Source organism: Rhipicephalus microplus, unplaced genomic scaffold, assembly GCF_043290135.1.
Source record: "Rhipicephalus microplus isolate Deutch F79 unplaced genomic scaffold, USDA_Rmic scaffold_14, whole genome shotgun sequence".
Taxonomy (NCBI): Eukaryota; Metazoa; Arthropoda; class Arachnida; order Ixodida; family Ixodidae; genus Rhipicephalus; species Rhipicephalus microplus.
Window position 1 is genome coordinate 9,624,102 of NW_027464587.1, and position 72,089 is coordinate 9,696,190.

Below are 72,089 nucleotides of genomic sequence, written 5' to 3' on the forward strand. Positions count from 1 at the left end.
CCGCATGTGGGCCGCCCGAGAGTGCCACCGAGCTTTCGCGCACCATTGCGCGACTCCGCCTCGAGGTCGGCGCCCTGACAGCGTCGAGTTCTGCGATATTCCCTGCTGCCTTGCCGGGACTTCACATTATCGATGAGGCGTTGGCCGCGGCCGCCTCGCAAGACCATTCAACAACTTCCCCCGAGAGCCGCAGCAAGCTCCAGTATACTCTCGCGGCTCTTTCACACCAACTTGGCTGTGTGGCGTCGCTATTTTCTGGAGCTTCGCCTGCCGTGACACCACCACCGGCTGCCTCCGAGCTACCCGAGTTTCGCGGCTTCCAGGACGATGCCGTCGATTGGGTGGCTACCATCAATGCTCTCGGAGCTCGCAAGGGATGGAGCGACAATCAGAAGTGGTGCGTGGCCTTAGACCGCCTTCAAAATCCTGCTGCTGCGTGGCACAGGTACGAAGGCGTGCGGCAGCAGTCCTGGGCGGACTGGAGCGCCAAGCTCATTGCTGCGTTTGGAAGAATTGAGTCTGACCTCACTGCTACCTCTCATTCTACCCTCGCCACTACCGAGCAAGGGGCTATTGAGAAGCACAACGACGAGGCAGCTGCACCCTCTGCCAACCTGCCCTACCTCGGAGATCAACCTCACGAGGCGCCGCGCCCCCCTACAGCTGTGCCGCGTGCCCCCTCCCCGGACAGCTTCCCAGAGTACCCTGCGGCAATCATCGAGACAAGCTGGACGGTGTACTCCTCCGGGCAGATCTCTGACTCCGCGTCGACACCTGACACACAATTACCCTTGACCCAACTTAGGACCGCCTATAAAGCACAGAAGCCAGTGAGCCAGCCTCCAAGCTGGTCAGCCCCAAATGGCCTGGATCCATTGACCTGCTGCGTGACGACGGCGGCTCTTTCACAACCAGCCGGAGACCAAGCACACGTCACAACGGCCAGTTTGACCCATAGTAAGGAGCCGCACCATCCCCTGCCACCTTTGCCGTCATTGGCCGAGTGCGTGGACGCTCGTAACTTGCCAAATGCCGTCTTCCCTAACGAGCCACAAGTGCCTACTCCACCTGAGGAGGATGCCATCGAAGTCATTCCGGTGCAGTTCACGGTTGCTCCGGATGGCGAGGCAACTGGCCATGTCGACATGAACGCACGTGACGGATTGGCAAAAACCTCCACTTCGACCAGCAGTGCATCAGCGAAGACGCTAGAGCACGACTTGCGTCGCAAGTCTACGCGCAAAGTCTACACAGCGATGTCGCTGATATCTATCGATATAGCCCATCGTACCTTCCCTCGCTCTGAACAACGCAGGCGTCCCCGCTCAGTGTGGGCCGCAGTACTGCATACTGGTGTCCCTGCAATGTCATCCAAGCAGCGAAGGGGTAGTCATCGCGATGGTCCGCCACCAATGCGATCACTCCGCACCAGCCAGTATCACCTGCTGGGTTTACATTCTCCAGGTGACTACATTAACTTGCCGCGCGGACGCGACCTGCAACGACCACCTCGACACAGCCAGGGTCGTCCACCAGAGTACAGGACAGTTCCACAGGACAGCTCGAGGCGTGCACATGACAGACTACCACGGCACTCCCAGTGCCGCCCTCCAGAGAAAATTGCCCTTTGCGCGCTAGCAGTCATGGCCGAGTGTAATGACGAAAACCGAAACTGGAACTCTCTCTGGCACAGACTCGCATGCTAGGAGGAAGAGGAGGAAGACGAAGCAGAATAAGAACAGCCGGCCTGCAGCAAAGGCGTTGTGTCTTATTTCTCGTCGTTACACATGCTTCTTGTTACACAGGCTAGTGCGCTCATTGCCGCTCGAAATTCGCGCGCACAACCTCGAGAGCTTCTTAGGTGCAGAAAACACCATGTCAACTCCGTGCCGGTTAGCAACCTTCTTCAGGTTGTGCGTCACCCGGTGTAAATAGGGTACCACTAACGGCCTCTCACGCCCACTTGGCGCGTCTTTCAGGCACTGCTTCCGTGATCGCCCTTTTAGCTTCTTCAGGAGGGTTTCGGCCACCGCCGCCAGCACAGACTGCGGGAACGCGGCTGCCTTCAGTCGTTCAATCTGAGCACGGAAGCTGGCCTGCCTCTCATGCGAGCACGACCTCACCAGCGCAGACTCCAAACACATTGAAGCGATCGCCCTCTTAACTACCTTAGAATGTGATGATGTATATGGTAAAGGCTTCTTTCTAGCACGCGGACAGTACGCATAACAAGTATGTTGATGCTTGAATATGAGCTTAAGATCTAAAAACTGAAGCGTTCCTTCCTGCGGTAGCTCGTAAGTAAAACATAGACCCCTCCCATACTTGTTAAACTTCTTTACAACGTTGTGCACATTACTGTTAGTACTCGTTTGTTTGTCCAAAACTACCAGGAAATCGTCTACGTACCTAAAAATCTTTAACACTCCTGCGGCAGATCTTACGTGGGCCAAACAGGCCGCTGCGTTAACGATCGCATACGTGAACACCAGCTGTCGATCAAAAATAGTGAAATGGGAAATTTGCCTGCACACTGCGCAGCATGTGGATGTGAACCACTATTTCAGGAGACTAAGATACTGGGACATAGCAGAGATACGTGTGCTCGTGAGGTGTTGGAAGCATTCTTCATCAACATGAAAGGTGATAGCTGTGTAAGTGAGGCCTCGGTATCGCTCTACGGTGCAGAAGTGTCCTTTTTGATTGATAAGATGCGTTAAGTAGCACGTGTTGATCCTCGACGCGTCGGCGCAGCTATGTACGGGTTACCTATTTTACCGACGTTCTACAGTCAATAAAAAACAGTTGGTAGTTTGCGCTCGATCTGTTTAAGTGTTCCTTCTTTGTGGTGTCCTTTCTATTTCAGCGCAATTTTTTACCTGAATAGAATGAACCAACTAGCCCCTCAAGACGTCCTGATCTATGACATCCGCGTGCTGTACCGCAATGGAAGGCAACATGCTGACGCCGACGCCCTGTCGCGCTCTCCCTTGCCTGACGACAATGCCAACAACTCAGTGTATCACCTTGCCATTTCTTCGATTAGCATTCATGCCATTGCTACTGAACAGCGCAAAGATCAATGAATTGCCTCACTGATAGACTTGCTGACTGATCCATCCACTCCATCCACTCGCGCGCCGCGTCGTCAAGCCCACCATTTCGCCGTTCGCGACGACCTCTTCCATCGACGCAATTACAATGGTGACGGCCGCCAGTGGCTACTAGTCATACCTCGCAGTCTGCGCTCTGACATATGCGAATTCTTTCATTCTGATCCGCAGTGTGCGCACTCCGGAGTATTGAAGACTCACCACCGCATTCGCCAACGGTACTTTTGGCGCGGCATGTACCGCTACGTGCAGAAATTCGTTCGCTCCTGCATAGAATGTCAGCGCCGCAAAACTTCAACGCACCTGTCGCCGGTAGGTCTGCAACCTCTACCTTGCCCTGCCAGGCCGTTTGGGCACGTTGGCATCGATTTGTATGGGCCACTTCCACTAACGTTGGGTAGTAACCGCTGGGCCATTGTTGCTGTGGACCACCTCACGCGATACGCCGAAACGGCCGCTCTTCCCGCGGCTACAGCGAGCGATGTGGCCTCCTTTCTGCTCCAACGATTCATTCTGCGACACGGCCCACCCCAGGAACTGCTCAGTGACCGAGGCCGTGTCTTCCTGTCTGAAGTCGTTGATGCCATTCTCAAAGAGTGCAACGTTGTTCACCGCAAAACTGCTGTTTACCACCCGCAGACGCATGGCCTCACAGAACGCTTCAACCGTACGCTGGGCGACATGCTCTCCAAGTACGTCACCGCCGATCACACAAATTGGGATTCTATTCTACCCTTCGTCACCTACGCATATAATACCGCCCCTCAGACCACTACTGGCTTTTCACCTTTCTTTTTATTATATGGAAGGCACCCGTCACACAACATCGACACGATACTTCCGTACAGGCCAGATCCGTCTGAGTGGGCACCTATTTCTGCTACAGCCAAGCTTGCTGAAGAGTGTCGAGAGCTTGCAAAGACCTTTACTGCGCATGATCAAGAGCGGCAAAAAAGCATTCGCGCTGACGCCAGTACTACTGCGCCCACATTCCTTCCTGGAGCGCTCGTCTGGCTCTCGATCCCTACTACTGCAACTGGCCTATCTTCGAAACTATTGCCCAAATACGAAGGCCCCTACCGTGTCGTCAAATGCACTTCCCCAGTCAACTACTTGATTGAACCCATCGAACAATCTTCGGACATGCGTCGTCGAGGACGTGACATTGTTAACGTGGAGCGCCTCAAGGCCATGACCCGCTCATTGTAACCAGCTGTTAGGTCGCCAGGCGGCTCCCTTTTCGTACCCGGGGTAGTTGTGGTAAAGCCTATGAACAGTGGGTCGTCCTCTTCAGCGCCTTATAGTGGGTCGCCCTTTTCTTAAGAAGAAGAGCAGCTCGTGCAGAGAGTCGATCCCCGCATTGACTGTCGCTGTCGTGAATCATCGCTGAGTGTCCGCCAATAAACCGCTCAACAGTATGAATGTGGTCGATTGTTGAGTAGCCTGTTCGAAATCCTGCTTGTGCCTTTGGTTGATCGAATTCTAATGTTTTATTAACTCTGTTAGAAGGTACCTTTGTAAATAACTTGTATACTACGGAGAGCAACCTGGCCGGCCTGTAATTCTTTTAGTCCTTGTCATCTCTTTTCTTATGCAATAACATGATGTTAGCATTCTTCCAAGACTCCAATACTCTTCCCATCAGGAGACACCTCGTAAATAGGGTGGCTAGTTTTTGTTCTCCATCTTTTAGCAGATCTGATGTTACCTGATCCTCACCAGCAACTTTGCCTCTTTGCATGCTCTCCAAAGTTTTTCTGACTCCTTCTATCATTACCGGTGGGGTGTCATCTGGGTTACTGCAAGTTCTTATAGTATTAAAGTCGTGGTAGTCCTGGCTACTGTAGAGATCTCTGTAAAACTCCTCCGTGATTTTAACTATCCTATCCATATTGGTAGTTATTTTGCCTTCTTTGTCCCTTAGTGCATATATCCAATTTTTGCCTATTCCAAGTTTCCTCTTCACTGTTTCGACGCTTCCTCCAATTTTCAGAGCATATTCAATTCCCTCTATGTTATACCTTCTTACATAGAATACATTACTCCTATTAATCAACTTCGAAAGTTCTGCCAGTTCTATTTTGTCTGTTTTACTTGAAACTATCATGCTTTGACGCTCTTTAATGAGGTTATTCGTCTCCTGGGACAGCTTGGCAGTGTCCTGTCTAAGTACCGTACCTCCAAATTCCACTGCACACTCCATAATGATACCCTTCAGATAATTATTCATTGCGTCAATGCTAAGGCTGGTTTCCTCAATAAGAGCCGAGCACCTGTTCTGAAGGGAGACTCTCCATTCCTCTACTTTCCCTCACAGGGCTAGCTAATTGATTGGCTTCTTGCGTATCAGTTTCTGTCGGTCCTTCTTCAAGTCTAGGTGAATTCGAGACCGTACCATTCTATGGTCACTGCATCATACCCTGCCAACCACTTCCACATCCTGCGCGACGCCTGGGTGTGCACTCATTATAAAGTCTATTCCGTTCTTGCTTTCCCCATTAGGGCTCCTCCATGTTCACTTACGGTTTCCTCGTTTTCGGTAGAAGGTATTCAAAATCCGTAAATTATTGCGTTCTGCAAATTCAACTAGTAGCTCTCCTTTGGCATTTCTAGTACCGATGCTATAATCTCCTACTGCCTGGTCTCCAGCCTGCCTTTTCCCTATCTTTGCATTAAAGTCTGCCATCAGTATAGTATAGTGTGTTTTTACCTTACTCATGCCTGATTCCACGTCCGTCTTCATAGAAGCTTTCAACTGATGCGTCATCGTGGTTGGATGTATGCGCGTAAGGTTGTATCACCTTCATCCTGTATCTCTTATTGAGTTTGATTACGATACCAACCACCCTTTTATTAATGCTATAGTGTTCCTATATGTTGCCAGCTATGTTTCCGTGAATTAGGAACCCCACTCTCAGTTCTCTTCTGTCAGCCAAGCCTCGATAGCAAAGGACGTGCCCATTCTATAGCACCGTATAGGCCTCATCTGTCCTCCTAACCTCACTGAGTTCTATTTTATCCCATTTATCACCCTCTAGCTCCTCGAGTAGTACAGCTAGGCTTCCCTTACTAGATAAGGTTCTAGTGTTAAACGTTGCCAAGTTCAGGTTCTAATGGCGGCCTGTCTGGATCCAGAGATTCTTAGCACCCTCTGCTGCGTTGCAGATCTGACCGCCGCCGTTGTCAGTTGCTTCGCAGATGCTGGGGACTGAGGGCCGTGAGTTATTTGACGTATGCATGTGGGAGGTAGTGGCCAGATACTGCACCAGGGTGGCCAATTCATCTCTGGTGAGACCCCCCCCCCCCCCCCCCTGTTAGCTCGGGTCCGTGGTGTCGCTACACACCAAACGCCTGCTTACGCAGACGCCCCTGCGTGTCCACTATGGTATGTAATAAACCCTGGAGATTTTAGAATGTAATATATGTCACATTTATGTCCTGATGCATCTGAACATTGACTAGCTGAATGGCGTCTATTCTGCCTATCTTATTATAAAAGCGTTCTCATCTGTTTTCACTCTTGAAATAGTTACTCCTTTTGGAATCTTTAGTTCATTTCATGATTTCTCTATCTATGCAATAAATTTGTAGTCATCAGTAAAGATGGTATTTTTTCGTTATTTGAATTGAATTGAATTTGAATTGAATTTTATTCATCAAGCGTGAACATGGAAAAGTGCATGGGTACAGATTCACTGGGAGGTCCCAAGATAAGAACCGCAGGCGGGACCTCCCATGATGGGAAAAAAAAGTAATCATCAAGCAACACTGAAATACATTGTCTGCAAATAAACACAGCATAAAAAAGAGAAAGATGAATAAAAAACAAAACAAAACAAAATAAGCAGGAACACTAAAAAACAGGGAATACATCGTCAATCTAAAAAAAATGTGGATATGAATACCACAACAAAAAAAGACATGATAATACAGTTACAATTCAATCAAACAGAAGGGCCTAACAAGAAAGTCTTTAGTTTGGATTTAAAAATGCAAAGTGATTTAGAAGATTTAACGTCAGAGGTGAGTGAATTCCAGAGCGAAATGGCCGAGATTAGAATCGTTTGTTTGCCGTAGTTAGTGTGTATACACGGAAGTTAGAGATTCTGGCGTGAGGCAAAGCGCGTTGAATTGAGATTATTAGTGATGCAATGAGGGAGAATATCTAAGACAAGGTGATCGTGCAAAACGTTAAAAAATAAAATACCAATGCTGTACCTAAACAGATGATGAAGGGGCAAAACACGCAGCTGATAGAACCGCGGGGAAGATTTTGCTTGTCGATGGGAAAATGTAATGATGCGTAACGCTTGTTTCTGCAGTGTTATTCATGGGGCGATGTGGGTATGATACATACCACCCCAGGAAGAAATGCAGTAATTTAGGTGACTGTGGACAAAAGCGTAATACAAAGTTAGGAGAGTTTGCAAGTTGAAGTATGGTCTAGCTCCAATCAAAACTCTTATGCCTTTGCTCTTTGAAATGCTCTTTGAAATGAAGATTACGTGGTCATAAAGTTTAAGGTGAGAATCGACTATTACGCCAAGAAAAATAGTGCTACGACAAAGTTCAATTTTAATACCGGAAATATACAGGGATGGGAACTCGGAAATTTTTCTTTGCGGGGAACTAAAAAGCAGAAAGCAAGTTTTAAGAACGTTAATAGATAACTTGTTGAAGAGACACCATCGCTCGAGGGAAAATAGGTCAGCTTGGAGCATTTGCTTTAAGGTACACATGTTTCGGTGGGAGTTAAAGATGGTAGTGTCGTCAGCATATAGTACGCATTGTGAAGAGGTTAAACAGCGAGGAAGGTCATTAATGTAAATTAAAAAAAGAAGTGGGCCCAAGATCGAGCCTTGTGGAACGCCTCTGTTAACTGTGACCGGGGGTGATGTTGCTGTGGAAATAGAAACTACTTGTTGCCTGTTTAAAAGAAAGCTGCGTAACAAAGTTAGAGCAGGACCCGTAATGCCATAACGCTCCAGTTTAGTGAAAAGAATGTCATGGTCAATGGTGTCAAATGCTTTTGAAAAATTTATGAAAACAGCAGCATCAACGTCGCCACGATCAATGAAAGGCTTAATTTTATCTGTTAGACATGCAGTCGCAATATTAGTTGATAGGGCAGCACGAAAACCAAACTGAGAGGGGGTGAGTAAGTTGAATTTTTTAAGGTAGCGGGAAAGACGGGTCTCAATAAGTTTTTCTAGAACCTTATCTAAGAAGGAAAGAATAGAAATGGGTCAATAATTATCCATAAAGCGCGCGTCACCTTTTTTGAGTACGGGAACAATTTTTGCTATTTTCAAGGACTGTGGAAATAATCCGGTTTTCAAAATAAGTTGAATATATAGCAAAGTAGTGGCGCAACAAGTCGACGTACAAGTTTCAAATGGAACCCATGAATACCATCTAAGCCAGGCCCGGTAGTCTTTAATCCTGCAATGGTAGCTTCGATTTCGTCGGAACAAGTAGGAAATAGAAAAAACGATTGGGGGCAACGTAAAAGGTCAGAGTAATAAGGGCAGGAGGGAAGTTGTGAGCATACACCCGAAAAATGATTGCTAAATGCATTAGCAATGTCTGCAGGTTCAGTAAATGATGAGTCGCCCTGAACAATGGATTTGATGGGCTTGTGCTGAGTAGCGTTATTCAGAAATTCGTTAACTAACTTTCATTTTTTCTTTATGTTGTTACCGCACCTATTGAATTCATTGTCGTAGTAGCGGCGCTTGGCGGCTTTAAGGAGCGAGCACAGAACTTGAGAGTAGCGTTTATAACGTGCTCGAAGATTAGAATTTAAAGGTTTGCGCTTCATCTTTTTGTATAGATTATCTTTTTTACGCAAGGCAAGAAGAAGGGAGTTTGAAAGCCAAGGGCACCGAGGGGCAGTGTAACGCCTATTGGAAGTTATTATTGTTGTACAGTCACCGACAGCATTGATCATTGGATCAGAAAATTGCTGTAAAGCGATATCAGGATTCGAGACATTGAATATGCTGGACCAGTCTATTTCTGATACAAGGTTTAAAAATTTTTCACGATCGAATATAGAATGCTTGAAGGTTTCAGTTTTGTTTTTTTCCTGCTTGTGCAAGTAAAAAAACACGGGGAAGTGATGGGTAATATCGCAGTCGATAGTGCCAGCTTCTATTGGGAAATCATGATTAGAAAAAAATATGGTCAAGGAGGGAATGGGAAGAATGATCTACAACACGTGTAGGCGTATTTATCAGTGACTCATAACCGTAGCTACAAAAGGCACTAGTGTAGATCGAAGTGATAGGATTCGCAGAATCAAGAAGATTGATGCTAAAGTCACCCATGATGAACACATTTTTGTTTTTGAAAGACAACTTATCAAGCACAAGAAAAAGTGCATCGCAGAAATCAGCTGCATTAGATGAAGGAGAGCAGTAAACGGAGCCAAAGACTGTCCTAATAACATTTGAAGAATCAATTGGATTGAGTTCAACCCAGACAGATTCGCATTTGGGAACATTTATGCTTAGATCTTTGCGTCGACAATACGAGAGCTGGTTTGAAACGAAAATGGCAGAGCCCCCGTAAGGGCTACCACTACGATAACCGTATTCGCAACCATAGTCGGCAAAGCCATACATATCGCGATCTTCACAAGTAAGCCAGGTTTCAGAGAAGCAGATGATGGAGAAATGATGGTTCAAAGTATGAAGTAGTGTGGAAATCTTGTTACAGTTCTTTTTAAGGCTACGAGCATTGAAATTTATTGCGCTGAAAACATTCGCGTTACCTAAACTTTTAGCCACCTGTGCTGGTGAAGCACAATTCATTACAGAAGAAGAGAGAAAGCTACAAAGCCAAAGAAAGTAGCCTACTCTTCAAAAATTGCAAGGTCGTGGTCAGTCAGTACCCGAAATACACGACTGTTGATTGTTTTACGCGCCTTAATAACACAGTTCTCGGTCCACACGAACATCCAGTTTTTGTCTTTCTTTAGAGCGCGCGCCTTTCCGAGCAATCTCTTGTTTTTCGGGGTAAGGTGTTCATTGATAAAAATGGGTGAATCCTCGCGATCATTGAAATTGAGGGATGAGGTCGCAAGACGGGCTTTGCGGGCTTCAGAAAGGAAACTGGAACGTTTGTCTCATGACCGAAACCTGGCAATGATGTTTAGTTGATTTTTTACATGTGTGGGGACCCCATGCACAGTATCAAAATCATCAGGAGTCACTGGGCAACCGACTTTCTCTCCGATTAGTTCCAGGATCTCTGAGCAGTTTTCGTTTTGAGTTACAGGAACTCCCCTAATTTCAACGTTATTTAAACGTGAGTATTGCTCGACTTGAGCCACTTTTTTGTAAAGGCGATGGTTGCACTCAGCCTGTGAGTTGTTACTGGCAACAAGGGTGGCATTTTCCGCCTTGACAGCCTCAAACGTCTTATTCATGAAATCTATGGAAAGTTTCATCTCGTTTAGTTCATGCTGTAGATCCTTAATTTCAGCAGACTTGCTGTCTACCAATGCGAGTTTCAGCGCGTCCAGTGATGCAGAAAGTTTCTTCAATTTTGCATCAACAGCAACCTGATATTGTTCGAACTCTTCAGAAAGTGACGCGACAGTGGGTTTCATGGTTGGGGTGAGCGATCCACACTGCGGTACCAATTAGAAGTTCAAGAAAATAATTCGCACTGTATTACCTGGGTCAAAAGATGATTCCGATTTGTGGCCGGTCAGAGCGGTCCGCAGTGGAGGATCGCTCGCCCAAAAGTGGTGGCCGTTGGCGCGAAGAGCAATTTATGAAGGATCCGGCATTGACTGCAGAGACACCTCGCGTTGTAGGCGGGAACCACAGGCTTCCAGTAACAGCTGAGCTGCGCACGCACCAGCGGAACAGGTGACAGAGTGGTCAGTGGCACGCGACGGTGAATATGCAGACGATCCGTCACCGAAGTATCAGTCGGGCAGTGCCTGGGTCAAAAGATGATTCCGATTAGTGGCCGGTCAGAGCGGTCCGCAGTGGAGGATCGCTCGCCCAAAAGTGGTGGCCGTTGGCGCGAAGAGCAATTTATGAAGAATCCGGCGTTGACTGCAGAGACACCTCGCGTTGTAGGCGGGAACCACAGGCTTCCAGTAACAGCTGAGCTGCGCACGCACCAGCGGAACAGGTGACAGAGTGGTCAGCGGCACGCGACGGTGAATATGCAGACAATCCGTCACCGAAGTATCAGTTGGGAAGTGCCTGGGTCAAAAGATGATTCCGATTAGTGGCCGGTCAGAGCGGTCCGCAGTGGAGGATCGCTCGCCGAAAAGTCGAAAAACAGACAATAAAAATGCTGCAAGTATAGATCTCCTTGTTTTTAGCCACGATATATTAAAAATATATTTGGGAGTATTTTTGAAGCCTTCACTGCACTTTTTTATTAATCATTATCCTTTTGCTGCATTCCTCATGACTAGTGTGAAGCCAAGTTATGCAATGTTCTAATCAGGCATCTGCCCTGATTCTCTAAACTACAGACCCATTCCTTTCACTTGCACCTTTTCCAAGGTCCTCGAAGGCATCATTCAAACTCAAATAAATAATTATTTCAAAGATTACATTATGTTTAAATAGCACAGTTTCTGTAAGGAATTTCCTTGTGATCATCATCCTACATAATTTACTCATGGCTTATGATTAGACACTGGCTTTCAAGTTGAAACCTTGTTTCCCAGTTTTTTCGATGCACTGATTGGGTCTCCGACCATAGGCCTGTATTCACTAACCATCCTCGGTGTTACCTCAAGTTTTTGTTATGGGTTGTAAGCCTTTATTGCGCTTGATGTACAAAGTCGGCCAGTTTTTGTGAACCAGTCTTGTTGTAGCTTTTTACCTCGTTACCAATTTTGTGCCCTTATAACACAAGTCGAGGGTACAGAAGCTTGAGGAGAACTCGAGGAAAGGCGAAGGTTGGTTTGTGAATACGGGCCATAGACTCTGTAGTTAACACAACTGAACATTCACACACACATCTTAGTATACAAGGGTTCCTCTGATATCGCAGTCAATTCACCTCTGTTAATGTCTCTAACTCTTCGACGGCTCAAGTAACATCTGGCACTCTGCAGGGAAGTTTCCTTGGGCCCCTGTTCTTATCTAATATTTGTTAATGATTTGCCTAAATGTATTGTTTTTTCAAATTGGACTTCTTCACTGATGACCACATTTGTAGTGTACTGAGCCACGAAAAGTAACTCTGGCTATCAGTTATTATAAAGCAACCTCTGTTCAATTACAACTTGGTGCTCATCATGGCTACATTTCTAAATAAGTGTAAGGCTAAGCTTGTCACGTTTGCAAAAAGTTTCATGCTGCTTTCTGAACTTCACATAGTCCTAATGACATAAATGTTGATTCAGCTTCCACTGACAACTATTCAAATGTCCATTCAATGTTTGACCTGACATTGAACCATCATACCTATTTCGCTTTGTAGTTGCCACTACCTCTCTGCCTCTCAAATTGTAATCTACAACATGCTCCTGCACAGGTGCATAAACTCACCCACTTTACTTCACTTCATCCTAAAACATAGAGTATACTTCATAGATGTAGCACCTGGATTAGGCCTACATCATAAGTAACATCGATCTCTCCAGAAAAATGCAACAGATTTTATTTTTTTTCTGATTACTACCATTTCATTGGTGTGTCAGTCCTAAAGGCTTGTGCTGGTCTTGATAACCTTTACCATCACTGTACACTAGTTTGTTTACTTCTTTTTTATAAAATATACTGCCACTCATTACTTCATTTTTTTCCAATCATATTTCCACATCACCATCGTCCTTTCAAAATTAAACACATAGCTTGCTGTACTTCCAACTTTGCTAAATTATTCATCCCTGAAACCATTATAGAGTTGAACTGGCTGCCTCCTTATATTGCAACTGACATGAATACACTTAAATTTAATAAACTTATTAAAAATATTACCCATTTGTAGGCTGTCTCACTAGAGCTTTTCTATTTTCAGAATTGCATTTTTTGTATATTTTGTTTGTTATGTCACACTTTTTTAGGTGTTTGTTTGATGAGTATTGTTGTTCTGCTATTTATTGATGCTACAGCCTATCTGTTTTTCCCTCCTCTTTATGTAATATATCCCTACAAGTAAGGGCCTTGAGGCATTTCTTGCAAGAAAATCAGTAAATGACAATTCTAATGTACCAAAGTCTCCTTCCCTTTTAAATGAAACCGCTTTATGAATTTTTAGGCTAGTTAGTCATTATCAATAAAGTTTGTGAATGTCTTTTTTATGCCATTTCTAAGCCTGAAGAAAAAAATAGCAAGAAAATACTTTAGCCACAAAAAATCAATTTTTATTCAAGAGAAGCGCTTGCATGTATAGGCTGGTGCACACGTATGCAATTATATTTTCAGATGTGGTGCCGCTTCAGTGGCTCACACAGTACTCGCCTACTCGTCCAATAGATGCAGCTTTGATTAATCCAGGCACCACGGTTGCATTTCTGTAGAAGTGAAATCATAGAGAACCACGTCATGTGGAATACTAGGGCAAAATAAAGAACCCAATGGGGTTCAAATTGTCTGGAGCCTTTCAATACACTTTCTCGAAAAGGTCGTACTACTCTGTTAAAGTCTGTAAACATAAATTTAGAGGCGAAACTCTAAAGTAAATCATATCAGTACACTGATGCAGTCATGCAATACAATTTTGGACACAGCATGGTAGAGTTGACGTGTCAGAATTAATGGTGTGAAAGTATTTGGAAAGTGCAAGTAATATTGTGCAGTACCATTGAATTTGGTCTTTTGTTTGAATAACTCTAGGAGAATATTTTTTGATTGTTTAAAAAACAGCAAAATCTCAATACTATCAAACGAACACGAGAAAAAGGTATGATAAATATAATCCAAAATGCCAGAATTTGTTAGATATCGACAGCAATCACTTATACTTTTTAGGGAGAGTCACCAGATATTTTAGGCCCATGGCAAAGTAGCTCCAGTGCGTTTCATGCCACAAAAGTGCTACTGACATTCTTTTGGGCCCCAAATCTGAATGAAACATCGTAAATAGTGTAGTGCACGTGTGTGAGTGCGTGTGTTATGTATTTATCACTGCATATATCATAGTTATCACCCAATATCTGGAGTAACATGTCAGGCGAAAGCCAGACAAACATCTCCAACTCTCCACTAAAATGATTCTCACTCTCCAACAGCTTTTTGCAAGATCTGGCTTAAAAATCACCACATTTTTCTTTGTGTTTAAAACTTGCTCTGCTTGCTAATTTCTGCAGACGAAAATTTTCCTGTTTGTTCGTGCTAGTTTATAGCTTTTCGCCGACTCAGCTAGAGAGTATCAAACAACAATTTTCATTCAAAGGATGTCTATAGGATGCACTCGATAAAATGGTGTTTATGGCAAGCTAATGAGATAATGTAGCTATAAATAAATTACTTTTTATGTACATAAACTCATTAGGGATTTTGGCACTTGTCAAATTGAATAAATTTGTGAAATTTGATATAAACTAAGGAAGCATGTCAAAATACAACGGCACAAATAATATGTCATAGCAGCCTGTTCAACATGCTATGAAGTAAAAACGATTAAGGTGCTCAAGATATATCGTCTGAAAAATAAATTCCAATTTCACTTTTTTTTAGAAAAAAGCTCAGTGTTCATTGAAAACCAACTTTGCTGGTCACTTAGTGGACTAAAAGTATTCATAAAGTTATATATATAAGCTAAAGATATGTGAAGTTACAGGGAAGTATTGTTTCTTAAACTCGAGAAATACTTTTTTTCAATTTTGTAACACTAAACTTTTTGACGATGTAATGCAAGTTGCAACACGCGTTCGCAACAGCAGCCTTCAGCCCAAGCCCACTAACCTGTGATGTGGGCAGCAAACTTGGCACTGTCTATGAATGAAATGGGGTTATAATTGGCGTTTTATTGCCAACAGAGGCAATACAAGCAATGTGGTCAGAGAGTGACAGCATCCCAATGAGCCATCCAGTCATTACAGATTTACGATCATAACATGCTACCTTCTTCAGAGGGTTCTTCAAATGAAATAGGTGTGTTTTGTATATTTATATAACAACAAATAAAATTATATGCATTTAATAAGCCATACAGAGCACTGATGCCATTCACGCAATATTGACACGTGCGGTTATATTAATAAAAGCTGACCTTTTACAATTGTTTAACTTCAAATGCAATGCATTTATTAGTGAACCTCTGTGACTTTGAATCAATCAATCATACAATCAAACAATCTCTCTCTCTCTCTATATATATATATATATATATATCAGGAAAACAAGTGTATACTTAAGGGCTCATTTTTCGTGTTTACGCAATATTAATGAGATATAACAGGCAATAATGCCAAGGAAGGTATAGGGGAAGTTATTAGGCCAATTGCAATGTAAAAGAGAAGAAATAAAAGTGGTGAAAAGATAACCTGCCATGGCCAGAATCCCAACCTGCGACCTTCGAATAACGCGTTCGATGCTCTACCACTGAGCTACCACGACAGCCATCCCCCCAGCCACTTTATTGGGTATCTATGTCAATTTAAACGTGGGTGTGTCAGTCAGCGCCACTAGTAGCCCTGGCGGCGAATGTGGTAAACTCTTTTATGAGCCTGTTTGGTGTCACGTAGCACGTGTACTTATTACTAATTGGAAGCTGACCAATGGTCCAGCGTATACAACTTAGAGGCACCAAGTCTGCCAGTACGAGACCCTCGTTAATGAATAAGGAAAACAAGTGTATACTTAAGGGCTCGCTTTTCGTGTTTTACACAATATTAATGAGATCTAATAGACAATAATGCCAAGCAAGGTATAGGGGATGTTACTAGGCCAATTGTAATGTAAATGAGAAGAAAGAAAAGTGGGTGAAAGATAACTTGCCGTGACAGGATCCGAACCTGCGACCTTCGAATAACGCGTTCGATGCTCTACCACTGAGCTACCACGACAGCCATCCCTCCAGCCATTTTATTGGGTATCTATGTTAATTTAAACGTGGGAGCGTCAGTCAGCGCCACTAGTACCCATGGCGGCGAGTGTGGTACACTCTTTTATGAGCCTGTTTGGTGTCACGTAGCACGTGAACTTATTACTAATGGGCAGCTGACCAATGGTACACCGTATACAACCTAGAGGCACCAAGTGTGCCAGTACGAGACCCTCGTTAATGAATAAGGAAAACAAGTGTATACTTAAGGGCTCCTTTTTCGTGTTTTACACAATATTAATGAGATCTAACAGACAATAATGCAATGAAAGGTATAGGGGAAGTTATTAGGCCAATTAAAATGTAATTGAGAAGAAAGAAAAGAGGGTGAAAAGATAACTTGCCGTGGGCAGGATCCAAATCTGCGACCTTCGAATAACGCGTTCGATGCTCTACCACTGAGCTACCACGACAGCAATCGCCCCAGCCATTTTATTGGGTATCTATGTCAATTTAAACGTGGGAGTGTCAGTCAGCGCCACTATTAGCCATGGCGGCGAGTGTGGTACACTCTTTTATGAGCCTGTTTGGCGTCACGTAGCCAGTGAACTTATTACTAATTGGCAGCTGACCAACGGTCCACCGTATACAACCTAGAGGCACCAAGTTTACCAGTACGAGACCCTCGTTAATGAATAAGCAAAACAAGTGTATACTTAAGGGGGCGTTTTTCGTGTTTTGCACAATATAATGGGATCTAACAGGCAATAATGCCAAGGAAGGTATAGGAGAAGTTATTAGGCCGATTATAATGTACATGAGAAAAAAGAAAAGTGTGTGAAAAGATAACTTGCTGTGGGCAGGATCCAAATCGGCGACCTTCGAATAACGCGTTCGATGCTCTACCACTGAGCTACCACGACAGCCATCCCTCCAGCCACTTTATTGGGTATCTATGTCAATTTAAACGTGGGAGTGTCAGTCAGCGCCACTAGTAGCCATGGCGGCGAGTGTGGTACACTCTTTAATGAGCCTGTTTGGTGTCACGTAGCACGTGAACTTATTACTAACTGGAAGCTGACCAATGGTACGCCGTATACAACCTAGAGGCACCAAGTCTGTAGGTACGAGACCCTCGTTAATGAATAAGGAAAACAAGTGTATACTTAAGGGCTCGTTTTTCGTTTTTTACACAATAATAATGAGATCTAACAGACAATAATGCCAAGGAAGGTATAAGGGAAGGTATTAGGCCAATTGTAATGTAAATGAGAAGAAAGAAAAGTGTGTGAAAAGATAGCTTGCCGTGGGCAGGATCCGAACCAGCGACCTTCGAATAACGCGTTCAATGCTCTACCAGTGAGTTACCACGACAGCCATCCCCCCTAGCCATTTTATTGGGTATCTATGTCAAGTTAACCGTGGGAGTGTCGGTCAGCGCTACTAGTAGCCATGGCGGCGAGTGTGGTACATTATTTTATGAGCCTCTTTGGCGTCACGTAGCACGTGAACCTATTACTAATTGGCAGCTGACCAATGGTCCACCGTATACAACCTATAGGCACCAAGTCTGCCAGTACGAGACCCTCGTTAATGAATAAGGAAAACAAGTGTATACTTAAGGGCTCCTTTTTCGTGTTTTACACAATATTATTGAGATTTAACAGGCAATAATGCCAAGGAAGGTATAGGGCAAGTTATTAGGCCAATTGTATTGTAAATGAGAAGAAAGAAAAGTGGGTGAAAAGATAACTTGCCGTGGGCAGGATCCGAATCTGCGACCTTCGAATAACGCGTTCGATGCTCTACCACTGAGCTAGCACCACAGCCGTCTGCCCAGCCACTTTATTGGGTATCTATGTCAATTTAAACGTGGGAATGTCAGTCAGCGCCACTAGTAGCCTTGGCGGCGAGTGTTGTACACTATTTTATGAGCCTGTTTGGCGTCACGTAGCCCGTGAACTTATAACTAATTGGCAGCTTGCCAATGGTCCACCGTATACAACCTAGAGGCACCAAGTCTGCCAGTACGAGACCCTCGTTAATGAATAAGGAAAACAAGTGTATACTTAGGGGCTCGTTTTTCGTGTTTTACACAATATTAATGAGATCTAACAGACAATAATGCCAAGGAAGGTATAGGCGAAATTATTAGGGCAATTGTAATGTAAATGAGAAGAAAGAAAAGTGGGTGAAAAGATAACTTGCCGTGGGCAGGATCCGAACCTGCGACCTTCAAATAACGCGTTTGATGCTCTACCACTGAGCTACCACGACAGCCATCCGCCCAGCCACTTTATTGGGTATCTATGTCAATTTAAACGTGGGAGTGTCAGTCAGCGCCACTAGTAGCCATGGCGGCGAGTGTGGTACACTCTTTTATGAGCCTGTTTGGTGTCACGTAGCACGTGAACTTATTACTAATTGGCAGCTGACCACAGGTCCACCGTATACAATCTAGAGGCAACACGTTTGCCAGTACGAGACCCTCGTTAATGAATAAAGAAAACGAGTGTATACTTGAGGGCTCCCTTTGCGTGTTTTACACAATATTAATGAGATCTAACAGGCTATAATGCCAAGAAAGGTATAGGGGAACCTATTAGGGCAATTATAATGTAAATTAGAAGAAAGAAAAGTGGGTGAAAACATAACTTGCCGTGGGCATGATCCAAATCTGCGACCTTCGAATAACGCGTTCGACGCTCTACCACTGAGCTACCACGAAAGCCATCCGCCCAGCCACTTTATTGGGTATCTATGTCAATTTAAACGTGCGAGTGTCAGTCAGCGCCACTAGTTGCCATGGCGGCGAGTGTGGTACACTCTGTTATGAGCCTGTTTGGCGTCACGTAGCACGTGAACTTATTACTAATTGGAAGCTGACCAACGGTCCACCATATACAACCTAGAGGCACCAAGTTTACCAGTACGAGACCCTCGTTAATGATTAAGGAAAACAAGTGTATACTTAAGAGCTCGTTTCTCGTGTTTTGCACAGTAATAATGGGATCTAACAGACAAAAATGCCAAGAAAGGTATAGGGGAAGTCATTAGGCCAATTGTAATGTAAATGAGAAGAAAGAAAAGTGGGTGAAAAGATAACTTGCCGTGGGCAGGATCCGAATCTGCGACCTTCGAATATCGCGTTCGATGCTCTACCACTGAGCTACCACGACAGCCATCGCCCCAGCCATTTTTTTGGGTATCTATGTCAATTTAAACGTAGGAGTGTCAGTCAGCGCCTCTATTAGCCATGGCGGCGAGTGTGGTACACTCTTTTATGAGCCTGTTTGGCGTCACGTAGCAAGTGAACTTATTACTAATTGGCAGCTGACCAACGGTCCACCGTATACAACCTAGAGGCACCAAGTTTACCAGTACGAGACCCTTGTTAATGAATAAGGAAACAAGTGTATACTTAAGGGCTCGTTTTTCGTTTTTTACACAATATTAATGAGATCTAACAGACAATAATGCCAAGGAAGGTATAAGGGAAGTTCTTAGGCCAATTGTAATGTAAGTGAGAAGAAAGAAAAGTGGGTGAAAAGATAACTTGCCGTGGGCAGGATCCGAACCAGCGACCTTCGAATAACGCGTTCGATGCTCTACCAGTGAGCTACCACGACAGCCATCCCCCCTAGCCATTTTATTGGGTATCTATGTCAATTTAAACGTGGGAGTGTTGGTCAGTGCCACTAGTAGCCATGGCGGCGAGTGTGGTGCATTCTTTTATGAGCCTGTTTGGCGTCACGTAGCACGTGAACCTATTACTAATTGGCAGCTGACCAATGGTCCACCGTATACAACCTATAGGCACCAAGTCTGCCAGTACGAGACCCTCGTTAATCAATAAGGAAAACAAGTGTATACTTAAGGGCTCCTTTTTCGTGTTTTACACAATATTTTTGAGATCTAACAGGCAATATTTCCAAGGAAGGTATAGGGGAAGTTATTAGGCCGATTGTATTGGAAATGAGAAGAAAGAAAAGTGGGTGAAAAGATAACTTGCCGTGGGCAGGATTCGAATCTGCGACCTCCGAATAACGCGTTCGATGCTCTACCACTGAGCTAGCACGACAGCCATCCGCCCAGCCACTTTATTGGGTATCTATGTCAATTTAAACGTGGGAATGTCAGTCAGCGCCACTAGTAGCCTTGGCGGTGAGTGTTGTACACAATTTTATGAGCCTGTTTGGCGTCACGTAGCACGTGAACTTATAACTAATTGGCAGCTGACCAATGGTCCACCGTATACAACCTAGAGGCACCAAGTTTGCCAGTACGAGACCCTCGTTAATGAATAAGGAAAACGAGTGTATACTTAAGGGCTCCTTTTTCGTGTTTTACACAGTAATAATGGGATCTAACAGACAAAAATGCCAAGAAAGGTATAGGGGAAGTCATTAGGCCAATTGTAATGTAAATGAGAAGAAAGAAAAGTGGGTGAAAAGATAACTTGCCGTGGGCACGATCCGAACCTGCGACCTTCGAATAACGCGTTCGATGCTCCACCACTGAGCTACCACGACAGCCATCCCCCAAACCACTTTATTGGGTATCTATGTAAATTTAAACGTGGGAGTGTCAGTCAGCGCCACTAGTAGCCATGGCGGCGAGTGTGGTACACTCTTTTATGAGCCTGTTTGGTGTCACGTAGCACGTGAACTTATTACTAATTGGCAGCTGACCAACGGTCCACCGTATACAACCTAGAGGCACCACGTTTGCCAGTACGAGACCCTCGTTAATGAATAAGGAAAACGAGTGTATACTTGAGGGCTCCTTTTCCGTGTTTTACACAATAATAATGAGATCTAACAGACAATAATGCCAAGGAAACTGTATAGGAAGCTATTAGGCCAATTGTATTTTAATTGAGAAGAAAGAAACGTGGGTGAAAAGATAACTTGCCGTGGGGAGGATCCAAACCTGCGACCTTCGAATAACGCGTTCGATGTTCTACCACCAAGCTACCATGATAGCCATCCCCCCAGCCACTTTATTGGGTATCTATGCCAATTTAAACCTGGGAGTGTCAGTCAGCGCCACTAGTAGCCATGGCGGCGAGTGTGGTACACTCTGTTATGAACCTGTTTGGCATCACGTAGCACGTGAACTTATTACTAATTGGCAGCTGACCAATGATCCACCGTATACAACCTAGAGGCATCACGTCTGCCAGTACGATACCCTCGTTAATGAATAAGGAAAACAAGTGTATACTTAAGGGCTCGTTTTTTGTGTTTTACACAATATTAATGAGATCTAACAGACAATATAGCCAAGGAAGGTATAGGGGAAGTTATTAGGTCAATTGTAATGTAAATGAGAAGAAAGAAAAGTGGGTGAAAAGATAACTTGCCGTAGGCAGGATCCGAACCTGCGACCTTCGAATAACGCGTTCGATGCTCTACCACTGAGCTACAACGACAGCCATCCGCCCAGCCAGTTTATTATGTATCTATGTCAATTTAAACGTGGGAGTGTCAGTCAGCGCCATAGTAGCCATGGCGGCGAGTGTGGTACACTCTTTTATGAGCCTGTTGGTGTCACGTAGCACGTGAACTTATTACTAATATGCAGCTGACCAATGGTCCACCGTATACAACTTAGAGGCACCAAGTCTGCCAGTACGAGACCCTCGTTAATGAATAAAGAAAACAAGTATATACTTAAGGGGTCGTTTTTCGTGTTTTACACAATATTAATGGGATCTAACAGAGAATGATGCCAAGAAAGGTATAGGGGAAGTCATTAGGCCAATTGTAATGTAAATGAGAAGAAAGAAAAGTGGGTGAAAAGATAACTTGCCGTGGGCAGGATCCCAACCTGCGACGTTCGAACAACGCGTTCGGTGCTCTACCACTAAGCTACCACGACAGCCATCCCCCCAGCCACTTTATTGGGTATTTATGTCAATTTAAACGTGGGAGTGTCAGTCAGCGCCACTAGTACCCATGGCGGCGAGTGTGGTACACTCTTTTATGAGCCTGTTTGGTGTCACGTAGCACGGGTCCTTATTACTAACTGGAAGCTGACCAATGGTCCACCGTATACCACCTAGAGGCACCAAGTCTGCCAGTACGAGACTCTCGTTAATGAATGAGGAAAACAAGTGTATACGTAAGGGCTTGTTTTTCGTGTTTTACACAATATTAATGAGATCTAACAGACAATAATGCCAAGAAAACTGTATGGGAAGTTATTAGGCCAATTGTATTATAAATGAGAAGAAGAAAAGTGGGTGAAAAGATGACTAGCCGTGGGCAGGATTCGAATCGGCGACCTTCGAATAACGCGTTCGATTCTCTACCACTGAGCTACCACGACAGCCATCCCTCCAGCCACTTTATTGGGTATCTATGTCAATTTAAACGTGGGAGTGTCAGTCAGCGCCACTAGCCGACTAGTCGCCATGGTGGCGAGTGTGGTACACTATTTTATCAGCCTGTTTGGTGTCACGTAGCACGTGAACTTATTCCTAATTGGCAGCTGACCAATGGTACACCGTATACAACCTAGACGCACCAAGTCTGCCAGTACGAGACTCTCGTTAATGAATAAGGAAAACAAGTGTATATTAAGGGCTTGTTTTTTGTGTTTTACACATTAATAATGAGATCTAACAGACAATAATGCCAAAGAAAGTTTATAGAAAGTTATAAGGCCAATTGTATTTTAAATGAGAAGAAAGAAACGTGGGTGAAAATATAACTTGCCGTGGGCAGGATCCAAACCTGCGACCTTCGAATAACGCGTTCGATGTTCTACCACCGAGCTACCATGATAGCCATCCCCCCAGCCACTTTATTGGGTATCTATGCAAATTTCAACCTGGGAGTGTCAGTCAGTGCCACTAGTAGCCATGGCGGCGAGTGTGGTACACTCTTTAATGAGCCTGTTTGGTGTCACGTAGCACGTGAACTTATTACTAACTGGAAGCTGACCAATGGTACGCCGTATACAACCTAGAGGCACCAAGTCTGTAGGTACGAGACCCTCGTTAATGAATAAGGAAAACAAGTGTATACTTAAGGGCTCGTTTTTCGTTTTTTACACAATATTATTGATATCTAACAGAAAATAATGCCAAGGAAGGTATAAGGGAAGGTATTAGGCCAATTGTAATGTAAATGAGAAGAAAGAAAAGTGGGTGAAAAGATAGCTTGCCGTGGGCAGGATCCGAACCAGCGACCTTCGAATAACGCGTTCAATGCTCTACCAGTGAGCTACCACGACAGCCATCCCCCCTAGCCATTTTATTGGGTATCTATGTCAATTTAAACGTGGGAGTGTCGGTCAGCGCTACTAGTAGCCATGGCGGCGAGTGTGGTACATTCTTTTATGAGCCTCTTTGGCGTCACGTAGCACGTGAACCTTTTACTAATTGGCAGCTGACCAATGGTCCACCGTATACAACCTATAGGCACCAAGTCTGCCAGTACGAGACCCTCGTTAATGAATAAGGAAAACAAGTGTATACTTAAGGGCTCCTTTTTCGTGTTTTACACAATATTATTGAGAATTAGCAGGCAATAATGCCAAGGAAGGTATAGGGCAAGTTATTAGGCCAATTGTATTGTAAATGAGAAGAAAGAAAAGTGGGTGAAAAGATAACTTGCCGTGCGCAGGATCCGAATCTGCGACGTTCGAATAACGCGTTCGATGCTCTACCACTGAGCTAGCACCACAGCCGTCTGCCCAGCAACTTTATTGGGTATCTATGTCAATTTAAACGTGGGAATGTCAGTCAGCGCCACTAGTAGCCTTGGCGGCGAGTGTTGTACACTATTTTATGAGCCTGTTTGGCGTCACGTAGCACGTGAACTTATAACTAATTGGCAGCTGGCCAATGGTCCACCGTATACAACCTAGAGGCACCAAGTCTGCCAGTACGAGACCCTCGTTAGTGAATAAGGAAAACAAGTGTATACTTAGGGGCTCGTTTTTCGTGTTTTACACAATATTAATGAGATCTAACAGACAATAATGCCAAGGAAGGTATAGGCGAAATTATTAGGGCAATTGTAATGTAAATGAGAAGAAAGAAAAGTGGGTGAAAAGATAACTTGCCGTGGGCAGGATCCGAACCTGCGACCTTCGAATAACGCGTTCGATGCTCTACCACTGAGCTACCACGACAGCCATCCCTCCAGCCACTTTATTGGGTATCTATGTCAATTTAAACGTGGGAGCGTCAGTCAGCGCCACTAGTACCCATGGCAGCGAGTGTGGTACACTCTTTTATGAGCCTGTTTGGTGTCACGTAGCACGTGAACTTATTACTAATGGGCAGCTGACCAATGGTACACCGTATACAACCTAGAGGCACTAAGTGTGCCAGTACGAGACCCTCGTTAATGAATAAGGAAAACAAGTGTATACTTAAGGGCTCCTTTTTCGTGTTTTACACAATATTAATGGGATCTAACAGGCAATAATGCAATGAAAGGTATAGGGGAAGTTATTAGGCCAATTAAAATGTAATTGAGAAGAAAGAGGGTGAAAAGATAACTTGCCGTGGGCAGGATCCAAATCTGCGACCTTCGAATAACGCGTTCGATGCTCTACCACTGAGCTACCACGACAGCAATCGCCCCAGCCATTTTATTGGGTATCTATGTCAATTTAAACGTGGGAGTGTCAGTCAGCGCCACTATTAGCCATGGCGGCGAGTGTGGTACACTCTTTTATGAGCCTGTTTGGCGTCACGTAGCAAGTGAACTTATTACTAATTGGCAGCTGACCAACGGTCCACCGTATACAACCTAGAGGCACCAAGTTTACCAGTACGAGACCCTCGTTAATGAATAAGCAAAACAAGTGTATACTTAAGGGGGCGTTTTTCGTGTTTTGCACAATATTAATGGGATCTAACAGGCAATAATGCCAAGGAAGGTATAGGAGAAGTTATTAGGCCGATTATAATGTAAATGAGAAAAAAGAAAAGTGTGTGAAAAGATAACTTGCTGTGGGCAGGATCCAAATCGGCGACCTCCGAATAACGCGTTCGATGCTCTACCACTGAGCTACCACGACAGCCATCCCTCCAGCCACTTTATTGGGTATCTATGTCAATTTAAACGTGGGAGTGTCAGTCAGCGCCACTAGTAGCCATGGCGGCGAGTGTGGTACACTCTTTAATGAGCCTGTTTGGTGTCACGTAGCACGTGAACTTATTACTAACTGGAAGCTGACCAATGGTACGCCGTATACAACCTAGAGGCACCAAGTCTGTAGGTACGAGACCCTCGTTAATGAATAAGGAAAACAAGTGTATACTTAAGGGCTCGTTTTTCGTTTTTTACACAATATTAATGAGATCTAACCGACAATAATGCCAAGGAAGGTATAAGGGAAGGTATTAGGCCAATTGTAATGTAAATGAGAAGAAAGAAAAGTGTGTGAAAAGATAGCTTGCCGTGGGCAGGATCCGAACCAGCGACCTTCGAATAACGTGAACCTATTACTAATTGGCAGCTGACCAATGGTCCACCGTATACAACCTAGAGGCAACACGTTTGCCAGTACGAGACCCTCGTTAATGAATAAAGAAAACGAGTGTGTACTTGAGGGCTCCCTTTGCGTGTTTTACACAATATTAATGAGATCTAACAGGCTATAATGCCAAGAAGGGTATAGGGGAACCTATTAGGGCAATTATAATGTAAATTAGAAGAAAGAAAAGTGGGTGAAAACATAACTTGCCGTGGGCAGGATCCGAATCTGCGACCTTCGAATAACGCGTTCGACGCTCTACCACTGAGCTACCACGAAAGCCATCCGCCCAGCCACTTTATTGGGTATCTATGTCAATTTAAACGTGCGAGTGTCAGTCAGCGCCACTAGTTGCCATGGCGGCGAGTGTGGTACACTCTGTTATGAGCCTGTTTGGCGTCACGTAGCACGTGAACTTATTACTAATTGGCAGCTGACCAATTATTCACCGTATACAACCTAGAGGAACCAAGTTTACCAGTACGAGACCCTCGTTAATGAGTAAGGAAAACAAGTGTATACCTAAGGGCTCGTTTTTCGTGTTTTGCACAATATTAATGGGATCTAACAGGCAATAATGCCAAGGAAGGTATAGGGGAAGTTATTAGGCCAATTATAATGTAAATGAGAAGAAAGAAAAGTGGGTGAAAAGATAACTTGCCGTGGGCAGGATTCGAATCTGCGACCTTCGAATAACGCGTTCGATGCTCTACCACTGAGCTACCACGACAGCCATCCCTCCAGCCACTTTATTGGGTATCTATGTCAATTTAAACGTGGGAATGTCAGTCAGCGCCACTAGTAGCCTTGGCGGCGAGTGTTGTACACTATTTTATGAGCCTGTTTGGCGTCACGTAGCACGTGAACTTATAACTAATTGGCAGCTGGCCAATGGTCCACCGTATACAACCTAGAGGCACCAAGTCTGCCAGTACGAGACCCTCGTTAATCAATAAGGAAAACAAGTGTATACTTAGGGGCTCGTTTTTCGTGTTTTACACAATATTAATGACATCTAACAGACAATAATGCCAAGGAAGGTATAGGCGAAATTATTAGGGCAATTGTAATGTAAATGAGAAGAAAGAAAAGTGGGTGAAAAGATAACTTGCCGTGGGAGGATCCGAACCTGCGACCTTCAAATAACGCGTTTGATGCTCTACCACTGAGCTACCACGACAGCCATCCGCCCAGCCACTTTATTGGGTATCTATGTCAATTTAAACGTGGGAGTGTCAGTCAGCGCCACTAGTAGCCATGGCGGCGAGTGTGGTACACTCTTTTATGAGCCTGTTTGGTGTCACGTAGCACGTGAACTTATTACTAATTGGCAGCTGACCACAGGTCCACCGTATACAACCTAGAGGCAACACGTTTGCCAGTACGAGACCCTCGTTAATGATTAAAAAAAAACGAGTGTGTACTTGAGGGCTCCCTTTGCGTGTTTTACACAATATTAATGAGATCTAACAGGCTATAATGCCATTAAGGGTATAGGGGAACCTATTAGGGCAATTATAATGTAAATTAGAAGAAAGAAAAGTGGGTGAAAACATAACTTGCCGTGGGCAGGATCCGAATCTGCGACCTTCGAATAACGCGTTCGACGCTCTACCACTGAGCTACCACGAAAGCCATCCGCCCAGCCACTTTATTGGGTATCTATGTCAATTTAAACGTGCGAGTGTCAGTCAGCGCCACTAGTTGCCATGGCGGCGAGTGTGGTACACTCTGTTATGAGCCTGTTTGGCGTCACGTAGCACGTGAACTTATTACTAATTGGCAGCTGACCAATGATTCACCGTATACAACCTAGAGGAACCAAGTTTACCAGTACGAGACCCTCGTTAATGAGTAAGGAAAACAAGTGTATACCTAAGGGCTCGTTTTTCGTGTTTTGCACAATATTAATCGGATCTAACAGGCAATAATGCCAAGGAAGGTATAGGGGAAGTTATTAGGCCAATTATAATGTAAATGAGAAGAAAGAAAAGTGGGTGAAAAGATAACTTGCCGTGGGCAGGATTCGAATCTGCGACCTTCGAATAACGCGTTCGATGCTCTACCACTGAGCTACCACGACAGCCATCCCTCCAGCCACTTTATTGGGTATCTATGTCAATTTAAACGTGGGAATGTCAGTCAGCGCCACTAGTAGCCTTGGCGGCGAGTGTTGTATACTATTTTATGAGCCTGTTTGGCGTCACGTAGCACGTGAACTTATAACTAATTGGCATCTGACCAATGGTCCACCGTATACAACCTAGAGGCACCAAGTTTGCCAGTACGAGACCCTCGTTAATGAATAAGGAAAACGAGTGTATACTTAAGGGCTCCTTTTTCGTGTTTTACACAGTAATAATGGGATCTAACAGACAAAAATGCCAAGAAAGGTATAGGGGAAGTCATTAGGCCAATTGTAATGTAAATGAGAAGAAAGAAAAGTGGGTGAAAAGATAACTTGCCGTGGGCACGATCCGAACCTGCGACCTTCGAATAACGCGTTCGATGCTCTACCACTGAGCTACCACGACAGCCATCCCCCAAACCACTTTATTGGGTATCTGTGTCAATTTAAACGTGGGAGTGTCAGTCAGCGCCACTAGTAGCCATGGCGGCGAGTGTGGTACACTTTTTTATGAGCCTGTTTGGTGTCACGTAGCACGTGAACTTATTACTAATTGGAAGCTGACCAACGGTCCACCATATACAACCTAGAGGCACCAAGTTTACCAGTACGAGACCCTCGTTAATGATTAAGGAAAACAAGTGTATACGTAAGAGCTCGTTTCTCGTGTTTTGCACAATATTAATGGGATCTAACAGGCAATGATGCCAAGGAAGGTATAGGGGAAGTTATTAGGCCAACTATATTGTAAATGACAAGAAAGAAAAGTGGGTGAAAAGATAACTTGCCGTGGGCAGGATTCGAATATGCGACCTTCGAATAACGCGTTCGATGCTCTACCACTGAGCTACCACGACAGCCATCCCTCCAGCCCCTTTATTGGGTATCTATGTCAATTTAAACGTGGGAGTGTTAGTCAGCGCCACTAGTAGCCATGGCGGCGAGTGTGGTACACTCTTTTATGAGCCTGTTTGGGGTCACGTAGCACGTGAACTTATTACTAATTGGCAGCTGACCAATGGTACACCGTATACAACCTAGAGGCACCAAGTCTGCCAGTACGAGACCCTCGTTAATGAATAAGGAAAACAAGTGTATACTTAAGGGCTCCTTTTTCGTGTTTTACACAATATTAATGGGATCTAACAGGCAATAATGCCATGGAAGGTATAGGGGAAGTTATTAGGCCAATTATAATGTAATTGAGAAGAAAGAAAAGAGGGTGAAAAGATAACTTGCCGTGGGCAGGATCCGAATCTGCGACCTTCGAATATCGCGTTCGATGCTCTACCACTGAGCTACCACGACAGCCATCGCCCCAGCCGTTTTATTGGGTATCTATGTCAATTTAAACGTAGGAGTGTCAGTCAGCGCCTCTATTAGCCATGGCGGCGAGTGTGGTACACTCTTTTATGAGCCTGTTTGGCGTCACGTAGCAAGTGAACTTATTACTAATTGGCAGCTGACCAACGGTCCACCGTATACAACCTAGAGGCACCAAGTTTACCAGTACGAGACCCTTGTTAATGAATAAGGAAACAAGTGTATACTTAAGGGCTCGTTTTTCGTTTTTTACACAATATTAATGAGATCTAACAGACAATAATGCCTAGGAAGGTATAAGGGAAGTTCTTAGGCCAATTGTAATGTAAGTGAGAAGAAAGAAAAGTGGGTGAAAAGATAACTTGCCGTGGGCAGGATCCGAACCAGCGACCTTCGAATAACGCGTTCGATGCTCTACCAGTGAGCTACCACGACAGCCATCCCCCCTAGCCATTTTATTGGGTATCTATGTCAATTTAAACGTGGGAGTGTTGGTCAGCGCCACTAGTAGCCATGGCGGTAAGTGTGGTGCATTCTTTTATGAGCCTGTTTGGCGTCACGTAGCACGTGAACCTATTACTAATTGGCAGCTGACCAATGGTCCACCGTATACAACCTATAGGCACCAAGTCTGCCAGTACGAGACCCTCGTTAATCAATAAGGAAAACAAGTGTATACTTAAGGGCTCCTTTTTCGTGTTTTACACAATATTTTTGAGATCTAACAGGCAATATTGCCAAGGAAGGTATAGGGGAAGTTATTAGGCCGATTGTATTGGAAATGAGAAGAAAGAAAAGTGGGTGAAAAGATAACTTGCCGTGGGCAGGATTCAAATCTGCGACCTCCGAATAACGCGTTCGATGCTCTACCACTGAGCTAGCACGACAGCCATCCACCCAGCCACTTTATTGGGTATCTATGTCAATTTAAACGTGGGAATGTCAGTCAGCGCCACTAGTAGCCTTGGCGGTGAGTGTTGTACACAATTTTATGAGCCTGTTTGGCGTCACGTAGCACGTGAACTTATAACTAATTGGCAGCTGACCAATGGTCCACCGTATACAACCTAGAGGCACCAAGTTTGCCAGTACGAGACCCTCGTTAATGAATAAGGAAAACGAGTGTATACTTAAGGGCTCCTTTTTCGTGTTTTACACAGTAATAATGGGATCTAACGGACAAAAATGCCAAGAAAGGTATAGGGGAAGTCATTAGGCCAATTGTAATGTAAATGAGAAGAAAGAAAAGTGGGTGAAAAGATAACTTGCCGTGGGCACGATCCGAACCTGCGACCTTCGAATAACGCGTTCGATGCTCTACCACTGAGCTACCACGACAGCCATCCCCCAAGCCACTTTATTGGGTATCTATGTAAATTTAAACGTGGGAGTGTCAGTCAGCGCCACTAGTAGCCATGGCGGCGAGTGTGGTACACTCTTTTATGAGCCTGTTTGGTGTCACGTAGCACGTGAACTTATTACTAATTGGCAGCTGACCAACGGTCCACCGTATACAACCTAGAGGCACCACGTTTGCCAGTACGAGACCCTCGTTAATGAATAAGGAAAACGAGTGTATACTTGAGGGCTCCTTTTCCGTGTTTTACACAATAATAATGAGATCTAACAGACAATAATGCCAAGGAAACTGTATAGGAAGCTATTAGGCCAATTGTATTTTAATTGAGAAGAAAGAAACGTGGGTGAAAAGATAACTTGCCGTGGGGAGGATCCAAACCTGCGACCTTCGAATAACGCGTTCGAAGTTCTACCACCAAGCTACCATGATAGCCATCCCCCCAGCCACTTTATTGGGTATCTATGCCAATTTAAACCTGGGGGTGTCAGTCAGCGCCACTAGTAGCCATGGCGGCGACTGTGGTACACTCTGTTATGAACCTGTTTGGCATCACGTAGCACGTGAACTTATTACTAATTGGCAGCTGACCAATGATCCACCGTATACAACCTAGAGGCATCAAGTCTGCCAGTACGATACCCTCGTTAATGAATAAGGAAAACAAGTGTATACGTAAGGGCTCGTTTTTTGTGTTTTACACAATATTAATGAGATCTAACAGACAATATAGCCAAGGAAGGTATAGGGGAAGTTATTAGGTCAATTGTAATGTAAATGAGAAGAAAGAAAAGTGGGTGAAAAGATAACTTGCCGTGGGCAGGATCCGAACCTGCGACCTTCGAATAACGCGTTCGATGCTCTACCACTGAGCTACCACAAAAGCCATCCCTCCAGCCACTTTATTGGATATCTATGTCAATTTAAACGGTGGAGTGCCAGTCAGCGACACTAGTAGCCATGGCGGCGAGTGTGGTACACTCTTTTATGAGCCTGTTTGGCGTCACGTAGCACGTGAACTTATTACTAACTGGAAGCTGACCAATGGTCCACCGTATACAACCTAGAGGCACCAAGTCTGCCAGTACGAGACCCTCGTTAATGAATAAGGAAAACAAGTGTATACTTAAGGGCTCGTTTTTCGTGTTTTACACAATATTAATGGGATCTAACAGAGAATGATGCCAAGAAAGGTATAGGGGAAGTCATTAGGCCAATTGTAATGTAAATGAGAAGAAAGAAAAGTGGGTGAAAAGATAACTTGCCGTGGGAAGGATCCGAACCTGCGACCTTCGAATAACGCTTTCGATGCTCTACCACTGAGCTACCACGACAGCCATCCGCCCAGCCAGTTTATTATGTATCTATGTCAATTTAAACGTGGGAGTGTCAGTCAGCGCCATAGTAGCCATGGCGGCGAGTGTGGTACACTCTTTTATGAGCCTGTTGGTGTCACGTAGCACGTGAACTTATAACTAATATGCAGCTGACCAATGGTCCACCGTATACAACTTAGAGGCACCAAGTCTGCCAGTACGAGACCCTCGTTAATGAATAAAGAAAACAAGTATATACTTAAGGGGTCGTTTTTCGTGTTTTACACAATATTAATGGGATCTAACAGAGAATGATGCCAAGAAAGGTATAGGGGAAGTCATTAGGCCAATTGTAACGTAAATGAGAAGAAAGAAAAGTGGGTGAAAAGATAACTTGCCGTGGGCAGGATCCCAACCTGCGACGTTCGAACAACGCGTTCGGTGCTCTACCACTAAGCTACCACGACAGCCATCCCCCCAGCCACTTTATTGGGTATTTATGTCAATTTAAACGTGGGAGTGTCAGTCAGCGCCACTAGTACCCATGGCGGCGAGTGTGGTACACTTTTTTATGAGCCTGTTTGGTGTCACGTAGCACGGGTCCTTATTACTAACTGGAAGCTGACCAATGGTCCACCGTATACAACCTAGAGGCACCAAGTCTGCCAGTACGAGACTCTCGTTAATGAATGAGGAAAACAAGTGTATACGTAAGGGCTTGTTTTTCGTGTTTTACACAATATTAATGAGATCTAACAGACAATAATGCCAAGAAAACTGTGTGGGAAGTTATTAGGCCAATTGTATTATAAATGAGAAGAAGAAAAGTGGGTGAAAAGATGACTAGCCGTGGGCAGGATTCGAATCGGCGACCTTCGAATAACGCGTTCGATTCTCTACCACTGAGCTACCACGACAGCCATCCCTCCAGCCACTTTATTGGGTATCTATGTCAATTTAAACGTGGGAGTGTCAGTCAGCGCCACTAGTCGCCATGGCGGCGAGTGTGGTACACTATTTTATCAGCCTGTTTGGGGTCACGTAGCACGTGAACTTATTCCTAATTGGCAGCTGACCAATGGTACACCGTATACAACCTAGACGCACCAAGTCTGCCAGTACGAGACTCTCGTTAATGAATAAGGAAAACAAGTGTATATTAAGGGCTTGTTTTTTGTGTTTTACACATTAATAATGAGATCTAACAGACAATAATGCCAAAGAAAGTTTATAGAAAGTTATTAGGCCAATTGTATTTTAAATGAGAAGAAAGAAACGTGGGTGAAAATATAACTTGCCGTGGGCAGGATCCAAACCTGCGACCTTCGAATAACGCGTTCGATGTTCTACCACCGAGCTACCATGATAGCCATCCCCCCAGCCACTTTATTGGGTATCTATGGAAATTTCAACCTGGGAGTGTCAGTCAGTGCCACTAGTAGCCATGGCGGCGAGTGTGGTACACTCATTTATGAGGCTGTTTGGCGTCACGTAGCACGGGAACTTATTACTAACTGGAAGCTGACCAATGGTCCACCGTATACAACCTAGAGGCACCAAGTCTGCCAGTACGAGACTCTCGTTAATGAATGAGGAAAACAAGTGTATACTTAAGGGCTTGTTTTTTGTGTTTTACACATTATTAATGAGATCTAACAGACAATAATGCCAAGGAAAGTGTATAGGAAGTTATTAGGCCAATTGTATTTTTAATGAGAAGAAAGAAACGTGGGTGAAAATATAACTTGCCGTGGGCAGGATCCGAACCTGTGACCTTCGAATAACTCGTTCGATGCTCTACCACTGAGCTACCACGACAGCCATCTGCCCAGCCATTTTCTTATGTATCTATGTCAATTTAAACGTTGGAGTGTCAGTCAGCGCCACTAGTAGCCATGGCGGCGAATGTGGTACACTATGTTATGAGCCTGTTTGGCGTCACGTAGCACGTGAACCTATTACTAATTGGCAGCTGCCAATTAGTAATAGGTTCACGTATACAAACTAGAGGCACCAAGTCTGCCAGTCCGAGACCCTCGTTAATGAATAAGGAAAACAAGTGTATGCTTAAGGGCTTGTTTTTCGTGTTTTACACAATAATAATGAGATCTAACAGACAATAATGCCAAGGAAGGTATAGGGGAAGTCATTAGGCCAATTGTAAAGTAAATGAGAAGAAAGAAAAGTGGGTGAAAAGATAACTTGCCGTGGGCAGGATCCGAATCTGCGACCTTCGAATAACGCGTTCGATGCTCTACCACTGAGCTACAACGACAGCCTTCCGCCCAGCCAGTTTATTATGTATCTATGTCATTTTAAACGTGAAAGTGTCAGTCAGCGCCACTAGTAGCCATGGCGGCGAGTGTGGCACACTCTTTTATGAGCCCTTTTGGCGTCACGTAGCACGTGAACTTATTACTAATTCGCAGCTGAACAATAGTCCACCGTATACAACCTAGAGGCACCAAGTCTGCCAGTACGAGACCCTCGTTAATAAGGAAAACAAGTGTATACTTAAGGGCTCGTTTTCCCGTGTTTTACAGAAAATAATGAGATCTAACGGACAATAATGCCAAGGAAGGTATAGGGGATGTCATTAGGCCAATTGTAAAGTAAATGAGAAGAAGGAAAAGTGGGTGAAAAGATAACTTGCCGTTGGCAGGATCCAAACCTGCAACCTTCGAATAACGCGTTCGATGTTCTACCACCGAGCTACCATGATAGCCATCCCGCCAGCCACTTCATTGGGTTTCTATGCCAATTTAAACCTGGGAGTGTCAGTCAGCACCACTAGTAGCCATGGCGGCGAGTGTGGTACACTCTGTTATGAGCCTGTTTGGCATCACGTAGCACGTGAACTTATTACTAATTGGCAGCTGACCAATGATCCACCGTATACAACCTAGAGGCACCAAGTCTGCCAGTACGAGACTCTCGTTAACGAATGAGGAAAACAAGTGTATACTTAAGGGCTTGTTTTTCGTGTTTTACACATTATTAATGAGATCTAACAGACAATAATGCCAAGGAAGGTATAGGGGAAGTTATTAGGCCAATTGTATTGTTAATGAGAAGAAAGAAAAGTGGGTGAAAAGATAACTTGCCGTGGGCAGGATCCGAACCTGCGGCCTTCGAATAACGCGTTCGATGTTCTACCACCGAGCCACCATGATAGCCATCCCCCGAGCCACTTTATTGGGTATCTATCCCAATTTCAACCTGGGAGTGTCAGTCAGTGCCACTAGTAGCCATGGCGGCGAGTGTGGCACACCCTTTTATGAGCCCTTTTGGCGTCACGTAGCACGTGAACTTATTACTAATTCGCAGCTGAACAATAGTCCACCGTATACAACCTAGAGGCACCAAGTCTGCCAGTAGGAGACCCTCGTTAATGAATAAGGAAAACAAGTGTATATTTAAGGCCTCGTTTTTCCGTGTGTTACACAAAATAATCAGATCTAACAGACAATAACGCCAAGGAAGGTATAGGGGAAGTCATTAGGCCAATTGTAAAGTAAATGAGAAGAAGGAAAAGTGGGTGAAAAGATAACTTGCCGTTGGCAGGATCCAAACCTGCGACCTTCGAATAACGCGTTCGATGCTCTACCACTGAGCTACCACAACAGCCATCCCCCCAGCCACTTTATTGAATATCTATGTCAATTTAAACGTGGGAATGTCAGTCAGCGCCACTAGTAGCCTTGGCGGCGAGTGTTGTACACTATTTTATGAGCCTGTTTGGCGTCACGTAGCACGTGAACTTATAACTAATTGGCAGCTGACCAATGGTCCACCGTATACAACCTAGAGGCACCAAGTTTGCCAGTACGAGACCCTCGTTAATGAATAAGGAAAACAAGTGTATACTTAAGGGCTCGTTTTTCGTGTTTTACACAATATTAATGAGATCTAACAGGCAATAATGCCAAGGAAGGTATAGGGGAAGAAGTAGGCCAATTGTATTGTAAATTAGAAGAAAGAAAAGTGGGTGAAAACATAACTTGCCGTGGGCAGGATCCGAATCTGCGAACTTCGAATAACGCGTTCGATGCTCTACCACTGAGCTACCACGACAGCCATCCCTCCAGCCCCTTTATTGGGTATCTATGTCAATTTAAACGTGGGAGTGTCAGTCAGCGCCACTAGTAGCCATGGCGGCGAGTGTGGTACACTCTTTTATGAGCCTGTTTGGGGTCACGTAGCACGTGAACTTATTACTAATTGGCAGCTGACCAATGGTACACCGTATACAACCTAGAGGCACCAAGTCTGCCAGTACGAGACCCTCGTTAATGAATAAGGAAAACAAGTGTATACTTAAGGGCTCCTTTTTCGTGTTTTACACAATATTAATGGGATCTAACAGGCAATAATGCCATGGAAGGTATAGAGGAAGTTATTAGGCCAATTATAATGTAATTGAGAAGAAAGAAAAGAGGGTGAAAAGATAACTTGCCGTGGGCAGGATCCGAATCTGCGACCTTCAAATATCGCGTTCGATGCTCTACCACTGAGCTACCACGACAGCCATCGCCCCAGCCGTTTTATTGGGTATCTATGTCAATTTAAACGTAGGAGTGTCAGTCAGCGCCTCTATTAGCCATGGCGGCGAGTGTGGTACACTCTTTTATGAGCCTGTTTGGCGTCACGTAGCAAGTGAACTTATTACTAATTGGCAGCTGACCAACGGTCCACCGTATACAACCTAGAGGCACCAAGTTTACCAGTACGAGACCCTTGTTAATGAATAAGGAAACAAGTGTATACTTAAGGGCTCGTTTTTCGTGTTTTACACAATATTAATGGGATCTAACAGGCAATAATGCCAAGGAAGGTATAAGGGAAGTTCTTAGGCCAATTGTAATGTAAGTGAGAAGAAAGAAAAGTGGGTGAAAAGATAACTTGCCGTGGGCAGGATCCGAACCAGCGACCTTCGAATAACGCGTTCGATGCTCTACCAGTGAGCTACCACGACAGCCATCCCCCCTAGCCATTTTATTGGGTATCTATGTCAATTTAAACGTGGGAGTGTTGGTCAGCGCCACTAGTAGCCATGGCGGTAAGTGTGGTGCATTCTTTTATGAGCCTGTTTGGCGTCACGTAGCATGTGAACCTATTACTAATTGGCAGCTGACCAATGGTCCACCGTATACAACCTATAGGCACCAAGTCTGCCAGTACGAGACCCTCGTTAATCAATAAGGAAAACAAGTGTATACTTAAGGGCTCCTTTTTCGTGTTTTACACAATATTTTTGAGATCTAACAGGCAATATTGCCAAGGAAGGTATAGGGGAAGTTATTAGGCCGATTGTATTGGAAATGAGAAGAAAGAAAAGTGGGTGAAAAGATAACTTGCCGTGGGCAGGATTCGAATCTGCGACCTCCGAATAACGCGTTCGATGCTCTACCACTGAGCTAGCACGACAGCCATCCACCCAGCCACTTTATTGGGTATCTATGTCAATTTAAACGTGGGAATGTCAGTCAGCGCCACTAGTAGCCTTGGCGGTGAGTGTTGTACACAATTTTATGAGCCTGTTTGGCGTCACGTAGCACGTGAACTTATAACTAATTGGCAGCTGACCAATGGTCCACCGTATACAACCTAGAGGCACCAAGTTTGCCAGTACGAGACCCTCGTTAATGAATAAGGAAAACGAGTGTATACTTAAGGGCTCCTTTTTCGTGTTTTACACAGTAATAATGGGATCTAACGGACAAAAATGCCAAGAAAGGTATAGGGGAAGTCATTAGGCCAATTGTAATGTAAATGAGAAGAAAGAAAAGTGGGTGAAAAGATAACTTGCCGTGGGCACGATCCGAACCTGCGACCTTCGAATAACGCGTTCGATGCTCTACCACTGAGCTACCACGACAGCCATCCCCCAAACCACTTTATTGGGTATCTATGTAAATTTAAACGTGGGAGTGTCAGTCAGCGCCACTAGTAGCCATGGCGGCGAGTGTGGTACACTCTTTTATGAGCCTGTTTGGTGTCACGTAGCACGTGAACTTATTACTAATTGGCAGCTGACCAACGGTCCACCGTATACAACCTAGAGGCACCACGTTTGCCAGTACGAGACCCTCGTTAATGAATAAGGAAAACGAGTGTATACTTGAGGGCTCCTTTTCCGTGTTTTACACAATAATAATGAGATCTAACAGACAATAATGCCAAGGAAACTGTATAGGAAGCTATTAGGCCAATTGTATTTTAATTGAGAAGAAAGAAACGTGGGTGAAAAGATAACTTGCCGTGGGGAGGATCCAAACCTGCGACCTTCGAATAACGCGTTCGATGTTCTACCACCAAGCTACCATGATAGCCATCCCCCCAGCCACTTTATTGGGTATCTATGCCAATTTAAACCTGGGGGTGTCAGTCAGCGCCACTAGTAGCCATGGCGGCGACTGTGGTACACTCTGTTATGAACCTGTTTGGCATCACGTAGCACGTGAACTTATTACTAATTGGCAGCTGACCAATGATCCACCGTATACAACCTAGAGGCATCAAGTCTGCCAGTACGATACCCTCGTTAATGAATAAGGAAAACAAGTGTATACTTAAGGGCTCGTTTTTTGTGTTTTACACAATATTAATGAGATCTAACAGACAATATAGCCAAGGAAGGTATAGGGGAAGTTATTAGGTCAATTGTAATGTAAATGAGAAGAAAGAAAAGTGGGTGAAAAGATAACTTGCCGTGGGCAGGATCCGAACCTGCGACCTTCGAATAACGCGTTCGATGCTCTACCACTGAGCTACCACAAAAGCCATCCCTCCAGCCACTTTATTGGATATCTATGTCAATTTAAACGGTGGAGTGCCAGTCAGCGACACTAGTAGCCATGGCGGCGAGTGTGGTACACTCTTTTATGAGCCTGTTTGGCGTCACGTAGCACGTGAACTTATTACTAACTGGAAGCTGACCAATGGTCCACCGTATACAACCTAGAGGCACCAAGTCTGCCAGTACGAGACCCTCGTTAATGAATAAGGAAAACAAGTGTATACTTAAGGGCTCGTTTTTCGTGTTTTACACAATATTAATGGGATCTAACAGAGAATGATGCCAAGAAAGGTATAGGGGAAGTCATTAGGCCAATTGTAATGTAAATGAGAAGAAAGAAAAGTGGGTGAAAAGATAACTTGCCGTGGGAAGGATCCGAACCTGCGACCTTCGAATAACGCTTTCGATGCTCTACCACTGAGCTACCACGACAGCCATCCGCCCAGCCAGTTTATTATGTATCTATGTCAATTTAAACGTGGGAGTGTCAGTCAGCGCCATAGTAGCCATGGCGGCGAGTGTGGTACACTCTTTTATGAGCCTGTTGGTGTCACGTAGCACGTGAACTTATTACTAATATGCAGCTGACCAATGGTCCACCGTATACAACTTAGAGGCACCAAGTCTGCCAGTACGAGACCCTCGTTAATGAATAAAGAAAACAAGTATATACTTAAGGGGTCGTTTTTCGTGTTTTACACAATATTAATGGGATCTAACAGAGAATGATGCCAAGAAAGGTATAGGGGAAGTCATTAGGCCAATTGTAACGTAAATGAGAAGAAAGAAAAGTGGGTGAAAAGATAACTTGCCGTGGGCAGGATCCCAACCTGCGACGTTCGAACAACGCGTTCGGTGCTCTACCACTAAGCTACCACGACAGCCATCCCCCCAGCCACTTTATTGGGTATTTATGTCAATTTAAACGTGGGAGTGTCAGTCAGCGCCACTAGTACCCATGGCGGCGAGTGTGGTACACTTTTTTATGAGCCTGTTTGGTGTCACGTAGCACGGGTCCTTATTACTAACTGGAAGCTGACCAATGGTCCACCGTATACAACCTAGAGGCACCAAGTCTGCCAGTACGAGACTCTCGTTAATGAATGAGGAAAACAAGTGTATACGTAAGGGCTTGTTTTTCGTGTTTTACACAATATTAATGAGATCTAACAGACAATAATGCCAAGAAAACTGTGTGGGAAGTTATTAGGCCAATTGTATTATAAATGAGAAGAAGAAAAGTGGGTGAAAAGATGACTAGCCGTGGGCAGGATTCGAATCGGCGACCTTCGAATAACGCGTTCGATTCTCTACCACTGAGCTACCACGACAGCCATCCCTCCAGCCACTTTATTGGGTATCTATGTCAATTTAAACGTGGGAGTGTCAGTCAGCGCCACTAGTCGCCATGGCGGCGAGTGTGGTACACTATTTTATCAGCCTGTTTGGTGTCACGTAGCACGTGAACTTATTCCTAATTGGCAGCTGACCAATGGTACACCGTATACAACCTAGACGCACCAAGTCTGCCAGTACGAGACTCTCGTTAATGAATAAGGAAAACAAGTGTATATTAAGGGCTTGTTTTTTGTGTTTTACACATTAATAATGAGATCTAACAGACAATAATGCCAAAGAAAGTTTATAGAAAGTTATTAGGCCAATTGTATTTTAAATGAGAAGAAAGAAACGTGGGTGAAAATATAACTTGCCGTGGGCAGGATCCAAACCTGCGACCTTCGAATAACGCGTTCGATGTTCTACCACCGAGCTACCATGATAGCCATCCCCCCAGCCACTTTATTGGGTATCTATGCAAATTTCAACCTGGGAGTGTCAGTCAGTGCCACTAGTAGCCATGGCGGCGAGTGTGGTACACTCATTTATGAGGCTGTTTGGCGTCACGTAGCACGGGAACTTATTACTAACTGGAAGCTGACCAATGGTCCACCGTATACAACCTAGAGGCACCAAGTCTGCCAGTACGAGACTCTCGTTAATGAATGAGGAAAACAAGTGTATACTTAAGGGCTTGTTTTTTGTGTTTTACACATTATTAATGAGATCTAACAGACAATAATGCCAAGGAAAGTGTATAGGAAGTTATTAGGCCAATTGTATTTTTAATGAGAAGAAAGAAACGTGGGTGAAAATATAACTTGCCGTGGGCAGGATCCGAACCTGTGACCTTCGAATAACTCGTTCGATGCTCTACCACTGAGCTACCACGACAGCCATCTGCCCAGCCATTTTCTTATGTATCTATGTCAATTTAAACGTTGGAGTGTCAGTCAGCGCCACTAGTAGCCATGGCGGCGAATGTGGTACACTATGTTATGAGCCTGTTTGGCGTCACGTAGCACGTGAACCTATTACTAATTGGCAGCTGCCAATTAGTAATAGGTTCACGTATACAAACTAGAGGCACCAAGTCTGCCAGTCCGAGACCCTCGTTAATGAATAAGGAAAACAAGTGTATGCTTAAGGGCTTGTTTTTCGTGTTTTACACAATAATAATGAGATCTAACAGACAATAATGCCAAGGAAGGTATAGGGGAAGTCATTAGGCCAATTGTAAAGTAAATGAGAAGAAAGAAAAGTGGGTGAAAAGATAACTTGCCGTGGGCAGGATCCGAATCTGCGACCTTCGAATAACGCGTTCGATGCTCTACCACTGAGCTACAACGACAGCCTTCCGCCCAGCCAGTTTATTATGTATCTATGTCATTTTAAACGTGAAAGTGTCATTCAGCGCCACTAGTAGCCATGGCGGCGAGTGTGGCACACTCTTTTATGAGCCCTTTTGGCGTCACGTAGCACGTGAACTTATTACTAATTCGCAGCTGAACAATAGTCCACCGTATACAACCTAGAGGCACCAAGTCTGCCAGTACGAGACCCTCGTTAATAAGGAAAACAAGTGTATACTTAAGGGCTCGTTTTCCCGTGTTTTACAGAAAATAATGAGATCTAACGGACAATAATGCCAAGGAAGGTATAGGGGATGTCATTAGGCCAATTGTAAAGTAAATGAGAAGAAGGAAAAGTGGGTGAAAAGATAACTTGCCGTTGGCAGGATCCAAACCTGCAACCTTCGAATAACGCGTTCGATGTTCTACCACCGAGCTACCATGATAGCCATCCCGCCAGCCACTTCATTGGGTTTCTATGCCAATTTAAACCTGGGAGTGTCAGTCAGCACCACTAGTAGCCATGGCGGCGAGTGTGGTACACTCTGTTATAAGCCTGTTTGGCATCACGTAGCACGTGAACTTATTACTAATTGGCAGCTGACCAATGATCCACCGTATACAACCTAGAGGCACCAAGTCTGCCAGTAGGAGACCCTCGTTAATGAATAAGGAAAACAAGTGTATATTTAAGGCCTCGTTTTTCCGTGTTTTACACAAAATTAATGAGATCTAACAGACAATAACGCCAAGGAAGGTATAGGGGAAGTCATTAGGCCAATTGTAAAGTAAATGAGAAGAAGGAAAAGTGGGTGAAAAGATAACTTGCCGTTGGCAGGATCCAAACCTGCAACCTTCGAATAACGCGTTCGATGTTCTACCACCGAGCTACCATGATAGCCATCCCCCCAGCCACTTCATTGGGTTTCTATGCCAATTAAAACCTGGGAGTGTCAGTCAGCACCACTAGTAGCCATGGCGGCGAGTGTGGTACACTCTGTTATGAGCCTGTTTGGCATCACGTAGCACGTGAACTTATTACTAATTGGCAGCTGACCAATGATCCACCGTATACAACCTAGAGGCACCAAGTCTGCCAGTACGAGACTCTCGTTAACGAATGAGGAAAACAAGTGTATACTTAAGGGCTTGTTTTTCGTGTTTTACACATTATTAATGAGATCTAACAGACAATAATGCCAAGGAAGGTATAGGGGAAGTTATTAGGCCAATTGTATTGTTAATGAGAAGAAAGAAAAGTGGGTGAAAAGATAACTTGCCGTGGGCAGGATCCGAACCTGCGGCCTTCGAATAACGCGTTCGATGTTCTACCACCGAGCCACCATGATAGCCATCCCCCGAGCCACTTTATTGGGTATCTATCCCAATTTCAACCTGGGAGTGTCAGTCAGTGCCACTAGTAGCCATGGCGGCGAGTGTGGCACACTCTTTTATGAGCCCTTTTGGCGTCACGTAGCACGTGAACTTATTACTAATTCGCAGCTGAACAATAGTCCACCGTATACAACCTAGAGGCACCAAGTCTGCCAGTAGGAGACCCTCGTTAATGAATAAGGAAAACAAGTGTATATTTAAGGCCTCGTTTTTCCGTGTTTTACACAAAATTAATGAGATCTAACAGACAATAACGCCAAGGAAGGTATAGGGGAAGTCATTAGGCCAATTGTAAAGTAAATGAGAAGAAGGAAAAGTGGGTGAAAAGATAACTTGCCGTTGGCAGGATCCAAACCTGCGACCTTCGAATAACGCGTTCGATGCTCTACCACTGAGCTACCACAACAGCCATCCCCCCAGCCACTTTATTGGATATCTATGTCAATTTAAACGTGGGAATGTCAGTCAGCGCCACTAGTAGCCTTGGCGGCGAGTGTTGTACACTATTTTATGAGCCTGTTTGGCGTCACGTAGCACGTGAACTTATCACTAATTGGCAGCTGACCAATGGTCCACCGTATACAACCTAGAGGCACCAAGTTTGCCAGTACGAGACCCTCGTTAATGAATAAGGAAAACAAGTGTATACTTAAGGGCTCGTTTTTCGTGTTTTACACAATATTAATGAGATCTAACAGGCAATAATGCCAAGGAAGGTATAGGGGAAGAAGTAGGCCAATTGTATTGTAAATTAGAAGAAAGAAAAGTGGGTGAAAACATAACTTGCCGTGGGCAGGATCCGAATCTGCGAACTTCGAATAACGCGTTCGACGCTCTACCACTGAGCTACCACGAAAGCCATCCGCCTAGCCACTTTATTGGGTATCTATGTCAATTTAAACGTGCGAGTGTCAGTCAGCGCCACTAGTTGCCATGGCGGCGAGTGTGGTACACTCTGTTATGAGCCTGTTTGGCGTCACGTAGCACGTGAACTTATTACTAATTGGCAGCTGACCAATGATTCACCGTATACAACCTAGAGGCACCAAGTTTGCCAGTACGAGACCCTCGTTAATGAATAAGGAAAACGAGTGTATACTTAAGGGCTCCTTTTTCGTGTTTTACACAGTAATAATGGGATCTAACAGACAAAAATGCCAAGAAAGGTATAGGGGAAGTCATTAGGCCAATTGTAATGTAAATGAGAAGAAAGACAAGTGGGTGAAAAGATAACTTGCCGTGGGCACGATCCGAACCTGCGACCTTCGAATAACGCGTTCGATGCTCTACCACTGAGCTACCACGACAGCCATCCCCCAAACCACTTTATTGGGTATCTGTGTCAATTTAAACGTGGGAGTGTCAGTCAGCGCCACTAGTAGCCATGGCGGCGAGTGTGGTACACTTTTTTATGAGCCTGTTTGGTGTCACGTAGCACGTGAACTTATTACTAATTGGAAGCTGACCAACGGTCCACCATATACAACCTAGAGGCACCAAGTTTACCAGTACGAGACCCTCGTTAATGATTAAGGAAAACAAGTGTATACGTAAGAGCTCGTTTCTCGTGTTTTGCACAATATTAATGGGATCTAACAGGCAATGATGCCAAGGAAGGTATAGGGGAAGTTATTAGGCCAACTATATTGTAAATGACAAGAAAGAAAAGTGGGTGAAAAGATAACTTGCCGTGGGCAGGATTCGAATCTGCGACCTTCGAATAACGCGTTCGATGCTCTACCACTGAGCTACCACGACAGCCATCCCTCCAGCCCCTTTATTGGGTATCTATGTCAATTTAAACGTGGGAGTGTCAGTCAGCGCCACTAGTAGCCATGGCGGCGAGTGTGGTACACTCTTTTATCAGCCTGTTTGGGGTCACGTAGCACGTGAACTTATTACTAATTGGCAGCTGACCAATGGTACACCGTATACAACCTAGAGGCACCAAGTCTGCCAGTACGAGACCCTCGTTAATGAATAAGGAAAACAAGTGTATACTTAAGGGCTCCTTTTTCGTGTTTTACACAATATTAATGGGATCTAACAGGCAATAATGCCATGGAAGGTATAGGGGAAGTTATTAGGCCAATTATAATGTAATTGAGAAGAAAGAAAAGAGGGTGAAAAGATAACTTGCCGTGGGCAGGATCCGAATCTGCGACCTTCGAATATCGCGTTCGATGCTCTACCACTGAGCTACCACGACAGCCATCGCCCCAGCCATTTTATTGGGTATCTATGTCAATTTAAACGTAGGAGTGTCAGTCAGCGCCTCTATTAGCCATGGCGGCGAGTGTGGTACACTCTTTTATGAGCCTGTTTGGCGTCACGTAGCAAGTGAACTTATTACTAATTGGCAGCTGACCAACGGTCCACCGTATACAACCTAGAGGCACCAAGTTTACCAGTACGAGACCCTTGTTAATGAATAAGGAAACAAGTGTATACTTAAGGGCTCGTTTTTCGTTTTTTACACAATATTAATGAGATCTAACAGACAATAATGCCAAGGAAGGTATAAGGGAAGTTCTTAGGCCAATTGTAATGTAAGTGAGAAGAAAGAAAAGTGGGTGAAAAGATAACTTGCCGTGGGCAGGATCCGAACCAGCGACCTTCGAATAACGCGTTCGATGCTCTACCAGTGAGCTACCACGACAGCCATCCCCCCTAGCCATTTTATTGGGTATCTATGTCAATTTAAACGTGGGAGTGTTGGTCAGCGCCACTAGTAGCCATGGCGGTAAGTGTGGTGCATTCTTTTATGAGCCTGTTTGGCGTCACGTAGCACGTGAACCTATTACTAATTGGCAGCTGACCAATGGTCCACCGTATACAACCTATAGGCACCAAGTCTGCCAGTACGAGACCCTCGTTAATCAATAAGGAAAACAAGTGTATACTTTAGGGCTCCTTTTTCGTGTTTTACACAATATTTTTGAGATCTAACAGGCAATATTGCCAAGGAAGGTATAGGGGAAGTTATTAGGCCGATTGTATTGGAAATGAGAAGAAAGAAAAGTGGGTGAAAAGATAACTTGCCGTGGGCAGGATTCGAATCTGCGACCTCCGAATAACGCGTTCGATGCTCTACCACTGAGCTAGCACGACAGCCATCCGCCCAGCCACTTTATTGGGTATCTATGTCAATTTAAACGTGGGAATGTCAGTCAGCGCCACTAGTAGCCTTGGCGGTGAGTGTTGTACACAATTTTATGAGCCTGTTTGGCGTCACGTAGCACGTGAACCTATAACTAATTGGCAGCTGACCAATGGTCCACCGTATACAACCTAGAGGCACCAAGTTTGCCAGTACGAGACCCTCGTTAATGAATAAGGAAAACGAGTGTATACTTAAGGGCTCCTTTTTCGTGTTTTACACAGTAATAATGGGATCTAACGGACAAAAATGCCAAGAAAGGTATAGGGGAAGTCATTAGGCCAATTGTAATGTAAATGAGAAGAAAGAAAAGTGGGTGAAAAGATAACTTGCCGTGGGCACGATCCGAACCTGCGACCTTCGAATAACGCGTTCGATGCTCTACCACTGAGCTACCACGACAGCCATCCCCCAAACCACTTTATTGCGTATCTATGTAAATTTAAACGTGGGAGTGTCAGTCAGCGCCACTAGTAGCCATGGCGGCGAGTGTGGTACACTCTTTTATGAGCCTGTTTGGTGTCACGTAGCACGTGAACTTATTACTAATTGGCAGCTGACCAACGGTCCACCGTATACAACCTAGAGGCACCACGTTTGCCAGTACGAGACCCTCGTTAATGAATAAGGAAAACGAGTGTATACTTGAGGGCTCCTTTTCCGTGTTTTACACAATAATAATGAGATCTAACAGACAATAATGCCAAGGAAACTGTATACGAAGCTATTAGGCCAATTGTATTTTAATTGAGAAGAAAGAAACGTGGGTGAAAAGATAACTTGCCGTGGGGAGGATCCAAAGCTGCGACCTTCGAATAACGCGTTTGATGTTCTACCACCAAGCTACCATGATAGCCATCCCCCCAGCCACTTTATTGGGTATCTATGCCAATTTAAACCTGGGAGTGTCAGTCAGCGCCACTAGTAGCCATGGCGGCGAGTGTGGTACACTCTGTTATGAACCTGTTTGGCATCACGTAGCACGTGAACTTATTACTAATTGGCAGCTGACCAATGATCCACCGTATACAACCTAGAGGCATCAAGTCTGCCAGTACGATACCCTCGTTAATGAATAAGGAAAACAAGTGTATACTTAAGGGCTCGTTTTTTGTGTTTTACACAATATTAATGAGATCTAACAGACAATATAGCCAAGGAAGGTATAAGGGAAGTTATTAGGTCAATTGTAATGTAAATGAGAAGAAAGAAAAGTGGGTGAAAAGATAACTTGCCGTGGGCAGGATCCGAACCTGCGACCTTCGAATAACGCGTTCGATGCTCTACCACTGAGCTACCACAACAGCCATCCCTCCAGCCACTTTATTGGATATCTATGTCAATTTAAACGGTGGAGTGCCAGTCAGCGACACTAGTAGCCATGGCGGCGAGTGTGGTACACTCTTTTATGAGCCTGTTTGGCGTCACGTAGCACGTGAACTTATTACTAACTGGAAGCTGACCAATGGTCCACCGTATACAACCTAGAGGCACCAAGTCTGCCAGTACGAGACCCTCGTTAATGAATAAGGAAAACAAGTGTATACTTAAGGGCTCGTTTTTCGTGTTTTACACAATATAATGGGATCTAACAGAGAATGATGCCAAGAAAGGTATAGGGGAAGTCATTAGGCCAATTGTAATGTAAATGAGAAGAAAGAAAAGTGGGTGAAAAGATAACTTGCCGTGGGAAGGATCCGAACCTGCGACCTTCGAATAACGCTTTCGATGCTCTACCACTGAGCTACCATGACAGCCATCCGCCCAGCCAGTTTATTATGTATCTATGTCAATTTAAACGTGGGAGTGTCAGTCAGCGCCATAGTAGCCATGGCGGCGAGTGTGGTACACTCTTTTATGAGCCTGTTGGTGTCACGTAGCACGTGAACTTATTACTAATATGCAGCTGACCAATAGTCCACCGTATACAACTTAGAGGCACCAAGTCTGCCAGTACGAGACCCTCGTTAATGAATAAAGAAAACAAGTATATACTTAAGGGGTCGTTTTTCGTGTTTTACACAATAATAATGGGATCTAACAGAGAATGATGCCAAGAAAGGTATAGGGGAAGTCATTAGGCCAATTGTAATGTAAATGAGAAGAAAGAAAAGTGGGTGAAAAGATAACTTGCCGTGGGCAGGATCCCAACCTGCGACGTTCGAACAACGCGTTCGGTGCTCTACCACTAAGCTACCACGACAGCCATCCCCCCAGCCACTTTATTGGGTATTTATGTCAATTTAAACGTGGGAGTGTCAGTCAGCGCCACTAGTACCCATGGCGGCGAGTGTGGTACACTTTTTTATGAGCCTGTTTGGTGTCACGTAGCACGGGTCCTTATTACTAACTGGAAGCTGACCAATGGTCCACTGTATACAACCTAGAGGCACCAAGTCTGCCAGTACGAGACTCTCGTTAATGAATGAGGAAAACAAGTGTATACGTAAGGGCTTGTTTTTCGTGTTTTACACAATATTAATGAGATCTAACAGACAATAATGCCAAGAAAACTGTATGGGAAGTTATTAGGCCAATTGTATTATAAATGAGAAGAAGAAAAGTGGGTGAAAAGATGACTAGCCGTGGGCAGGATTCGAATCGGCGACCTTCGAATAACGCGTTCGATTCTCTACCACTGAGCTACCACGACAGCCATCCCTCCAGCCACTTTATTGGGTATCTATGTCAATTTAAACGTGGGAGTGTCAGTCAGCGCCACTAGTCGCCATGGCGGCGAGTGTGGTACACTATTTTATCAGCCTGTTTGGTGTCACGTAGCACGTGAACTTATTCCTAATTGGCAGCTGACCAATGGTACACCGTATACAACCTAGACGCACCAAGTCTGCCAGTACGAGACTCTCGTTAATGAATAAGGAAAACAAGTGTATATTAAGGGCTTGTTTTTTGTGTTTTACACATTAATAATGAGATCTAACAGACAATAATGCCAAAGAAAGTTTATAGAAAGTTATTAGGCCAATTGTATTTTAAATGAGAAGAAAGAAACGTGGGTGAAAATATAACTTGCCGTGGGCAGGATCCGAACCTGCGGCCTTCGAATAACGCGTTCGATGTTCTACCACCGAGCCACCATGATAGCCATCCCCCGAGCCACTTTATTGGGTATCTATCCCAATTTCAACCTGGGAGTGTCAGTCAGTGCCACTAGTAGCCATGGCGGCGAGTGTGGCACACTCTTTTATGAGCCCTTTTGGCGTCACGTAGCACGTGAACTTATTACTAATTCGCAGCTGAACAATAGTCCACCGTATACAACCTAGAGGCACCAAGTCTGCCAGTAGGAGACCCTCGTTAATGAATAAGGAAAACAAGTGTATATTTAAGGCCTCGTTTTTCCGTGTTTTACACAAAATTAATGAGATCTAACAGACAATAACGCCAAGGAAGGTATAGGGGAAGTCATTAGGCCAATTGTAAAGTAAATGAGAAGAAGGAAAAGTGGGTGAAAAGATAACTTGCCGTTGGCAGGATCCAAACCTGCGACCTTCGAATAACGCGTTCGATGCTCTACCACTGAGCTACCACAACAGCCATCCCCCCAGCCACTTTATTGGATATCTATGTCAATTTAAACGTGGGAATGTCAGTCAGCGCCACTAGTAGCCTTGGCGGCGAGTGTTGTACACTATTTTATGAGCCTGTTTGGCGTCACGTAGCACGTGAACTTATCACTAATTGGCAGCTGACCAATGGTCCACCGTATACAACCTAGAGGCACCAAGTTTGCCAGTACGAGACCCTCGTTAATGAATAAGGAAAACAAGTGTATACTTAAGGGCTCGTTTTTCGTGTTTTACACAATATTAATGAGATCTAACAGGCAATAATGCCAAGGAAGGTATAGGGGAAGAAGTAGGCCAATTGTATTGTAAATTAGAAGAAAGAAAAGTGGGTGAAAACATAACTTGCCGTGGGCAGGATCCGAATCTGCGAACTTCGAATAACGCGTTCGACGCTCTACCACTGAGCTACCACGAAAGCCATCCGCCTAGCCACTTTATTGGGTATCTATGTCAATTTAAACGTGCGAGTGTCAGTCAGCGCCACTAGTTGCCATGGCGGCGAGTGTGGTACACTCTGTTATGAGCCTGTTTGGCGTCACGTAGCACGTGAACTTATTACTAATTGGCAGCTGACCAATGATTCACCGTATACAACCTAGAGGCACCAAGTTTGCCAGTACGAGACCCTCGTTAATGAATAAGGAAAACGAGTGTATACTTAAGGGCTCCTTTTTCGTGTTTTACACAGTAATAATGGGATCTAACAGACAAAAATGCCAAGAAAGGTATAGGGGAAGTCATTAGGCCAATTGTAATGTAAATGAGAAGAAAGACAAGTGGGTGAAAAGATAACTTGCCGTGGGCACGATCCGAACCTGCGACCTTCGAATAACGCGTTCGATGCTCTACCACTGAGCTACCACGACAGCCATCCCCCAAACCACTTTATTGGGTATCTGTGTCAATTTAAACGTGGGAGTGTCAGTCAGCGCCACTAGTAGCCATGGCGGCGAGTGTGGTACACTTTTTTATGAGCCTGTTTGGTGTCACGTAGCACGTGAACTTATTACTAATTGGAAGCTGACCAACGGTCCACCATATACAACCTAGAGGCACCAAGTTTACCAGTACGAGACCCTCGTTAATGATTAAGGAAAACAAGTGTATACGTAAGAGCTCGTTTCTCGTGTTTTGCACAATATTAATGGGATCTAACAGGCAATGATGCCAAGGAAGGTATAGGGGAAGTTATTAGGCCAACTATATTGTAAATGACAAGAAAGAAAAGTGGGTGAAAAGATAACTTGCCGTGGGCAGGATTCGAATCTGCGACCTTCGAATAACGCGTTCGATGCTCTACCACTGAGCTACCACGACAGCCATCCCTCCAGCCCCTTTATTGGGTATCTATGTCAATTTAAACGTGGGAGTGTCAGTCAGCGCCACTAGTAGCCATGGCGGCGAGTGTGGTACACTCTTTTATCAGCCTGTTTGGGGTCACGTAGCACGTGAACTTATTACTAATTGGCAGCTGACCAATGGTACACCGTATACAACCTAGAGGCACCAAGTCTGCCAGTACGAGACCCTCGTTAATGAATAAGGAAAACAAGTGTATACTTAAGGGCTCCTTTTTCGTGTTTTACACAATATTAATGGGATCTAACAGGCAATAATGCCATGGAAGGTATAGGGGAAGTTATTAGGCCAATTATAATGTAATTGAGAAGAAAGAAAAGAGGGTGAAAAGATAACTTGCCGTGGGCAGGATCCGAATCTGCGACCTTCGAATATCGCGTTCGATGCTCTACCACTGAGCTACCACGACAGCCATCGCCCCAGCCATTTTATTGGGTATCTATGTCAATTTAAACGTAGGAGTGTCAGTCAGCGCCTCTATTAGCCATGGCGGCGAGTGTGGTACACTCTTTTATGAGCCTGTTTGGCGTCACGTAGCAAGTGAACTTATTACTAATTGGCAGCTGACCAACGGTCCACCGTATACAACCTAGAGGCACCAAGTTTACCAGTACGAGACCCTTGTTAATGAATAAGGAAACAAGTGTATACTTAAGGGCTCGTTTTTCGTTTTTTACACAATATTAATGAGATCTAACAGACAATAATGCCAAGGAAGGTATAAGGGAAGTTCTTAGGCCAATTGTAATGTAAGTGAGAAGAAAGAAAAGTGGGTGAAAAGATAACTTGCCGTGGGCAGGATCCGAACCAGCGACCTTCGAATAACGCGTTCGATGCTCTACCAGTGAGCTACCACGACAGCCATCCCCCCTAGCCATTTTATTGGGTATCTATGTCAATTTAAACGTGGGAGTGTTGGTCAGCGCCACTAGTAGCCATGGCGGTAAGTGTGGTGCATTCTTTTATGAGCCTGTTTGGCGTCACGTAGCACGTGAACCTATTACTAATTGGCAGCTGACCAATGGTCCACCGTATACAACCTATAGGCACCAAGTCTGCCAGTACGAGACCCTCGTTAATCAATAAGGAAAACAAGTGTATACTTTAGGGCTCCTTTTTCGTGTTTTACACAATATTTTTGAGATCTAACAGGCAATATTGCCAAGGAAGGTATAGGGGAAGTTATTAGGCCGATTGTATTGGAAATGAGAAGAAAGAAAAGTGGGTGAAAAGATAACTTGCCGTGGGCAGGATTCGAATCTGCGACCTCCGAATAACGCGTTCGATGCTCTACCACTGAGCTAGCACGACAGCCATCCGCCCAGCCACTTTATTGGGTATCTATGTCAATTTAAACGTGGGAATGTCAGTCAGCGCCACTAGTAGCCTTGGCGGTGAGTGTTGTACACAATTTTATGAGCCTGTTTGGCGTCACGTAGCACGTGAACCTATAACTAATTGGCAGCTGACCAATGGTCCACCGTATACAACCTAGAGGCACCAAGTTTGCCAGTACGAGACCCTCGTTAATGAATAAGGAAAACGAGTGTATACTTAAGGGCTCCTTTTTCGTGTTTTACACAGTAATAATGGGATCTAACGGACAAAAATGCCAAGAAAGGTATAGGGGAAGTCATTAGGCCAATTGTAATGTAAATGAGAAGAAAGAAAAGTGGGTGAAAAGATAACTTGCCGTGGGCACGATCCGAACCTGCGACCTTCGAATAACGCGTTCGATGCTCTACCACTGAGCTACCACGACAGCCATCCCCCAAACCACTTTATTGCGTATCTATGTAAATTTAAACGTGGGAGTGTCAGTCAGCGCCACTAGTAGCCATGGCGGCGAGTGTGGTACACTCTTTTATGAGCCTGTTTGGTGTCACGTAGCACGTGAACTTATTACTAATTGGCAGCTGACCAACGGTCCACCGTATACAACCTAGAGGCACCACGTTTGCCAGTACGAGACCCTCGTTAATGAATAAGGAAAACGAGTGTATACTTGAGGGCTCCTTTTCCGTGTTTTACACAATAATAATGAGATCTAACAGACAATAATGCCAAGGAAACTGTATACGAAGCTATTAGGCCAATTGTATTTTAATTGAGAAGAAAGAAACGTGGGTGAAAAGATAACTTGCCGTGGGGAGGATCCAAAGCTGCGACCTTCGAATAACGCGTTTGATGTTCTACCACCAAGCTACCATGATAGCCATCCCCCCAGCCACTTTATTGGGTATCTATGCCAATTTAAACCTGGGAGTGTCAGTCAGCGCCACTAGTAGCCATGGCGGCGAGTGTGGTACACTCTGTTATGAACCTGTTTGGCATCACGTAGCACGTGAACTTATTACTAATTGGCAGCTGACCAATGATCCACCGTATACAACCTAGAGGCATCAAGTCTGCCAGTACGATACCCTCGTTAATGAATAAGGAAAACAAGTGTATACTTAAGGGCTCGTTTTTTGTGTTTTACACAATATTAATGAGATCTAACAGACAATATAGCCAAGGAAGGTATAAGGGAAGTTATTAGGTCAATTGTAATGTAAATGAGAAGAAAGAAAAGTGGGTGAAAAGATAACTTGCCGTGGGCAGGATCCGAACCTGCGACCTTCGAATAACGCGTTCGATGCTCTACCACTGAGCTACCACAACAGCCATCCCTCCAGCCACTTTATTGGATATCTATGTCAATTTAAACGGTGGAGTGCCAGTCAGCGACACTAGTAGCCATGGCGGCGAGTGTGGTACACTCTTTTATGAGCCTGTTTGGCGTCACGTAGCACGTGAACTTATTACTAACTGGAAGCTGACCAATGGTCCACCGTATACAACCTAGAGGCACCAAGTCTGCCAGTACGAGACCCTCGTTAATGAATAAGGAAAACAAGTGTATACTTAAGGGCTCGTTTTTCGTGTTTTACACAATATAATGGGATCTAACAGAGAATGATGCCAAGAAAGGTATAGGGGAAGTCATTAGGCCAATTGTAATGTAAATGAGAAGAAAGAAAAGTGGGTGAAAAGATAACTTGCCGTGGGAAGGATCCGAACCTGCGACCTTCGAATAACGCTTTCGATGCTCTACCACTGAGCTACCATGACAGCCATCCGCCCAGCCAGTTTATTATGTATCTATGTCAATTTAAACGTGGGAGTGTCAGTCAGCGCCATAGTAGCCATGGCGGCGAGTGTGGTACACTCTTTTATGAGCCTGTTGGTGTCACGTAGCACGTGAACTTATTACTAATATGCAGCTGACCAATAGTCCACCGTATACAACTTAGAGGCACCAAGTCTGCCAGTACGAGACCCTCGTTAATGAATAAAGAAAACAAGTATATACTTAAGGGGTCGTTTTTCGTGTTTTACACAATAATAATGGGATCTAACAGAGAATGATGCCAAGAAAGGTATAGGGGAAGTCATTAGGCCAATTGTAATGTAAATGAGAAGAAAGAAAAGTGGGTGAAAAGATAACTTGCCGTGGGCAGGATCCCAACCTGCGACGTTCGAACAACGCGTTCGGTGCTCTACCACTAAGCTACCACGACAGCCATCCCCCCAGCCACTTTATTGGGTATTTATGTCAATTTAAACGTGGGAGTGTCAGTCAGCGCCACTAGTACCCATGGCGGCGAGTGTGGTACACTTTTTTATGAGCCTGTTTGGTGTCACGTAGCACGGGTCCTTATTACTAACTGGAAGCTGACCAATGGTCCACTGTATACAACCTAGAGGCACCAAGTCTGCCAGTACGAGACTCTCGTTAATGAATGAGGAAAACAAGTGTATACGTAAGGGCTTGTTTTTCGTGTTTTACACAATATTAATGAGATCTAACAGACAATAATGCCAAGAAAACTGTATGGGAAGTTATTAGGCCAATTGTATTATAAATGAGAAGAAGAAAAGTGGGTGAAAAGATGACTAGCCGTGGGCAGGATTCGAATCGGCGACCTTCGAATAACGCGTTCGATTCTCTACCACTGAGCTACCACGACAGCCATCCCTCCAGCCACTTTATTGGGTATCTATGTCAATTTAAACGTGGGAGTGTCAGTCAGCGCCACTAGTCGCCATGGCGGCGAGTGTGGTACACTATTTTATCAGCCTGTTTGGTGTCACGTAGCACGTGAACTTATTCCTAATTGGCAGCTGACCAATGGTACACCGTATACAACCTAGACGCACCAAGTCTGCCAGTACGAGACTCTCGTTAATGAATAAGGAAAACAAGTGTATATTAAGGGCTTGTTTTTTGTGTTTTACACATTAATAATGAGATCTAACAGACAATAATGCCAAAGAAAGTTTATAGAAAGTTATTAGGCCAATTGTATTTTAAATGAGAAGAAAGAAACGTGGGTGAAAATATAACTTGCCGTGGGCAGGATCCAAACCTGCGACCTTCGAATAACGCGTTCGATGTTCTACCACCGAAATACCATGATAGCCATCCCCCCAGCCACTTTATTGGGTATCTATGCAAATTTCAACCTGGGAGTGTCAGTCAGTGCCACTAGTAGCCATGGCGGCGAGTGTGGTACACTCATTTATGAGGCTGTTTGGCGTCACGTAGCACGGGAACTTATTACTAACTGGAAGCTGACCAATGGTCCACCGTATACAACCTAGAGGCACCAAGTCTGCCAGTACGAGACTCTCGTTAATGAATGAGGAAAACAAGTGTATACTTAAGGGCTTGTTTTTTGTGTTTTACACATTAGTAATGAGATCTAACAGACAATAATGCCAAGGAAAGTGTATAGGAAGTTATTAGGCCAATTGTATTTTTAATGAGAAGAAAGAAACGTGGGTGAAAATATAACTTGCCGTGGGCAGGATCCGAACCTGTGACCTTCGAATAACTCGTTCGATGCTCTACCACTGAGCTACCACGACAGCCATCTGCCCAGCCATTTTATTATGTATCTATGTCAATTTAAACGTTGGAGTGTCAGTCAGCGCCACTAGTAGCCATGGCGGCGAATGTGGTACACTATGTTATGAGCCTGTTTGGCGTCACGTAGCACGTGAACCTATTACTAATTGGCAGCTGCCAATTAGTAATAGGTTCACGTATACAAACTAGAGGCACCAAGTCTGCCAGTCCGAGACCCTCGTTAATGAATAAGGAAAACAAGTGTATGCTTAAGGGCTTGTTTTTCGTGTTTTACACAATAATAATGAGATCTAACAGACAATAATGCCAAGGAAGGTATAGGGGAAGTCATTAGGCCAATTGTAAAGTAAATGAGAAGAAAGAAAAGTGGGTGAAAAGATAACTTGCCGTGGGCAGGATCCGAATCTGCGACCTTCGAATAACGCGTTCGATGCTCTACCACTGAGCTACAACGACAGCCTTCCGCCCAGCCAGTTTATTATGTATCTATATCATTTTAAACGTGAAAGTGTCAGTCAGCGCCACTAGTAGCCATGGCGGCGAGTGTGGCACACTCTTTTATGAGCCCTTTTGGCGTCACGTAGCACGTGAACTTATTACTAATTCGCAGCTGAACAATAGTCCACCGTATACAACCTAGAGGCACCAAGTCTGCCAGTACGAGACCCTCGTTAATAAGGAAAACGAGTGTATACTTAAGGGCTCGTTTTCCCGTGTTTTACAGAAAATAATGAGATCTAACAGACAATAATGCCAAGGAAGGTATAGGGGAAGTCATTAGGCCAATTGTAAAGTAAATGAGAAGAAGGAAAAGTGGGTGAAAAGATAACTTGCCGTTGGCAGGATCCAAACCTGCAACCTTCGAATAACGCGTTCGATGTTCTACCACCGAGCTACCATGATAGCCATCCCCCCAGCCACTTCATTGGGTTTCTATGCCAATTTAAACCTGGGAGTGTCAGTCAGCACCACTAGTAGCCATGGCGGCGAGTGTGGTACACTCTGTTATGAGCCTGTTTGGCATCACGTAGCACGTGAACTTATTACTAATTGGCAGCTGACCAATGATCCACCGTATACAACCTAGAGGCACCAAGTCTGCCAGTAGGAGACCCTCGTTAATGAATAAGGAAAACAAGTGTATATTTAAGGCCTCGTTTTTCCGTGTTTTACACAAAATTAATGAGATCTAACAGAGAATAACGCCAAGAAAGGTATAGGGGAAGTCATTAGGCCAATTGTAAAGTAAATGAGAAGAAGGAAAACTGGGTGAAAAGATAACTTGCCGTTGGCAGGATCCAAACCTGCAACCTTCGAATAACGCGTTCGATGTTCTACCACCGAGCTACCATGATAGCCATCCCCCCAGCCACTTCATTGGCTTTCTATGCCAATTTAAACCTGGGAGTGTCAGTCAGCACCACTAGTAGCCATGGCGGTGAGTGTGGTACACTCTGTTATGAGCCTGTTTGGCATCACGTAGCACGTGAACTTATTACTAATTGGCAGCTGACCAATGATCCACCGTATACAACCTAGAGGCACCAAGTCTGCCAGTACGAGACTCTCGTTAACGAATGAGGAAAACAAGTGTATACTTAAGGGCTTGTTTTTCGTGTTTTACACATTATTAATGAGATCTAACAGACAATAATGCCAAGGAAGGTATAGGGGAAGTTATTAGGCCAATTGTATTGTTAATGAGAAGAAAGAAAAGTGGGTGAAAAGATAACTTGCCGTGGGCAGGATCCGAACCTGCGACCTTCGAATAACGCGTTCGATGTTCTACCACCGAGCCACCATGATAGCCATCCCCCGAGCCACTTTATTGGGTATCTATCCCAATTTCAACCTGGGAGTGTCAGTCAGTGCCACTAGTAGCCATGGCGGCGAGTGTGGCACACTCTTTTATGAGCCCTTTTGGCGTCACGTAGCACGTGAACTTATTACTAATATGCAGCTGACCAATAGTCCACCGTATACAACTTAGAGGCACCAAGTCTGCCAGTACGAGACCCTCGTTAATGAATAAAGAAAAAAGTATATACTTAAGGGGTTGTTTTTCGTGTTTTACACAATAATAATGGGATCTAACAGAGAATGATGCCAAGAAAGGTATAGGGGAAGTCATTAGGCCAATTGTAATGTAAATGAGAAGAAAGAAAAGTGGGTGAAAAGATAACTTGCCGTGGGCAGGATCCCAACCTGCGACGTTCGAACAACGCGTTCGGTGCTCTACCACTAAGCTACCACGACAGCCATCCCCCCAGCCACTTTATTGGGTATTTATGTCAATTTAAACGTGGGAGTGTCAGTCAGCGCCACTAGTACCCATGGCGGCGAGTGTGGTACACTTTTTTATGAGCCTGTTTGGTGTCACGTAGCACGGGTCCTTATTACTAACTGGAAGCTGACCAATGGTCCACCGTATACAACCTAGAGGCACCAAGTCTGCCAGTACGAGACTCTCGTTAATGAATGAGGAAAACAAGTGTATACGTAAGGGCTTGTTTTTCGTGTTTTACACAATATTAATGAGATCTAACAGACAATAATGCCAAGAAAACTGTATGGGAAGTTATTAGGCCAATTGTATTATAAATGAGAAGAAGAAAAGTGGGTGAAAAGATGACTAGCCGTGGGCAGGATTCGAATCGGCGACCTTCGAATAACGCGTTCGATTCTCTACCACTGAGCTACCACGACAGCCATCCCTCCAGCCACTTTATTGGGTATCTATGTCAATTTAAACGTGGGAGTGTCAGTCAGCGCCACTAGTCGCCATGGCGGCGAGTGTGGTACACTATTTTATGAGCCTGTTTGGTGTCACGTAGCACGTGAACTTATTCCTAATTGGCAGCTGACCAATGGTACACCGTATACAACCTAGACGCACCAAGTCTGCCAGTACGAGACTCTCGTTAATGAATAAGGAAAACAAGTGTATATTAAGGGCTTGTTTTTTGTGTTTTACACATTAATAATGAGATCTAACAGACAATAATGCCAAAGAAAGTTTATAGAAAGTTATTAGGCCAATTGTATTTTAAATGAGAAGAAAGAAACGTGGGTGAAAATATAACTTGCCGTGGGCAGGATCCAAACCTGCGACCCTCGAATAACGCGTTCGATGTTCTACCACCGAGCTACCATGATAGCCATCCCCCCAGCCACTTTATTGGGTATCTATGCAAATTTCAACCTGGGAGTGTCAGTCAGTGCCACTAGTAGCCATGGCGGCGAGTGTGGTACACTCATTTATGAGGCTGTTTGGCGTCACGTAGCACGGGAACTTATTACTAACTGGAAGCTGACCAATGGTCCACCGTATACAACCTAGAGGCACCAAGTCTGCCAGTACGAGACTCTCGTTAATGAATGAGGAAAACAAGTGTATACTTAAGGGCTTGTTTTTTGTGTTTTACACATTAGTAATGAGATCTAACAGACAATAATGCCAAGGAAAGTGTATAGGAAGTTATTAGGCCAATTGTATTTTTAATGAGAAGAAAGAAACGTGGGTGAAAATATAACTTGCCGTGGGCAGGATCCGAACCTGTGACCTTCGAATAACTCGTTCGATGCTCTACCACTGAGCTACCACGACAGCCATCTGCCCAGCCATTTTATTATGTATCTATGTCAATTTAAACGTTGGAGTGTCAGTCAGCGCCACTAGTAGCCATGGCGGCGAATGTGGTACACTATGTTATGAGCCTGTTTGGCGTCACGTAGCACGTGAACCTATTACTAATTGGCAGCTGCCAATTAGTAATAGGTTCACGTATACAAACTAGAGGCACCAAGTCTGCCAGTCCGAGACCCTCGTTAATGAATAAGGAAAACAAGTGTATGCTTAAGGGCTTGTTTTTCGTGTTTTACACAATAATAATGAGATCTAACAGACAATAATGCCAAGGAAGGTATAGGGGAAGTCATTAGGCCAATTGTAAAGTAAATGAGAAGAAAGAAAAGTGGGTGAAAAGATAACTTGCCGTGGGCAGGATCCGAATCTGCGACCTTCGAATAACGCGTTCGATGCTCTACCACTGAGCTACAACGACAGCCTTCCGCCCAGCCACTTCATTGGGTTTCTATGCCAATTTAAACCTGGGAGTGTCAGTCAGCACCACTAGTAGCCATGGCGGCGAGTGTGGTACACTCTGTTATGAGCCTGTTTGGCATCACGTAGCACGTGAACTTATTACTAATTGGCAGCTGACCAATGATCCACCGTATACAACCTAGAGGCACCAAGTCTGCCAGTCCGAGACCCTCGTTAATGAATAAGGAAAACAAGTGTATGCTTAAGGGCTTGTTTTTCGTGTTTTACACATTATTAATGAGATCTAACAGACAATAATGCCAAGGAAGGTATAGGGGAAGTTATTAGGCCAATTGTATTGTTAATGAGAAGAAAGAAAAGTGGGTGAAAAGATAACTTGCCGTGGGCAGGATCCGAACCTGCGACCTTCGAATAACGCGTTCGATGTTCTACCACCGAGCCACCATGATAGCCATCCCCCGAGCCACTTTATTGGGTATCTATCCCAATTTCAACCTGGGAGTGTCAGTCAGTGCCACTAGTAGCCATGGCGGCGAGTGTGGCACCCTCTTTTATGAGCCCTTTTGGCGTCACGTAGCACGTGAACTTATTACTAATTCGCAGCTGAGCAATAGTCCACCGTATACAACCTAGAGGCACCAAGTCTGCCAGTAGGAGACCCTCGTTAATGAATAAGGAAAACAAGTGTATATTTAAGGCCTCGTTTTTCCGTGTTTTACACAAAATTAATGAGATCTAACAGACAATAACGCCAAGGAAGGTATAGGGGAAGTCATTAGGCCAATTGTAAAGTAAATGAGAAGAAGGAAAAGTGGGTGAAAAGATAACTTGCCGTTGGCAGGATCCAAACCTGCGACCTTCGAATAACGCGTTCGATGCTCTACCACTGAGCTACCACAACAGCCATCCCCCCAGCCACTTTATTGGATATCTATGTCAATTTTAACGGTGGAGTGCCAGTCAGCGACACTAGTAGCCATGGCGGCGAGTATGGTACACTCTTTTATGAGCCTGTTTGGCGTCACGTAGCACGTGAACTTATTACTATTTGGAAGCTGACCAATGGTCCACCGTATACAACCTAGTGGCACCAAGTCTGCCAGTACGAGACCCTCGTTAATGAATAAGAAAAACAAGTGTATACTTAAGGGCTCGTTTTTCGTGTTTTACACAATATTAATGAGATCTAACAGGCAATAATGCCAAGGAAGGTATTGGGGAAGAAGTAGGCCAATTGTATTGTAAATGAGAAGAAAGAAAAGTGGGTGAAAAGATAACTTGCCGTGGGCAGGATCCGAACCTGTGACCTTCGAATAACTCGTTCGATGCTCTACCACTGAGCTACCACGACAGCCATCTGCCCAGCCATTTTATTATGTATCTATGTCAATTTAAACGTGGGAGTGTCATTCAGCGCCACTAGTAGCCATGGCGGCGAGTGTGGCACACTCTTTTATGAGCCCTTTTGGCGTCCTGTAGCACGTGAACTTATTACTAATTCGCAGCTGAAGAATAGTCCACCGTATACAACCTAGACGCACCAAGTCTGCCAGTACGAGACCCTCGTTAATGAATACGGAAAACAAGTGTATACTTAAGGACTCGTTTTTCCGTGTTTTACACAATATTAATGAGATCTAACAGGCTATAATGCCAAGAAAGGTATAGGGGAACCTATTAGGGCAATTATAATGTAAATTAGAAGAAAGAAAAGTGGGTGAAAACATAACTTGCCGTGGGCAGGATCCGAATCTGCGACCTTCCAATAACGCGTTCGATGCTCTACCACTGAGCTACCACGAAAGCCATCCGCCCAGCCACTTTATTGGGTATCTATGTCAATTTAAACGTGCGAGTGTCAGTCAGCGCCACTAGTTGCCATGGCGGCGAGTGTGGTACACTCTGTTATGAGCCTGTTTGGCGTCACGTAGCACGTGAACTTATTACTAATTGGCAGCTGACCAATGATTCACCGTATACAACCTAGAGGAACCAAGTTTACCAGTACGAGACCCTCGTTAATGAGTAAGGAAAACAAGTGTATACCTAAGGGCTCGTTTTTCGTGTTTTGCACAATATTAATGGGATCTAACAGGCAATAATGCCAAGGAAGGTATAGGGGAAGTTATTAGGCCAATTATCAAGTAAATGAGAAGAAAGACAAGTGGGTGAAAAGATAACTTGCCGTGGGCAGGATTCGAATCTGCGACCTTCGAATAACGCGTTCGATGCTCTACCACTGAGCTACCACGACAGCCATCCCTCCAGCCACTTTATTGGGTATCTATGTCAATTTAAACGTGGGAGTGTCAGTCAGCGCCACTAGTAGCCATGGCGGCGAGTGTGGTACACTCTTTTATGAGCCTGTTTGGTGTCACGTAGAACGTGAACTTATTACTAATTGGAAGCTGACCAATGGTCCACCATAACCAACCTAGAGGCACCAAGTTTACCAGTACGAGACCCTCGTTAATGAATAAGGAAAACAAGTGTATACTTAAGGGCTCGTTTCTCGTGTTTTGCACAATATTAATGGGATCTAACAGGCAATGATGCCAAGGAAGGTATAGGGGAAGTTATTAGGCCAACTATAATGTAAATGAGAAGAAAGAAAAGTGGGTGAAAAGATGACTAGCCGTGGGCAGGATTCGAATCTGCGACCTTCGAATAACGCGTTCGATTCTCTACCACTGAGCTACCACGACAGCCATCCCTCCAGCCAGTTTATTGGGTATCTATGTCAATATAAACGTGGGAGTGTCAGTCAGCGCCACTAGTCGCCATGGCAGCGAGTGGGGTACACTCTTTTATGAGCCTGTTTGGTGTCACGTAGCACGTGAACTTATTACTAATTGGCAGCTGACCAATGGTACACCGTATACAACCTAGAGGTACCAAGTCTGCCAGTACGAGACCCTCGTTAATGAATAAGGAAAACAAGTGTATACTTAAGGGCTCCTTTTTCGTGTTTTACACAATATTAATGGGATCTAACAGGCAATAATGCCATGGAAGGTATAGGGGAATTTATTAGGCCAATTATAATGTAATTGAGAAGAAAGAAAAGTGGGTGAAAAGATAACTTGCCGTGGGCAGGATCCGAACCAGCGACTTTCGAATAACGCGTTCAATGCTCAACCAGTGAGCTACCACGACATCCATCCCCCCTAGCCAATTTATTGGGTATCTATGTCCATTTAAACGTGGGAGTGTTGGTCAGCGCCACTAGTAGCCATGGCGGCGAGTGTGGTACACTTTTTTATGAGCCTGTTTGGTGTCACGTAGCACGTGAACTTATTACTAATTGGAAGCTGACCAACGGTCCACCATATACAACCTAGAGGCACCAAGTTTACCAGTACGAGACCCTCGTTAATGATTAAGGAAAACAAGTGTATACTTAAGGGCTCGTTTCTCGTGTTTTGCACAATATTAATGGGATCTAACAGGCAATGATGCCAAGGAAGGTATAGGGGAAGTTATTAGGCCAACTATAGTGTAAATGACAAGAAAGAAAAGTGGGTGAAAAGATAACTTGCCGTGGGCAGGATTCGAATCTGCGACCTTCGAATAACGCGTTCGATGCTCTACCACTGAGCTACCACGACAGCCATCCCTCCAGCCCCTTTATTGGGTATCTATGTCAATTTAAACGTGGGAGTGTCAGTCAGCGCCACAAGTAGCCATGGCGGCGAGTGTGGTACACTCTTTTATGAGCCTGTTTGGGGTCACGTAGCACGTGAACTTATTACTAATTGGCAGCTGACCAATGGTACACCGTATACAACCTAGAGGCACCAAGTCTGCCAGTACGAGACCCTCGTTACTGAATAAGGAAAACAAGTGTATACTTAAGGGCTCCTTTTTCGTGTTTTACACAATATTAATGGGATCTAACAGGCAATAATGCCATGGAAGGTATAGGGGAAGTTATTAGGCCAATTATAATGTAATTGAGAAGAAAGAAAAGAGGGTGAAAAGATAACTTGCCGTGGGCAGGATCCGAATCTGCGACCTTCGAATATCGCGTTCGATGCTCTACCACTGAGCTACCACGACAGCCATCGCCCCAGCCATTTTATTGGCTATCTATGTCAATTTAAACGTAGGAGTGTCAGTAAGGGCCTCTATTAGCCATGGCGGCGAGTGTGGTACACTCTTTTATGAGCCTGTTTGGCGTCACGTAGCAAGTGAACTTATTACTAATTGGCAGCTGACCAACGGTCCACCGTATACAACCTAGAGGCACCAAGTTTGCCAGTACGAGACCCTCGTTAATGAATAAGGAAAACGAGTGTATACTTAAGGGCTCCTTTTTCGTGTTTTACACAGTAATAATGGGATCTAACAGACAAAAATGCCCAGAAAGGTATAGGGGAAGTCATTAGGCCAATTGTAATGTAAATGAGAAGAAAGAAAAGTGGGTGAAAAGATAACTTGCCGTGGGCACGATCCGAACCTGCGACCTTCGAATAACGCGTTCGATGCTCTACCACTGAGCTACCACGACAGCCATCCCCCAAACCACTTTATTGGGTATCTATGTAAATTTAAACGTGGGAGTGTCAGTCAGCGCCACTAGTAGCCATGGCGGCGAGTGTGGTACACTCTTTTATGAGCCTGTTTGGTGTCACGTAGCACGTGAACTTATTACTAATTGGCAGCTGACCAACGGTCCACCGTATACAACCTAGAGGCACCACGTTTGCCAGTATGAGACCCTCGTTAATGAATAAGGAAAACGAGTGTATACTTGAGGGCTCCTTTTTCGTGTTTTACACAATAATAATGAGATCTAACAGACAATATTGCCAAGGAAACTGTATAGGAAGCTATTAGGCCAATTGTATTTTAATTGAGAAGAAAGAAACGTGGGTGAAAAGATAACTTGCCGTGGGGAGGATCCAAACCTGCGACCTTCGAATAACGCGTTCGATGTTCTACCACCAAGCTACCATGATAGCCATCCCCCCAGCCACTTTATTGGGTATCTATGCCAATTTAAACCTGGGAGTGTCAGTCAGCGCCACTAGTAGCCATGGCGGCGAGTGTGGTACACTCTGTTATGAACCTGTTTGGCATCACGTAGCACGTGAACTTATTACTAATTGGCAGCTGACCAATGATCCACCGTATACAACCTAGAGGCACCAAGTCTGCCAGTACGATACCCTCGTTAATGAATAAGGAAAACAAGTGTATACGTAAGGGCTTGTTTTTCGCGTTTTACACAATATGAATGCGATCTACCAGAGAATAATGCCAAGAAAACTGTATGGGAAGTTATTAGGCCAATTGTATTTTAAATGAGAAGAAAGAAACGTGGGTGAAAGTACACCTTGCCGTGGGCAGGATCCGAACCTGTGACCTTCGAATAACTCGTTCGATGCTCTACCACTGAGCTACCACGACAGCCATCTGCCAAGCCATTTTATTATGTATCTATGTCAATTTAAACGTTGGAGTGTCAGTCAGCGCCACTAGTAGCCATGGCGGCGAATGTGGTACACTATGTTAAGAGCCTGTTAGACGTCACGTAGCACGTGAACCTATTACTAATTGGCAGCTGCCAATTAGAAATAGGTTCACGTATACAAACTAGAGGCACCAAGTCTGCCAGTCCGAGACCCTCGTTAATGAATAAGGAAAACAAGTGTATGCTTAAGGGCTTGTTTTTCGTGTTTTACACAATAATAATGAGATCTAACAGACAATAATGCCAAGGAAGGTATAGGGGAAGTCATTAGGCCAATTGTAAAGTAAATGAGAAGAAAGAAAAGTGGGTGAAAAGATAACTTGCCGTGGGCAGGATCCGAATCTGCGACCTTCGAATAACGCGTTCGATGCTCTACCACTGAGCTACAACGACAGCCTTCCGCCCAGCCAGTTTATTATGTATCTATGTCATTTTAAACGTGAAAGTGTCAGTCAGCGCCACTAGTAGCCATGGCGGCGAGTGTGGCACACTCTTTTATGAGCCCTTTTGGCGTCACGTAGCACGTGAACTTATTACTAATTCGCAGCTGAACAATAGTCCACCGTATACAACCTAGAGGCACCACGTCTGCCAGTACGAGGCCCTCGTTAATAAGGAAAACAAGTGTATACTTAAGGGCTCGTTTTTCCGTGTTTTACACAAAATTAATGAGATCTAACAGACAATAATGCCAAGGAAGGTATAGGGGAAGTCATTAGGCCAATTGTAAAGTAAATGAGAAGAAGGAAAAGTGGGTGAAAAGATAACTTGCCGTTGGCAGGATCCAAACCTGCAACCTTCGAATAACGCGTTCGATGTTCTACCACCGAGCTACCATGATAGCCATCCCCCCAGCCACTTCATTGGGTTTCTATGCCAATTTAAACCTGGGAGTGTCAGTCAGCACCACTAGTAGCCATGGCGGCGAGTGTGGTACACTCTGTTATGAGCCTGTTTGGCATCACATAGCACGTGAACTTATTACTAATTGGCAGCTGACCAATGATCCACCGTATACAACCTAGAGGCACCAAGTCTGCCAGTACGAGACTCTCGTTAATGAATGAGGAAAACAAGTGTATACTTAAGGGCTTGTTTTTCGTGTTTTACACAATATTAATGAGATCTAACAGACAATAATGCCAAGGAAGGTATAGGGGAAGTCACTAGGCCAATTGTAAAGTAAATGAGAAGAAAGAAAAGTGGGTGAAAAGATAACTTGCCGTGGGCAGGATCCGAATCTGCGACCTTCGAATAACGCGTTCGATGCTCTACCACTGAGCTACAACGACAGCCTTCCGCCAAGCCAGTTTATTATGTATCTATGTCATTTTAAACGTGAAAGTGTCAGTCAGCGCCACTAGTAGCCATGGCGGCGAGTGTGGCACACTCTTTTATGAGCCCTTTTGGCGTCACGTAGCACGTGAACTTATTACTAATTCGCAGCTGAACAATAGTCCACCGTATACAACCTAGAGGCACCAAGTCTGCCAGTACGAGACCCTCGTTAATGAATAAGGAAAACAAGTGTATATTTAAGGCCTCGTTTTTCCGTGTTTTACACAAAATTAATGAGATCTAACAGACAATAACGCCAAGGAAGGTATAGGGGAAGTCATTAGGCCAATTGTAAAGTAAATGAGAAGAAGGAAAAGTGGGTGAAAAGATAACTTGCCGTTGGCAGGATCCAAACCTGCAACCTTCGAATAACGCGTTCGATGTTCTACCACCGAGCTACCATGATAGCCATCCCCCCAGCCACTTCATTGGGTTTCTATGCCAATTTAAACCTGGGAGTGTCAGTCAGCACCACTAGTAGCCATGGCGGCGAGTGTGGTACACTCTGTTATGAGCCTGTTTGGCATCACGTAGCACGTGAACTTATTACTAATTGGCAGCTGACCAATGATCCACCGTATACAACCTAGAGGCACCAAGTCTGCCAGTACGAGACTCTCGTTAACGAATGAGGAAAACAAGTGTATACTTAAGGGCTTGTTTTTCGTGTTTCACACATTATTAATGAGATCTAACAGACAATAATGCCAAGGAAGGTATAGGGGAAGTTATTAGGCCAATTGTATTGTTATTGAGAAGAAAGAAAAGTGGGTGAAAAGATAACTTGCCGTGGGAGGGATCCGAACCTGCGACCTTCGAATAACGCGTTCGATGCTCTACCACTGAGCTATCACGACAGCCATACCCCAGCCATTTTATTGGGTATCTATGTCAATTTAAACGTGGGAGTGTCAGTCAGCGCCACTAGTAGCCATGGCAGCGAGTGTGGTACACTCTGTTATGAGCCTGTTTGGCGTCACGTAGCACGTGAACTTATTACTAATTGGCAGCTGACCAATGATCCACCGCATACAACCTAGAGGCACCAAGTCTGCCAATACGAGACCCTCGTTAATGAAGAAGGAAAACAAGTGTATACTTAAAGGCTCGTTTTTCGTGTTTTACACAATATTAATGAGATCTAACAGACAATAATGCCAAGGAAGGTATAGGGGAAGTTATTAGGCCAATTGTAATGTAAATGAGAAGAAAGAAAAGTGGGTGAAAAGATAACTTGCCGTGGGCAGGATCCCAACCTGCGACGTTCGAACAACGCGTTCGGTGCTCTACCACTAAGCTACCACGACAGCCATCCCCCCAGCCACTTTATTGGGTATTTATGTCAATTTAAACGTGGGAGTGTCAGTCAGCGCCACTAGTACCCATGGCGGCGAGTGTGGTACACTCTTTTATGAGCCTGTTTGGTGTCACGTAGCACGGGTCCTTATTACTAACTGGAAGCTGACCAATGGTCCACCGTATACAACCTAGAGGCACCAAGTCTGCCAGTACGAGATTCTCGTTAATGAATGAGGAAAACAAGTGTATACGTAAGGGCTTGTTTTTCGTGTTTTACACAATATTAATGAGATCTACCAGACAATAATGCCAAGAAAACTGTATGGGAAGTTATTAGGCCAATTGTATTTTAAATGAGAAGAAAGAAACGTGGGTGAAAATATAACTTGCCGTGGGCAGGATCCGAACCTGTGACCTTCGAATAACTCGTTCGATGCTCTACCACTGAGCTACCACGACAGCCATCTGCCCAGCCATTTTATTATGTATCTATGTCAATTTAAACGTTGGAGTGTCAGTCAGCGCCACTAGTAGCCAAGGCGGCGAATGTGGTACACTATGTTATGAGCCTGTTTGGCGTCACGTAGCACGTGAACCTATTACTAATTGGCAGCTGCCAATTAGTAATAGGTTCACGTATACAAACTAGAGGCACCAAGTCTGCCAGTCCGAGACCCTCGTTAATGAATAAGGAAAACAAGTGTATGCTTAAGGGCTTGTTTTTCGTGTTTTACACAATAATAATGAGATCTAACAGACAATAATGCCAAGGAAGGTATAGGGGAAGTTATTAGGCTAATTGTAATGTAAATGAGAAGAAAGAAAAGTGGGTGAAAAGATAACTTGCCGTGGGCAGGATCCAAACCTGCGACCTTCGAATAACGCGTTCGATGTTCTACCACTGAGCTACAACGACAGCCTTCCGCCCAGCCAGTTTATTATGTATCTATGTCATTTTAAACGTGAAAGTGTCAGTCAGCGCCACTAGTAGCCATGGCGGCGAGTGTGGCACACTCTTTTATGAGCCCTTTTGGCATCACGTAGCACGTGAACTTATTACTAATTGGCAGCTGACCAATGATCCACCGTATACAACCTAGAGGCACCAAGTCTGCCAGTACGAGACTCTCGTTAATGAATGAGGAAAACAAGTGTATACTTAAGGGCTTGTTTTCCGTGTTTTACACAATATTAATGAGATCTAACAGACAATAATGGCAAGGAAGGTATAGGGGAAGTCACTAGGCCAATTGTAAAGTAAATGAGAAGAAAGAAAAGTGGGTGAAAAGATAACTTGCCGTGGGCAGGATCCGAATCAGCGACCTTCGAATAACGCGTTCGATGCTCTACCACTGAGCTACAACGACAGCCTTCCGCCAAGCCAGTTTATTATGTATCTATGTCATTTTAAACGTGAAAGTGTCAGTCAGCGCCACTAGTAGCCATGGCGGCGAGTGTGGCACACTCTTTTATGAGCCCTTTTGGCGTCACGTAGCACGTGAACTTATTACTAATTCGCAGCTGAACAATAGTCCACCGTATACAACCTAGAGGCACCAAGTCTGCCAGTACGAGACCCTCGTTAATGAATAGGGAAAACAAGTGTATATTTAAGGCCTCGTTTTTCCGTGTTTTACACAAAATTAATGAGATCTAACAGACAATAACGCCAAGGAAGGTATAGGGGAAGTCATTAGGCCAATTGTAAAGTAAATGAGAAGAAGGAAAAGTGGGTGAAAAGATAACTTGCCGTTGGCAGGATCCAAACCTGCAACCTTCGAATAACGCGTTCGATGTTCTACCACCGAGCTACCATGATAGCCATCCCCCCAGCCACTTCATTGGGTTTCTATGCCAATTTAAACCTGGGAGTGTCAGTCAGCACCACTAGTAGCCATGGCGGCGAGTGTGGTACACTCTGTTATGAGCCTGTTTGGCATCACGTAGCACGTGAACTTATTACTAATTGGCAGCTGACCAATGATCCACCGTATACAACCTAGAGGCACCAAGTCTGCCAGTACGAGACTCTCGTTAACGAATGAGGAAAACAAGTGTATACTTAAGGGCTTGTTTTTCGTGTTTTACACATTATTAATGAGATCTAACAGACAATAATGCCAAGGAAAGTATAGGGGAAGTTATTAGGCCAATTGTATTGTTAATAAGAAGAAAGAAAAGTGGGTGAAAAGATAACTTGCCGTGGGAGGGATCCGAACCTGCGACCTTCGAATAACGCGTTCGATGCTCTACCACTGAGCTATCACGACAGCCATACCCCAGCCATTTTATTGGGTATCTATGTCAATTTAAACGTGGGAGTGTCAGTTAGCGCCACTAGTAGCCATGGCGGCGAGTGTGGTACACTCTGTTATGAGCCTGTTTGGCGTCACGTAGCACGTGAACTTATTACTAATTGGCAGCTGACCAATGATCCACCGCATACAACCTAGAGGCACCAAGTCTGCCAATACGAGACCCTCGTTAATGAAGAAGGAAAACAAGTGTATACTTAAAGGCTCGTTTTTCGTGTTTTACACAATATTATTGAGATCTAACAGACAATAATGCCAAGGAAGGTATAGGGGAAGTTATTAGGCTAATTGTAATGTAAATGAGAAGAAAGAAAAGTGGGTGAAAAGATAACTTGCCGTGGGCAGGATCCAAACCTGCGACTTTCGAATAACGCGTTCGATGTTCTACCACCGAGCCACCATGATAGCCATCCCCCGAGCCACTTTATTGGGTATCTATGCCAATTTCAACCTGGGAGTGTCAGTCAGTGCCACTAGTAGCCATGGCGGCGAGTGTGGTACACTCATTTATGAGGCTGTTTGGCGTCGCGTAGCACGGGAACCTATTACTAACTGGAAGCTGACCAATGGTCCACCGTATACAACCTAGAGGCACCAAGTCTGCCAGTACGAGACTCTCGTTAATGAATGAGGAAAACAAGTGTATACTTAAGGGCTTGTTTTTTGTGTTTTACACATTATTATTGAGATCTAACAGACAATAATGCCAAGGAAAGTGTATAGGAAGTTATTAGGCCAATTGTATTTTAAATGAGAAGAAAGAAACGTGGGTGAAAATATAACTTGCCGTGGGCAGGATCCAAACCTGCGACCTTCGAATAACGCGTTCGATGCTCTACCACTGAGCTACCACAACAGCCATCCCCCCAGCCACTTTATTGGTATCTATGTCAATTTAAACGTGGGAGTGTCAGTCAGCGCCACTAGTAGCCATGGCGGCGAGTGTGGTACACTCTGTTATGAGCCTGTTTGGCGTCACGTAGCACGTGAACTTATTACTAATTGGCAGCTGACCAATGATTCACCGTATACAACCTAGAGGCACCAAGTCTGCCAGTACGAGACCCTCGTTAACGAATAAGGAAAACAAGTGTATACTTAGGGGCTCGTTTTTCGTGTTTCACACAATATTAATGAGATCTAACAGACAATAATGCCAAGGAAGGTATAGGGGAAGTTATTAGGCCAATTGTAATGTAAATGAGAAGAAAGAAAAGTGGGTGAAAAGATAACTTGCCGCGGGCAGGATTCGAATCTGCGACCTTCGAATAACGCGTTCGATGCTCTACCACTGAGCTAGCACGACAGCCATCCGCCCAGCCACTTTATTGGGTATCTGTGTCAATTTAAACGTGGGAGTGTCAGTCAGCGTCACTAGTAGCCATGGCGGCGAGTGTGGTACACTTTTTTATGAGCCTGTTTGGTGTCACGTAGCACGTGAACTTATTACTAATTGGAAGCTGACCAACGGTCCACCATATACAACCTAGAGGCACCAAGTTTACCAGTACGAGACCCTCGTTAATGATTAAGGAAAACAAGTGTATACTTAAGGGCTCGTTTCTCGTGTTTTGCACAATATTAATGGGATCTAACAGGCAATGATGCCAAGGAAGGTATAGGGGAAGTTATTAGGCCAACTATAGTGTAAATGACAAGAAAGAAAAGTGGGTGAAAAGATAACTTGCCGTGGACAGGATTCGAATCTGCGACCTTCGAATAACGCGTTCGATGCTCTACCACTGAGCTACCACGACAGCCATCCCTCCAGCCCCTTTATTGGGTATCTATGTCAATTTAAACGTGGGAGTGTCAGTCAGCGCCACTAGTAGCCATGGCGGCGAGTGTGGTACACTCTTTTATGAGCCTGTTTGGGGTCACGTAGCACGTGAACTTATTACTAATTGGCAGCTGACCAATGGTACACCGTATACAACCTAGAGGCACCAAGTCTGCCAGTACGAGACCCTCGTTAAT